Raw genomic sequence first — 72089 nt, forward strand, 5'->3', positions numbered from 1 at the left:
ATGGAGAAGGGGAAAATTCACCCTTTTCGTTTCCACAAAGAACGCGAGACTTCTCAGAATGCTGTCATGCGGTTGGAAAACAGGTCTTGTGGAAACGCTTCCAATGAAATCTGCAAAGTTCCACACGTGAGCCTCGTCTTCTGGCGCTTCGCCTACTATTGTGGCTACCCATGACACAATGCTACTTATAGTACCTCCGTTTCGCATCAGCGGAAGCGTTTTTGTATCGCCAAATAACCGCCAGGCGCAACTCGATCGCCGCACGTGCCTAGGAAGCTAGCGGAGCGTCTGCTCCGGCGACGTCCCATCGTTTCACATTTCGCCACCATGCCAGGAATGCGGCGCTGCCATCGCGTGGAGAAACTTGAGCTTGGGTTCCCTATTGAGGGGCTTTACCCGCCCCTCCTTTCAACCTCTCCCTACTAATAGGAAAAAAAAAATACAGAAGAAAGCGTGCGGACGGCTAGATGCTCTCCCTCCGCCAGCTCGAAGTCGCGCTCCGACGGCCAAGCGCTTTCCTCGCTGCCCCAGTAGAATAAAAAAAATAAATAAAACAAAAAAAACAACAACAAAAAAAAAAACACGTTGACCGGACACGCAGAAGTGACGTAGTAGCTCTACGTCACTTTTGTGTCACGTGATTGCGCGTTCACGACCGGCAAAAATACCCTCCCTTCTCTTAGACAAGCTTTGCTTTCTTCCTTAATTCTCTCTGTGCTTATACCGCGTGGTCATTTTCATTGGTTTTCTGTCAAACAAAGAAGTGCATGCGCGTCATCAATTATAGAAGTGTACAACGCGAGCAGTAATTGAACTGATCGCAGTGCTGTAGGAAGCCGACAGCACCTCTTCCCCGCTTAGGGAGAGCGCCCAACACTTTTCAAAAAATGTCGGCAGAGTTTCTGGGCAGGCTTGACACACAATACATTCTACGCGGCTTATCGTACCTCAGCAAATTCACGAGTCCTTACCAAGGCTCACTCACAAACATTTAGTTAACCTGCACGGACTCATTCAAATGGCTCGTCGGATTCGTGAACTCAAACTCATTTAGCTACAACTCACTCGGATTTACGCGTCTCATACAGAAATAACACTTACTGCTCACTTCCACTCGCGGCTCTTATCTGGGCTCAATCATTCATCGATTTCGACTGACAACTGTTCTGGAATCCCTCATGTCGACTAAATTAACTGACCGCGAATCGACTCGATCACGACTCATTTGACTCCCTCACCTTGACTTATGAGTCGCCTGTTCTCACTCAGTCATTTCGACTCAAGACTTATTCGGATTCACTTATTGCGCTGAGTGATTTCTTCAGCCCCAAAATACCCGACCAAGGTATTCATCTTTAGACATGAGTCATTTTTCATATGGGCGAAGCAACACGCATAATTTTATTTATGTTATCAAATACCATCGACAATTGTCCTTGGCAAGTTGAAACAGTGTAGAGCATATGTGGCTCACAAGTTGAGCTAAGTGCGAAGTTCGCAAACCAAGGCTGTCCAAACGAGAAACAGGTGATTGGGAAATTAAAGCCATGCCGAGCATGCAGCACAGAGGTAGAGCAAAAGCTTGTAACTTGTGGGGGTTCTCACGGGGCTCGGGCTCTGCTCTTAATCGAAAGCCACGCCGCTAGCTCGGGCCACAGCCGCGGCAGGGAAGAACGACAAACTGAGGCGAAACCAGCGGGCCAAGTCATTTATTGGGAATGCTCAACGTTCCCATGCTAAATTCCCACAAACTCAGACGCAAAAAAAAAAAAAAAATAATGAAGAACTACAGCAGGGGGAACGGGGTGAAAGGCTCCAAGCGAGGTGAGTGGAGAAGCGGAAACGACAGCCATTCAGGTGAACAAACAGAAAAGAAGAGGGAGAAAAAAATAAGAAAAGGAGCAGAGGTGACAAACTGAAAAAAGTAAAAAAAAAAAAAGTGTTCGAAAGGAGCCTCAAGAAAATATCGTAAAGAGGAGGAGTTCTATATCAAAGGCAAAGTAAAACGGGGAAAAGTAATGCAGCAATCAACCAGCAAGACACTATTTGCCGCTTAATTAGTCATATATATGAAAGCTGCGACGGAACTTCGATCGTTTCAACGGTTGCTACGGCTTTAATGCGCATGGTTCTCCGATACCAGTAAAATAATATTTAAAGTCATTCGCTAGAATAATTCATGAATGACGTTTTAAGAGCAGTCTCGAAATTTCTCGCGACAGTTCGTTATGCTCCTGGGTTTCTTTGATTTGGCTGTTTTCTAAGAGTAAATTTTCTAGAGTGCGATTTTACACTTTTTAATACTCGCTTACTCATTCGCATCCTTTTGCTTCTGTGATGTACACGTGGTCTTTTGCAGTAAACTGTAGAGTTGCGTACAGCTATTGAAGCTAAGATGGAAACGCATTCCAACTCCAAAGCGAAAGAGACTGACAACAAATGCCGGTTTTATTTCATTTTCCAATATACGGGGCGTCATAGCTAACCACGATTTCCGACAGAGACTTGAGCAAAATAATTGTTTCAATGGGCCTTGTTAACCTCATTTTTGATGGCTGTATCAAAAGTAATATGTCAAGTTGTCCCGAACCATTCCTTTATTAATAACAGAGTTCATTATGCTCCTGGGATTCAGTTTTCCTGATTGCCCAGAATAATGTTGCTAGAGTGAACATTCATGCAGTGCTTTAATACTGGCTTGCTGTAATCATATTAATTTGGCACAGTACGCGCGACGTTTGTACTGTTACTGAAGCTGAGATGAAAACGCGGTCCAGCTCCATATTGCTGTTAGAACACTTGAGACAGCATCGCATTTTTTTTTTCCAACCAAACCGCAGAGCACACGACTTTGAGCACTGACAGAGAGGCAGCTGCCACCGCTGCTTTTTTTTTTTTTTTTTTTTTTTTTTTTTTTCGCCCAGGAGAAAAAGAAAGTCAGGTGGGAGCAGCGAGGCGCCGCTCGAACAAGTTTGCCGTTGTCCGGTGCCTCTTTCTGTTCGAACATCACGCCGGAATATTAGTACTGTGTATAGTGAAAGTATTCTTGTTCACTATAGTCGTGTGGTTTCCCCTACTGCCGCGATGGAGAGGAGTCCGGCTATGAGAATTAAGGCTAACAACCCAAGAGGAGGCGGTATACTGGCGCCGATTACAAACCGGTACCTACACACACCTATACAAACCACAAAATATTTCCTCTGGAAAATTTGTAGATGAATGTGCTTGGTGAATCGACACTTGAACATGTCACATGGACCTGCCCTAAGGCGGGGTTAGAACCCAGAATAGACAACCCGAGTGTGATGCAGGGGGGGGGGGCAGTTGCTGTCCTGTAAGGACTAGGAAGCGAAATGACTTATCGTACGCCGAGCCATGATGACAGCATTGAAGTGCGGCACCCTGGACCAAGGGTCGACCGCGGCGCACATTCACCATAGGTCATGAACACCTAAAATGAGTTGCAAATAAAGTTTTTCCCATCCATCCATCCACCCACCGACGACATGGTGCAGGTGTCCACCGAGAAGTGAGACAGATAGAGCACCTTCCTTTCCCTCCAAAACTGTAGAAGTGGCAGTAATTGAATTACTATAATGAAATTGCTGTAAATTAACTACTTTTCCCGGTAATTTGTGCTGTAATGAATAACTTTTCAGGTCAGGTCAATAAGTAATGTAATGAATTACCTTCGGGTGATAGTTTCGCGCCAAAAATAATGAATTCCTTTCGAAATACTTTTATTCAACTTGACCACCGCTCTTTCTGCTGATAACACGACGTCACTGTTTCACGAAAGCAGGAATGACGAGCGACAATACCGGGTAAGCGTCAAGGATCGGCAAAAAGAAAGACAAAATTCAGTGTAACTGTGGGCCTGAGACCTATGTGGTGTCTGGTGTTACCGGGGCAATTACTGGTGGTGTCCTATACGTGGCCACAACATTTTAAGCAGCGGAGCGCCGAAAGGACAGATGTTGCAAGACGGCCAGAGTGCAAAACGTAGTTGGCAGCGCGCTGTTGCACATCTTTTTGCGTCCGCTAGGGCACATAGGTGACTGGTTGCGCTAGGCGAAGGCGGGAGGGAGTGGGAGGGGGAAGTCAGGCGGAAGTTTCCAAGGCGTGAACATTACTGAGCGCGAGGTACTGTGATCGATACTTGGATCGCGAAAGCAGTAAAGAATCTTCTCCGGGGCATAAAACGGTGGAAACAGCTCCAGGCCGTCAAAGCGCTGGATTCGCTGATCGTTTTTGCCTTGAGCGCACTGAAAGTGACGATCGTTCGACCTTGATTCTGTTTCTGTCGTTTCGTTGCCGTTGTAGTAACCTTAATTAACATACTAGTGAGCAGGAAAGCGGACAGAGAAAGACATGGACAACACGGCTGCAATGCACCAACTCGCCCAACAGTCTGCGCTCTTTGTAATGGAGCCTGCTGTAGAAAGATGGAGGGAATGGTTGTGCGGGGCGGAATACGGCAGGAAGACTAAAGAATGTGTGCATTGAGTTACTTAGTTTTTGTACGTATGAAAACTAGAAAGTAATTTAAAACTAATTGCATTACTCTGCAGAAGTAATTGTAATATAAGGCCATTATTTTGTTAAGCAGTAATTAGTAATGTAATTTAATTATATATTTGCAATTTTCAGCAGAGTAATTAGTATTGCAATTTATATATTTCGAAAGTAATTTTGCCACGTATGTTAAACTATATCCTTGAATCAAGTTTCATGAGCGTAAACCTTTGGCCGCAGTCCCAGTCAGTGCTGCCGCTTCGATCTTGGCCCGCTTCCGCGCATGGTAAGCATTTCGATCGGGAGCAGGCTAGTCTGGCTTCTCGTTGTTCGATGGTCTCTGTCTTCAGCGAGAGTGGCTTCCTCTACGCCACGCAGCCTCGTTTTGTCACTACACCTAACGGATTTACCGAACACTACGCTCATGGGCATCGGCCGCACTCGCCCAGATGACGTATAACTATGGCGTGTTTACAGGTTAAGTGAAGGAGTGGCGCAGATGAAACTTCCTGAAAACGATGTTCACTGCTCAGAGTGAGTGGGGTGGAGAATGAAGACGACAGTGTTTGCTGCATAGCGTGAGTTCAAGGTGAAATTTTCAGAGCCAGACGTTCTTGAGGTTTGGAATGGGAGAAGTAGAGCTTACGCTCTAATATAAAACAAACTAAGGATTCGACATCTTGCCAAACTGTGCCAGTCTCTGAATGACAAAATGTATGGAATGAAAAGCAGTCAGTACGTATCGAGTGGTTCTCACGGGACCTATAGTGCCTTCTCAAAGCTATGCAGATTTAGCGACCCAGCTCGTGACGCCAGGCTAATCATTGCTTCAGCTCCTTAAGTTGGACAGCAATACTCTCATTTTATCAAGAAAAGAAGACCTTCAGATCTCTACATGTGCTGTTACCCCTCCGTGTGCGGTAACCTTTCACCGTGGTCTCACCAGTGAAGAGGATATTTCGCTTAGGAGGATCCCGATCGGGGTTGCCCTCCCTCCTGCCATCACTCGGACGTGGCCTCGTTTCCGATATTTATATCCTCGCCTAGGGTGTCCGATATGCAAATGCGAAAATATTGAAGCCGATACTCACCAATTCTTGTGGAACTGCCAGAATCCGGCACCTGATAGCAGTAGGTCTTTCACCGAGAAATCTAGCTTCATATAGTGCCACACTCTTGGCTTCACAAAATCAGAAAATATTTTCCAATTATTTCGTCATTTATTCATGCTTCACGTACCTTTTGATGCCCTGAGGCAATAAATAAGGTTTATAAGAAAAATGCGGAGCCATAGGCGCTATCGCGTTTACTCTTAAGGTGATACCTAAGGGACCACCTAATTTTTGTTTCTGCTGTCACACCATATATCAACGCTCAAACATTTGCGTTAAACACTCGTAACTATCCTGTGATTTTTTTTTTCATGCTTACAGCTGAAATGGCGTGCGACTAAGAAAAGAAAATGTGCGTGTTCTTTTTTTTTTTTTTTTGTGAAATCTTTGTATACGTATTACCCGTGTGGTCTTTTCGAATTCTCAATTATGTGCCAAGGCAAGTTTATATTCGTGGCATAGCATGCAAATAATAATTGTAATCTTTACATCGAGCTTTCTGTTAAAAAACTGGAGGACGCTTAAGGTTTGCCTTTAAGAGTTAAACGCGATAACACTGTTGGGCCCGTTCACTGTCCTTAAACCCCAATGCTTTGAAAAGGATGAATATCGGGCGGCGGCTCGCGCCATCTCTTGAGGCACTGCCGTACGATCGAATGAATTTTCCAGTGTGCCCCGCATCGCAGGTGCAGTGAACTAGAGTATTGCAGGTAAGCAAAGCGTAATGGTTCTTTGCCACTCGCTTAACTATTACCTCCGTAATTAGTTTCTTTCTGATTACGCACCTAAACATTAGCTGACAGTCATGAGGCAATGGATACATTAGGTCCACCTTTATTAAAAGCGAATCAACGCGGTTCATGATCTATTTGTGTTGATGGGCAATATATTATGTCTTTGGAAAAGCCGTATGATGGAAATACATGCCGAGCCACCAAGATCGTCCAAATCCGTGTTTCGAGAGCAGTGTACGTTGGTGAGAAGTGTATATGCTGCACGCGAAGAACCTCCAAACTGGCTAGCGTACCTAGATGCACGTGTGTGCCTCCATGAATTTTGATGGTTTGATTGCAGTGTCGTGTTAGGGATATGGCGGGCTCGTATTAAGCAGCCCGGTAACTTGAGACATGAAGAAGTTTGAGTAAGTGAAGTTTTTATTTTTTCTGTCGAAGCATTCTCATGTAATAAAGAAAAAAAAAAACGGTTGTGCGGCGGAGTGGTTGCGTGCTCACCTCGCACTGGGAAGGAACCTGATCGACTCCGCGGGCTTCCGAAAACTTTTGTTTCTTTATTTAAGATGAAATTAGCGCAAATGCTTGGGCGGGGACAAGAGGAAAAAAGACACACACAACGAACACAGAACCAACTAGCCCAACAACACGCACGTTTGTGTCTTTATTTACTCTGGTTTTCGCGTTACAACCACAACAACGACACCAACCTTTTTGCTTTTTTTGTGGCACGGAGACCCGGAGACCTTGACGCTATCGGGTTGAAATGTACGTGTTTAATTGCAAGGATAAATTTGTTTTTTGTTTCATTTTTCTCCCACTGGTTACCATGTTTCACACCATGTCAGTGAAGCGTGTGCATAGTGAAGCACATGCACTGTTATTACGCGGGCTCAAATGGCACGGTTGCGTACGGTCTGTTTTCATTCACGGTGAGTGATTTTGTTCCAGTATCTGTTGCAAGAAATAAAACAGACATTGGTAGTCAAATAGACGACCTTGAAGCAGGTAGAGAATGGCTGCAAACTGAATTATTCGCCTCACATCTGCAAAAGTGATTTTATTGAATGTTTTTCATGGTTATTGTTGTTTTTTCACGAGATGGTAGCTACCGATACGATGTGACAGTATCAGGAGTGGAGCCTTGCACACTTTTGTTTAGTATATAACAATGATTCGAAGTCACGAAATGATTGAATTAGTTCACCGTAGGTTCAGCATTATTCACAGTTTGAACAATATTTCATTGATAATGTTTTATGACCTGCCATGCTAACGAAGAATGTATGCAAGCTGTGACATTATTTTTTATTCCAAGGTAGGAATTGACCTTATTTTTTAACTCATCAGAAGTTTGGAATGAAGTAGAAAATGGCGTGAAACGCTGCCAATGAATAGTGCATGTGAGTACCATAACTCAGTAGAAACAACAGAGACAGCCAGCACTCTCCAAACTTTTTAGACAGGCAAACAATTGTACTACTGGGAAAATTCTGAAAATCCGTATGTGCATGTTTAGAACCCCTATTTCATAAGAAACAATATGAATGACTCAAAAAGTTTACAAATTCAAGCAAACCACACACTGCAATGCTCATAGATTTGCGACATTATTTGTCCGGCTAAACCTTTTCAGCTAAGAGATCTTCTTTTAACTGTATTAGCCATTAGTGACTCCTAGCGTTTCTCGCTGTGATGGCATAATGAATGATACATGAACGGGTCTGGAACGTCCAGTAACGCTAGCAGTGTAACTGCTCTGTAAATGAATGGATGCAATCCATTTCACATGTTTCAGTGCCGCTCCACTATTATTCCAATGTAATCTTACAACAGCTATATATAATCTTTCTAATTTTCATTGAAACAAAAGCATGAGCTGTATGTTCAAGAGTGAGTGCACTTCTTGCATATTACGCCCCCTTTTGATGTCATCAGACTTGCACAGGTGTCGTCCAGGGAGGTACCCTCGATGTTGAGAAAGGAGACAAACGTTTAGGGCTTTCTGTTTTAACGCACTAGCTTCAACAGTTCCACCGGAGTTGCGATAAAAAACAAAAAGTGAGCATAGTTGGCTGCTGACATGGCCAAACACCGAATGGCCAGTGGAGTGTGTGACGTCACAAGAGCATATAACATGGCCAGAGCTGCGAACTCGGGCTGTTCATTTGAGGCCACGCCGGCCCATTCGTACTGCTTTTGTTCAAACGGGGCCTTATATCTGTGTCAAGTGGTCTTTCACATATGTGGACGCTTCCAACTATATGCAAATGAGATGTATGGGATTATAGAGGCCAAAACTAAAGATTTGTGGTTAGGCGAATGTACGCGATCGGCGATCTGCAGGGGTAGCCATTAACATCGTCGCGCCGTGCCCTAAATTTTAACACGAGGCTAATTATTACCTTTATTAGTCGATTAATTTATTTAATACCAAGGTTAGAGGACATTATTAAAATATCTAGATGAACAGAATGAAATCTTATCAGAACAGATCGATTACAGCTTTCATGAAGGCGATGTCGTCGATGATGGCGTAATAGTGCTGTCTGATGGCAGTGCCTGCATTTTGAGCTGACCTGGGGCGTACAGCCTCATAGACGTCCCATTCGTCACAAATTTGTAGATGATCAATGACATCCATGCGGTATATACCTGGGGGCGTTACTTTTTCGGGCGTTACTGCCAGAATTGGCAGCGCCTTCCAACTTGACCATTCCGTCTGGTCTCGTGACTTCACGCAGCCCGTCGACCAATCACGCGTGCGGCGATTCCATGATATAGGTGAGCGTTAGTGCGCCATTGCATCTACGATCAGTCAATATCAGGTCACGTCAAGTGCGAGCCACTGCCTCTCAGAGGCGCGCTCGCGATTTTTAGAGGCTGTGATGCTTCCAACTGGAGGCGCTCAGTTGGAAAAAAATAGAGAAAATTTTCTGTTGTTGCAACAGAATTTTTAGCGGTTTTCGACAGTAAACCTGATGGGCCAACAGAAATATTTGTAGAAATATCAGATTTTTGTGCTGTTAAGACAGAAAAGTACTGCAGAAAAAACTACAGAAAAGTACAGCAGATCGTCAGAAACGCCTGACATTTACGACAGAACTGTAGAATATTTTTTTTTTACACGGTTCTAACGGTCTTTTTTTTTTTTTTTTTTGACTGGGTGCGAGAATCCTGGTGTTTGACACTTGCCAAATACCAGCTGCTAGAGGCAAGGTGGTGACTTTTCGAGGCCGCTAGATATGGTCTCGAGGACAAATTATGGAGTGCATGAGATGGAAAGTAGCACAAGGAAAATATCTCCACACTTTCCGCAAATATGAAATGGATACTGTTTTATCTCATTTTAGTTTCTTGCCAAAGGTGGACAATTTAGAGCAGCTCTTGAAGGGCGTCACTGCGGAGGAGGTGGTGTCAGAAGGAGCACATTTTTTAAGCCTCTATTTCCAGAAAACCATGAAGGGGAAGGGGGAGAGAGTGTTAGCTTGCTTTTTTTTTTCTCAATAACCCCTCCCCTCCTTAAATCTGTCAGAGTCTAGCCTCTAATACGAAACCTGCTGCCAAGATATGGGGAAATATAGATTCAGTGACCGTGCAGTCTAAGAAAGAAATTCACAGTCGCTGCGTACGTTTTCAGGAACGCAGCTTGTTTATTGGCCATACAAAAAGTCCCACTATATACCGCATGATGGCGTAATACTGAAAGCCTGATCGCCATCATTATTTTCTTGAGCGCGCATGCGCGACAGGCTAACGTGTCATCGAGCAGTTGGAAACTGTACTATGGTAGGGAGCAGCACATATATATGATACAACAAACAGACACATACACACGCACACACATTCTCAAGCTAAAGGGAAACGAGCTAGTAAAAAAAAAAAAAATGCTTCTTTCTTGACTCTTCTTCTTCTTCTTCTTTTTTTTTTTTTTACTTCTGAGCGAGCAAGTCACAGTAAACATTTTTCTAGTGGCACTGTTGAGCAAACCAGAAAATATACTAAAAATTACTGTAAAATTCCGCGGCACAGACGGTGAACTAGACGTCAGGCTGCGTTCGATTCGACCTTGAGAAAACGAAATAGAGATGTGGTCATTAAAGATAACACTATAATCATTTTCGATATGTTTTGAAACTGCTGCATTCAGTGTCGGAACCACAATGCTAAAAGGAAATAGGACAAACAAAGTGCATCTAAACGTTAATGATTGACGTGGAAGTCACTAAACGGCGTTAATTTTCGCTGATGACTCGTAGGTGTACACAAAAAATAACACATCGTAATTATTTCCATTCGGTTACGCCACTGATTTATCGAAATCGTTTCTTACTTCGAGGGCTGCATGGCTATCGTGGCATGACTCCAGTTGGTGCCTATTTTTCTCCTTGTACTGCGTTCTAGGACAACATCGGAATCGGCGAGATCTACCTATACGAACACTGGCACCTTCTGGCCATTGTCGCTGTAAGCTACATACTTTTGACAAAGGCTGTATACCATATGTGTAACGTTCGCGAGGCGCTTCTTCGTTGCGCGGCCGTTGGCGCCAGGTCGCTCTGAAGCGCAGCTTTTCGAGAGTGCGGCCGGCTGCGTCAACTTTGCAACCAAACTGACAAGGTTTCAGGATATCCTATCCACTATAGGACCTGGACACTCTTGGTATCATCCGTCGGGGTTTTTTATATCAAAGTTCCCTTAACATTTTTTTAGAATAGCACTAGCGAGGAAGTAGGTGAGAGCAAGTTGTATCTACCCTTTCTCTCTTCATAAGTTTTATTACTTTGCGTTGTGACTGCGGGTCAGACGTTTTTCGACACCCAAAGGAATGGTATGCATAAGAGCGAAGAGTCAACTAAGCTTATGTAACACCTTGTGCTTTCCATGGCGAAATTCTTAGCCTCGCCTTCGAAGGAATGTTAGTGCTTGCATGATATATAAGGGTTAAAACTGCTCTTTATTAGGTGCCACTGAAGAGCTCCATTTAAGCCCTGCAGCCATGTTTTCTGTGACATATTCACTCATCGGTAAAAAAGAAAAACGACATGAAACTTTGTCAAGTATCCTAGGTATTCCACGCACCATATTTAATATTGGAAGACTAAAAAAAGAGAACATTGACTGGTCGCGCAGGGTGGTTCACGTAGATGTCTTGGGAGAAAACAACTAAAGCAGTAAATGTTAATAGTCACCCATGATTACGAGCGTTTATTACTTTGTATTAACTTAATGCATTTTCGGCTCTTCGCACAGACTGACGGAAAATTTATTATGATAGTCTGAAATTGCCCTGTCAGAGGACTATTTTTTCATGACGATGAGGAAGTTTTATTTCTATACATCTGCCATGTTTCCAGGTGTTAAAAAATCTTATTCATGACTACCATTCGTTATTTATGAAATAAAGCTTCGTCATTCTAGAAATAGAATGTTTTGAAAGTAATTAACCGATTAGTATATTCTAAAAAAAGGATTTATTGTTTGGTGATAGGAGACAGTGAACTACATTGCTTATTTTTTTTTTAATAAAAGAAACATGATATTGTCATACCTCGTTTCGTGTTAGCTGGAAATATCGTGCACGTGGATAGCTCGCGTGTGCTTTACGAAGTCACAGGCCCATTTGCATAGAATCGTTGCAAAGCGCAGTTCTTCCTCGCTCCATCTGGGCTTTGTCACAGAGCCAAAAGTCTGCTGTTTGCCTCAATAGTGGCGCCTTTATACAAGCGTAATAAAACATTGCTCAGTCCGTCGAATGAAACGCCTCTTTACAAAAACGCGCGTTCGTGTCGTGCTTTAAAACTACAGTAAAATAATAAATCAAGTGCGATGGAAACTGTACACTCGCGACACACAAAGCACTGTCCTTTTCCTTTTTTGATTTTTTGTTTCTGCCGCCAGAAAAGAAGTATGTAAAGTAATAAGGGTACATTTAGAGACTAGAGTGAGTTGGGATCGGAAGGTCGCTGCGCCGTCAGTCCTTGTTGACGAGATTTCTGTACAAGCTCTGCACGTAGGTGAAGACACACTTCCAGTCGGGCTTCTTCATCAACACCATGTCCTCTACGTCGAGAAGCGGTGAGATGCCGGCCTGCTCCCTGCAAAGCGGAGGGGGCACCACATTAAACACGTGACGTTTGGAGCTAGTTGGTGCACAGTAACCAAAATGACAGTTCGTGTCACGTGTACCTGCTTTGTAGTACTTGTTTACTTCTTGGCTTGTAAATTTTATTGACAAGTTCTTCATTTGTGTTCAGGTGTGAAACGCAAAATACGAGGCAAAAGAAACCGCGTAGACACCGCAAGGAGCGGAAGTAGCAGATAGGACGAAGACCACGTATACATGTTCAGCACGTGCGCTCAGATGTGCGCCACTGAGTGACCGCTACTCCTGAGCTTTTCAGTGCGCGTCCCGAGCAGTCACTGTTTATGAGAGGTGCTGAAGACAGCCGAAATTGGTTAAACTACAGAGCCGAGCATAATCGCATTTTCGAAAAAGAACTGGTATTGGTGACGGCTGGTTACAAATGATTGCAGATGTCCTCCTAACAGTATTGGTTAGCTATTTGAGCTTAGTAATTAGATTCACTTTCTGACGTCTGCCAACATTGGCCTTACTATGTCACAAAACCTCGGTGTTTACCTCAATAATCTGATGCTAAATCATTACGGCAAAGAAGCACATTGCACGGACACTGCAAGCGTAGTATAAATTGGGAACGTACTCAGCGGTGCGGAAGGCGAGGTCGAAGTTGTGCCTTCGGTTCTTGGGGTTCAGCTGGTCGTAGTCAAAGGCCTCCGGGTAGAAGTGGTGGATGAGTGCGCAGAATGCCATGCCGTCGTTCCAGCTCGTAGAGAAGTTCTGCACATCCACGTGCTGCGACAGGAAAGAATTGCAGGATTGTCTGCTTAAGAGAGGAAATGCGATTGCCTTTCCCTCATCTCTCAAACACATAACGTTGCGTTATCACTATTACCATTATTACTGTCAACAACTATCATAATCACTATCACTACTATCACTAACTACCATGATCACTGTCACTAACGATATCACCACTATAATCATTATCACTATCACTAACCACATCGTCATCGCCCTATCATAATCATCACTATCACAATCACCAAGTATCACTAACTGCCAACGTCATTTATTTATTTATTTAATGTATTTGTGCACACTGCTATCTTTGTTCAATATTTTAGCATAGTGGGCACGTACACATAATTGGACTTTTAGAAAGGCAGAACCATATAGGTGAATTAGTTCAGGTGCTCTTCAAGTGATCCTAATGATTTCTGCGTGACTGCGTCGTTAGTAAGGTCGTTCCAGTCAACTATGGTGCGAGGGAAATAAGAGTACTTAAATGAATTAACTCTTGATGTTATAGGTCTTATTGTTTTTCGGGAATTGGTAGCTACGACTATATTTGTTTAAGATAAATTTTGCTGCTTTCCTTTGAACGCGTTCTAGTTTGTCACCACTATCATCATAATCATTAGAAGAAGCATACGATAGAATCAACCATGTTCTGCTTTGGCGAAAACTACATGAAAAGGGTCTGTCCCCGACAGTGGCGGATCGGCTGTGGGCGCTGTACACAACGGTGTCCTTGGTGGTAGAGTGACAGGGCCTTCGGTCAGAACCTGTCAGTGTAGAATGCGGCCTAAAACAGGGATGCCCTCTATCCCCACTTCTGTTAATGTTGGTGATGACCGACCTGGAGGCACGCGGAGCAGGGTCCAGCCTGTCCTATATGATTCAAGCAGAGGTTAAGTACCAAAAGGCTCCCGGCCGATGTATTCTGATGGTAGTGTACTAGTGGCGGGCTCGAGAGAGGGGCTGCAACAGCTCCTAGACGTGTGCAGCCTACGATGAGGTCATCTGGGAATGCAGGTAAGTGCCAAGAAGAGAGCAGTAATGACCTGGGGTTCCCCCAGGACCGAGAAGGATGGATAACTATTGAGGTTGGACTGGGTAATCTCATCAATGTCGTCATACTGATTCCTGTTAGTTAAGCTCACCTCAAGTGCAAATTACATCATCGCTCAAGAAAAACAAATCCGCGAGAAGGCACTGCCAGACCAGCGGGTATTGAAGGCAGGTGCGATGTGGGTCTTCGGTCGCATTGAATTGGTGCGGAGCTTGCGGATTGCAGTGATGGTTCCTGGACAGAGTTTCGCATATGCGGTGCTGTACCTGCCATCGGCTACCCGGGAGTTCATTGAACGGTGGCAACAACGTGAGGTGGGAAGACACGCGAAAAGCGGCCGCTGCAGGATTCGATCCCGCATCCTTGGGCACAGTAGTCGAGCGCCTTAACCATTGCACCACCGCCGCGAGGCTGGTAGTATCCTAGTAAATACTTTGTACGTAACCGATAGCAAGCTGATCACTCCGTAATTCTTCATGTACTTGACGTTTCCTTTCTCTGATTAAGATCCTTCTTCCAAGATTCCGGTTAAACTTTCGAGGTAAGGAAGCATAGGGTCGCCAGTTTTTCTAGCACAATATGTTCACCGTCTTTTATCAAATTATTGTTACCTTATACTCCAAAGCTGCTTTTCGCCACTTCTAATGCTTTCTTTACTTCGTCTTTCATTACCGGCGGAACGCCTGATTTCTCTGCACTACAGCCATCTCCAGTACCATCCTCATTACTTCGGCTATAGTATTGATCAGTGTAGAAACCCTCGATCGGCTACTTTGACTATCCTATCGGCATTAGTAATAATAAAGTCCAGCTTGTTTCTTAGCGGATGCATGCTTTTTTGCCTGTGCCTATAGTTTCCGTCTATTGCTTTCAGGCTATCACCGTTCTTAAAAGCATGTCCAATTTTCTCCATGTTATACTTCCTTACGTCAGACACTTTACGCTTGTTGATCGACTTTGATAGTTTTGCCAATTCTGTCCTGGATGCTGGATTGGAGGCTTTCATGCTCTTTAATAATTAGCGCTACTAATTAGGAAAACAGCTTAGCATTGCTTTCGTACTATCTCATAAGGATTCATAAGCGTTCCCGAATTTTTAATGCGGCAGAGTTAAAGGCTTCATTATACATAGAATTCGGCATCGTGTTTATCAAAAGATCACCGACGTGTCTCTGTTTCATACTAGTTGGCAAATGACATGGCCGTGAAGTGACAGGTCATTGGGTGGTGTGACCTCACCAGGCCACACGTTAAATGGGCAGGAGCTGCAAACTCGGTCTTCGCCTTCGTACGTGACACAGTCTCTGGGACTCTTGAATCCCAAAATGGACAAGCTGCCGTAGATCTCGTGGGCACGTTAATACGGTTTGTTTAAGACGAAGCTTTACATCTACGTTGTGTGGTATTCCATTTGAGAGATAATAGAGAAAAAATTAAAAATAATAACTAATTAAGTTAGTAGCAAAGCGAATGGACGTGAACAAGGATAGGCAAGGGGAGATTCAGATATGACAAATTAACGTCGATTTCATAGCCTTAAATGCGGAGCTTAAATGTCCCATTTTTTTTTTTTCACTTTCTGTAATCCATTGGTCGGACTGACTGAGATGCCCCGACAGTGGTGGGTTGCGTCGTCTTTTGCGTGAGCGGTGAAGGAGAAAGGTGTAAATTAAAATGTAATTGGAATCGAATCATAGCCTTAAATGCGGAGCTTAAGTGACCCCCCCCCCCCCCATTTTCTTTTTACTTTCTGTCATCCACTGGTTGGACTGGCTGGGATGTCCCGACAATGTTTGGTTGGGCCGTCCCTTGCTCGAGCGGCGAAGGAGAAAGGAGTAGAACTGAAATATAATCAGAATAGAATAATTATTTTACACTGGCCCAGCACCGAATTTCGTCGCCGTCCGGGCGGCGTGCTTTCCACGTTTCTGAAATCTGCTGCCCTGGTGGATTGTAATGTAAATGTTAAACAGTCATGAGGATTCTCCTACAGTGATCAAATATATTAACATGACGGGTGAGCTGGAATACTTCGTCGCGGTGGCCCTGTGTATGTATACGTCTGCCCACGAAGGGTAGCCCACAAAGTTGACAATTCACTTCGCTCAGTTAACTGACTAAACTAGTGCGGTGCGTGGGGCACGGAACTTTATATAGGCCCAATCTTGGCATGGCGCTATCGACACTTCGAAATTTCCTGCGGTTCTGTTTTTGAAAAGAGCTTCCCTCTTCGTTTCAATCTCTTTCGTTTGATTTGGCTGCAGCGTTTCTAAGTTCACCAATTGGGTGAGTGGCAGTGTTGATTTTGCTCAAGATCGAGCCTGTGCACAGCTGTCCGGTGAGGTTATTTACGCCTCACGTTTGTGCATTTGAATCCGCACCTCATGTTTGAGGTGTGGTTGCTACACGCACTAGATTTATACCGCTGATCGCTGCCGTGTACCAGCCTAGCGCGCCACTCTTCTGGGCAGCGAGCTTACTCACCTCATAACCCTTGGTCTTGGCCTTGCACCAGCTGAGCAGCATCTCCTTGATGTCACTTGCACTGCGCGCCACTCCACCTCGCGGTGGAACGCTGAAGCTGCAGCCATGAAAGACAGCAGTGCTTACTGATAGGTTAGGTGGTATTGCATAGCCAACTATTAAGCTGCCCGGCTTTGTTTTTTGCTTATGGGTAAATTCGTTACTCATTAACTGATTTATTCATAAGTGTTTTTTCCCGCTCTTCGGCTCACTGATTGACTTGTTTGTATGACGAGGTCAGCTCATTTAGTTTAACTAACAATTTAAAGAAAACAAGAGTTCGTTGTAAAAGATTGTCAAGTATATATAAAAACCCCGCAACCCAAAGCAGAAGATAGTGAGATAGACCACATACGCGCAAGTTTTTCCACAGAATTTAACGCTGCAGTACACCGGGCAAGATCAGGTAGGGAGCAAAACGGAACTGCTTGGCTCTCGCTTTCCACAATATGTGGCGCAACAGGAAGCCGGGCGCCGACGGACAATCGGAGCAGCCAGACGTTAAATCTTGGTTGTCACTGCACGCACTCAGTTATACCGCAGATCGTACTGCTCAGCGCATGCGTCACGTTCCGTAGTATAGTACTGAAAGTGTGCCAAAACAATTTCCTAGTTTGTAAGTCGTCTGAGAACACGCGCAGCGTCGATAAACAGCATCAAAAAGGATTTTTCTTGTTATTTAGACCTACGCGTGAATCAGAAAGAACTAGAAAGGCTACATTCATTGCCAGAACCATCAATTCATCCAAGAATGACAATTAAAATTAAGACTAATTTCAAGCGAACGACAAGCATAGCTGGCCTCTTTAGGGAGAAATTGCTCGTTGAGATGACTAATTGTTTTTTCTTGTTTTACCCACTTCTGAAAATGTTTCCTCTGTATGGGGGAGCGTTTATCCAGAAAACTTAGACCGATCGCGCTGCTCAGAAGGAATTTACAGCGGAGCGTCAGGCGTAAGCAACCACCAAGACAGCGAGCAACATCTGCGTCTTCGGGCGCACCAACACGCTGGTGCATACCGGTGGCTGTATCGACGACGATTAACGCACTTCAGTTCTAAAAGCGAGCACACAGAGTGTTGCCTCCTGTATCGCGTGCTGTTGGCCACGCGAAGATTTCGCTAGTGTGCGTACTCACGAGGGTCTCGCATCCTTTTTGGCACCGGCGTCCATCTGCTGGAACTTGGCGAAGGCATTCTTGGGGGAGTCTGCGGTGGGTCGAAAGGAACACGAAGGAGGTGGGGTTGGAGTGAGGGACATTGTGGCTAGAAAACACGGCTGTATGGAACACGGCAACAGAGCGAGCTGGTTCGCACCAGTGTACGTGGCGGTTTACCCTCACAGTAGTAGTTACTCAACCCCACCGTAAATCGCGCGACCTATAACGTACCACTGCTCAGTAGGCCTAGTCATACCGAGCTCGACTCGCGTTTGTGTCACTGCGGCATTGCGAATGCGATCGTGTTCTTCCAGGCGAGCAAGTCATAAAAACGCCTTGGCAGAACCGCGCAGTTGTTTTTTTTTTTTTAATTTTTTTTTATTGAGGTCCTACAGAGCGCACGTGTAAGTGAAGCTAAGAATGGGCAAGGATTGCTTATTGAAACCTGCCTGGATCGGTTTATCGCAAGTGATAAAGGCAATAACGCTGCCTTCCGTGTGATTAAGCATACCTAAACAGAAGTTTTTATCTCCGTGACGATTGAAGCAAATAATTTTTGTTTTGCTTATCAGGGTGGCATATTTTCGCACCTCATTGTTTTTATTGCTTTATGTTTCCAGCGCGACAATTTTTGGTCGGTAGTAGCATTTATATGGCATTTGTTTTTTTTTTTTTTTGAGTGCTGCTCAGTCAGTCCTTAACGAATAATGGGACTGTGTTCGAAATAAAAATGCGTTAGAAAAATGTGACAGTCGTTTCCTTAATTGTTTTATCATCCACCACTTGCTTAAAAGCTTGAAGTTTTGTTTGATGTAATATCTCCAGTTAATACTGCTTTGCTTTTTCGCCGCTGGTGAATCCGTAGAAATGAATTTGATGCTAATTGTTTTTTTGTGAGCAGGCTTTTCAACGTGGCTTGAAGAATCGGGGAATAAACTTACAAAAATAAAAAGAAAACTCACAGGGTGGTTACCCTTCTGTAACGCGAAATTGAGGTACTGTCACCCGCAAAAGTTTGCGGGATCTCCAGCGCGTGGCTGAGCGGCGGGAAACTGCATTCCTGCGCCATCTGCCGTCAAAGAGCACGGCGTCGAGGCTCACGGAAATGGCGCACCAGGGGCGCTTTGCGCATGCCTGTCCTTTCTTCGCTATCAAGCATGTCTCGTCACTAGCTTCCCCGTGACAACGTTGCGCGTCGAGCAAAACACACCGGCTTGCTTCGTCGTTCATCTTACCCGCCAAAACAGACACGCGACGATGATGACGCGGCGCATCAGCGGCTGCCGCGAGTGGCAAAAGCGCATCACGGGGAAGCTAGTGACGAGACATGCTTGATAGCGAAGAAAGGACAGGCTAAAGCCCCTCTATCCTTAGGACAGGCATGCGCAAAGCGCCCCTGGCGGGCCATTTCCGTGAGCCTCGACGCCGTGCTCTTTGACGGTAGATGGCGCAGGAATGCAGTTTCCCGCCACTCAGCCACGCGCTGGAGATCCCGCAAACTTTTGCGGGTGACAGTACATTTGTTCATGTATATTCAATTCACAACATTCTCAGACAAATAATTTGAAAGCAAGATGCCCACTTGTATAATTATAGAGCACCATTTAAAATTTTCCACATATACTCGTTCTCTAACTAGTCTCTTTACTCCAGCTTAGCATTCCAGGCGCGCTGCACCGCAGGTCCATATCCTCCAAGAACTTGCTTCCACTCACTATACTCTCTCACTACAAACTCCGCCGTCTACGTCTGTCAGTCCTTGGCGGCCACCTTCCGGTTGCCCTTTCTGACGCTGTCTATACGCGTTAAGCTTCGGTTACGCCGACAAATACTGCTACTACAACGACGCGAAACTCGAGAAACATGCCTTCAATATCTGTCGCTCTGAAATGTGATTTCCTAACATTTTGCGTGCGTACCTTGATACCAATGATTCTCTTACAAAGCCGGTTAAAAAAAACTGATGTATGAGTTCTGCGCGAATATGATTATTGCGCCATTGCCTCCGTAATTCGTTGCAGTTTTCTTCATAAACCAAATCTGCATTTTTCGTGATGCAGATTTGGTTTGGTGAGATAGGCTTCAACGAGCATATTACGGACTTTTTTTTTTTCCTCCTATGTTTTTTACTGTTGAAATGCGGATGGCTTGTACGGTGGCATTGACTGAATTTGTCGAACGCTAATTTTAAATAATAATAATAAAAGAAAAGTATAGTGATCACTGAGTCACATGGCAGTCAGCACTCAGCGACGATTGACTTGGTATTTCCACTGATACAAACGCTGGCGTATAGTATTAATTGCCTATATAACTTTGTGTGCATATCATTTATATTTTTAAAAGATGTTTAAACTAAAACCAGACTGCGTCATAGGTTCTTTAGGCTGCCATTTTTACAGACACTATTATGATGACCCCGACTTAATATGCACTCATTTCTAGGTCTATGAAACATTTCCTTCCGTTCTAACTTCATGTTCAAAGTTGACGTACCGCTTTCTAGAACTTATATGTTTATTAATTATTATATTGCGAAAACTGTCACTGACTAGACTCATTCTTCTAGTTCTTCTTCCATGCCGACCATTTCGGGCGCAGTAATTTTCAAGACTGCTGCATTTTCTGCCATGAGTTAGGCTCCTTGTTTTATATTATTCTAAGCAGCGCACTGTTTTACTTCTTTTCTCTTTTTCGTAATGCCTTCGGATAATAAAGATGTTAAATTTATGTATTAAACCTAACGTCAGGAATAAATAAATTAATAACAAATAAGAAACGGGTATCCGAATGCGCTGTGTCATACTGCTGTAACAGAACTGTGCGATTTTCTTAATTATAATGGTTACAAAACATCTTGCAATATTTCTTCTGGTGCCAACCACCTTACAAAACGATAAAGAATAAACACATTGACTAAAATTGCATTAGGACAATTTTTATGTATTTAGCAGGTTTTCGTGCAGTGTCCTCGCTAAGTGGAATGCTTAGCTTTAGCTGTGTTGCTTTCTGAATTATCCGCTTCATTCGTAATAAAGTGCTTCCATCACCCCCTGCCACCACATCTTGTGCCGCACATCAAGAAAGCGCAGTCTGCTTCTGAACGAGAAGTTTAATTCACTTGTCAGGGAGCGTTCTGTGACGCGAATCTAGTGCCAAACAGGATCAAGACGCGATAAATTACTACTAACACGAAATCAAAGTAACCAGGAAGATTTTTTTTTAAAACCGTCTCTGATAAAGGACTCTGCAATGTGTTGTGCGTTTTGCCTTGGTGAAAAAAAAAAAAAAAAAAAAAAAAAAAAAAAGAAACTGATAGAACCACCTCGAAAAAAAAAAATTACTGCGCATGGTGCTCGACATTGCCCTTTTGTGCCCTGTTTGCCCTTTAGCGCCTCTTCGCCCTTTCACGCGAGGGCTGTTTGGTTGTGCAGGTCATTTACATTCGCGTCACTGTGCTGCACAGCAACAATCTTTCTAAGCTCTAACGGATAAAAAGTATGCATTAGCACGACTCCCTCACTCGACCAGTTGGGAATAGCTTCCTGTAATAAATTTCCTCCTGTAATACTTAATAATTACTGCCTGTAATAATGTATAGACTACTCTATACAGTATGTCTATTCAATGTAGCCTGTGCCTGCAAATTAGGTTTGGTTTGGTTTGTGGGGTTTAACGCCCCAAAGCGACTCAGGCTATGAGAGACGCCGTAGTGGAGGACTCCGGAAATTTCGACCACCTGGGGTTCTTTAACGTGCACTGACATAGCACAGCACATGGGCGCCTTGCTTTTCGCCTCCATCGAAAAGCGGCCGCCGAGGTCGGGATTCGATCCCGCGTTCTTGGGAACAGTAGTGGAGCGCCGTAACCACTGCACCACCCCGACGGGGCCACAAATTAGGCTGCGTCCTAAAATGAATACAGTTGCTGGTAATGGGCTATACTACTTGCAGTTATATAATTCTTGTGTTCAACCTGAAGGACACACCATTACTGTTTCATGCACAAGGAATAAAAGTCACGAAAACGAGCAACGTATTGCCACTAGCCTGCCGTTCTCAATCAGCGGCACATTAATCAGCACTAATATCTTATAGAACTGAAAATGCACTTTACTCCGAGCTGCCTACTGTAGGATTAGTTGCACGCGCTCGAATTATTTCCTGCTCCCACTAAGCTGACTGTCCAGATATTTTTTGTGGTCGAAAAAAAGAAACTAGCATTTCTTTCCCAATTGATGTCGCGTTTTGAATTTCGCGCCGCGCGTATGCGTCCATCAACCGCGCATCCCCGACACTACCTGGAAGATAACTTATGCCTGCAACTTGTCCTTGTAGCGATGATGCCTTTGTCACGAGTAATGCGCAAAGTTGGATAAATATCTGCGCTTGCGACTTTCAACGCGTGTCTCGAAGAAAGTGTTTTAACAGCCACGACCGCGATAAGCATTGAAACCAAAGAAGCAGCGTTAACAGCGCTGTACTCGGTCTACGCAGGACCGGGTTAGTGACGTCAAAGAACCGCACACAGGCAATGCCGCGCAGAACACCACGGGAAGATGTGAGAGCGAAAGAAAGCGGGTTAGCGGGGTTTGCTTGTTGTTTCGTTGTTTTGTCTGCTGGAAGATGCAGACAGCACGCTCACCTGTTCTGTCGTAGACTTTGATGGCTCTGGTCGGTGGTGAAGCCGTATTGCAGAGCGAAGAGGGCGTTTATTCCTTGACTTGAGTTTCAGTCATGCGCCACCTTTCAACTCTAGAAAGAGACTTCTTACCGCAGCACTGTTACTTATTTATGATCAATTTTAAACATTTCGTTGTGTCAAACCTTGTGGGCTTTTTTCTTGTTTGAAACATTTAAAAGCAGCGACTGGTTCTAGTACATCCGTTTGTCCCCTGATGCCAGGCATTTTCTTTATGTCAGGTGGCCCTGGTACTCAATATGCACCAGATGTTGCAGCACATAGTTTAAATCCCTTCAGAACATTTGAAACTAAGCCAAAGTAGTGAATAAAAATACTGCCTGTGATAGAAACGCATAATTCTTGCAGCTCAAGATTTTGGGGACGCAAGAACGCTTGACGGCAGTATGTAGGAAAGAGAAGGTTTGGTTTGCCATTAGAAGTTTTTAAAGTTCACGATGCTTTCGTCTGAGTGAATGTGTTATGTTACAGCGGATTGAAATTTAATTTCAATCGCTGCACCCGCTTTATCCCATTCTAAATCAATGCCATGGAAATATTGGCACTCAAAGCAATATACCCGAAAACCATCAATGAAAACAATGCAAAACTTTGTTTAAGCTCGACATGACAGAAATGGCGTCCTTGCAGCCGGTTGGGAGCTGGTAAGCTATAGAAGTATGAGGACTGTAGCATTTTTTTACGTAGAAATGCTTGGAATGCCGGTGATACAAAACCAGACGCAGAATTTTACGACACAGGGACACGCCTTGGGGCTAGTATACCTTTGAGGAAGACTGTACTTATAAGGTGATTAGGCGCGCATAATCGGGGTGTCTCACTATGAGTGAGGAGAGACGAGCAGCAGGACGAGAATGGTATAAAGTGTTCTTTTGTTTTATTATGCTAGTTCTTCAAAACTAAGAACATATATAATAATGTGACTGAGAGTTGAACACTTTGATTCACCTCTCTACGCGCTGAACTATGCCTCGAGTCTGATGGGTTTGAATATTTGTTTTTGGTTTTCCCCACAAATGCAACGTAAACAATAAAATCAACAACAAAAAACTTTCGAAGTCAAAAAACAGTAACAGAAACATAACGTTCACATTTCACGCACGTCGCTCTGGATGTTCGTCCAGAAGAGTGCAGCAAGCATTCACAGCAGTTAGTGTTATATTATACTTTGTCGGCTTTCTTGTTCACACCAGATATGAGATCTTCGCTAACCGGTATGTAAAAATGTTACAAGCAGTTCGTTGTTTCGGGGGCTTTTCACTTTGTAGAACTAAGCAGGAAAACAAAGGAAGGTAGCTTCGTTCCTTCGAGGCCTCCTCTTTTTCTTTCCGTCGATGTATGGGTCGCAAAAATTGTCGTAGTCTTGCACTGATTCGCCTTGCTCTTGCGAAGGGTCGCTCGCGTGTTGACTCGAGAGCGCGAGAAAGGATGACCAGGGAGGTGGTGAGTTGTGGGAGCGCGGTAGTGAGTGGAGTTACCGGGCGCCAGCCCTCTGCTTCGGCGTCGTCTTGACCGTCGCGATGCCACCCTTGAAGCCCGTCGTGCAGCTGTAAGGGTTCTCGAACGTGACGTCTTCGGGTACTGCATTGCACCAGTCGGTCATATGAAGCGGAGCATGGTGGCGTCATCAGGGCGGGAAAGAAAAAAAGACAGAAAAAAGACTCAAAATAAAAAATTTGGTTCTTGAAGGGGAAAAATAATACGACAGCAGAATTCGTTTTAAACCTCCACGATCAATAGTAACAGTAGGCTTACAGGGCGTAAATGGGGATTGCATTACACGGCCCACTGCTCTTTTATAAAGGCCAAACTTTACACATGCCATTCGAAGAAAAGTCATCGCCGTTCGTTGTGCCTGAGAGGCGGTTCTCAAAAATCTTCATCAATTTAATGAATGACACAGAAGTTACGACGTCATAATTTCTATCGAGGGAACCGCTTCTTAGACAACGCTATACATTCCGTTCGTCTATGCTCGGCGCTGGTGGGCTTCAATTTGGCGGCACCTTTCCCGACATTTGTATCGGGATCGTGATGCCGCCGCTTGTCGTACTGTGTACCAGTTGGTGTCACACCATTTCTATCGACACACAGCAAACATCTGCTAGTTAAGCTAGAGGTCAGCTCACGACAGGGATTAGAGCCGACGAGATATGCAACTCCATGTTTACGCCTTCAAACCGATGTTTCGGCGATTGCGGCTCCCAGACACCACTTGAAGTCTGGCAGCTTACGACCGATACGCAAGCACACACACTGAATACGATACCAGCAGAAATAACTAAAACATGTCGAAAGCCTAACCTGAAAACATTTCATCTACAGGACTGCGAGAATTTGGTATCCTTACACGTAAGCAGTCGTAAATGACTCCGCCGAATTTTTCACCACCTTTAGAGGTAAATCATCTATATGGTAGAAAGTTTGAGAAACACAGCGAAGATTATTTCCACAGTTATTTCCGACAATGTTGTCTGTAGAATTTCAACGGCCAATTTTGCGCGCGCGCTATTTAATGCTTGGAAAGTTTGCTTTCTTGCATTAGGGATAAGTGTGCTGTGAAGCCAGCTTTGCAAAGCTCTCATTTTGGCAGAGTTCATGGTGCGCCCGTGACGTCGGCCACAACGCGGGGCTTTACGAAATGTTTGTGTGTAGAGGGCCAGGGGGGGGGGGGGGGGTTGCGGCGAGTGCAGCATGCTTTTTGCATTTCTGGAGGACATAAGCTAATGAGGGGCAAGAAGTTTTGCTGGAGGCAGAAAAAATTCGTCGGAGGCACTTTGATCTCTTTTAAGTGCGGTAAGGCGAAAGCCTTTCTTTTCGGTGACTGCATGCACTAATTTGGCCCTTTTTTACTCTCGTTTTTTCTTCTCTATATTTATCTTTTTATTTTTTTTATTCTTCTGTGCTCTTTTGCCAAACATGGGTACGTTTTTTGCACAATTTTGACATATTCTGCACAATTTCGACGTCCGTGGCTATTCTGACGTCTGCACACTATATTGATGTCCTTAGCTATTTTGACGTTTAATTGACCTTTTGACCCTAATTAATTAACTAATTACTCCACATAAAAATTTTGCATATATACATATTTTTCACCCTCTACCCCATACAACCATCATTTAGGTACTCATCAATCCATTCATTTCTCGACAATGACGGTGTGATACCCTCCGCAGAAGTCCAAATTGTGTGCACGTTCATGAGCCTGGTTCCTGACCGACCGTGCTCGCCGTCGGTTTCTCCGTCCGAAAGTCAGCCACGGCGACCTACTCTGCTCGTTCTTAACGCCGAATGCCCTCACAAGAGCGTACCATAACGTGTACAGAGCATGCGCGCGACGTCCGTGTACGAACCTTGCAGGTTGTTGTACTCCTCGAGGCAGACGGTCTTGGGCCCGGCGCCGCCGGTGCGTGCTGCAAGCTGGTAGGCGCCCAAGATGCGGCGCTTGCGCTCCTCAGCCTCCCGCTGCCTTTGGAGAATGCCGCGCTGCATGGCGTCCATCTCGGGCTCCTCGTCACCGGTCAGAGACATCTGCCGCCAAATGGGGCTGCCCGACGTCGTTGGGGAAGACGCCGGCACCGCTGGGGGACCACCAACGCTTCGTCTATCTCTAAGGCTCTCGCTCCGCGTCGCAAGAAAGACCACTTTGCCTTTCTTGACAAGCAGCATTCCTTACTCATAGTTCGCACAAGCTGTTTCTCATATCGAATCGAAAATGTGCTTCCTAGGCCTCAAGAATTATCGTGGCCCTGCAGCCCCTGGCGAGTTATAGCGATATGTTTAGCCAATCATTGCAATAGTCTTTTTCGGTAACTAAGATTTTTTTCCTTTCTTGTTATCTGCCCATATTGCTTAACTCTGATATTTCAGAAAAAAAAAAAAAAATATTGGAACCCTTGTTAACGGCAAGGTCCTTTTCGGTCAGAGGTCGGGCGTTGTTTCTTAAAAGCTGCGTTGAAACGTACTTCATCGTCACTACCTTTCTCCAAACCTTGTCTTCCAACCCGTTTAGAAATATAACCATTATGCACGGAGTTGGATACATTTCAACCAGCGATTACTGTAAGATGTTGCTACCTGAGACAAAGACTGCGCAAGCATTGCTTACGAGTTTGCCAAATAGGCGGCTGTGACAATACACACAGTGCTGAAATAAAAACAACTATTTCATGAAGAGTGACTCCTTTCGAAATTGAAAGTTAAGTACTATACTACACTACATTATACTACACTACACTACAATGCTACTTATTTTTAGCGTGTCTACGTACCTACCAAGAAACAGGGCGAGCTTTTTTTCGCGTTTAAACGGTGCAGAACAGCCAAAAGACAGCGAAGAAAGAGCGCGCAGAAAACACGCAGACACCACAAGGCTTGCAAACAGGACCGCCAAAGTGAGGGGCACAACAACAACCATGCGGGAGCATGCGTACGAGGTGTTCAAAGAGGCATGCTGGGAAAAAAAGAGCAAAAAACAAGGAAAAAAAGATGTGCAGCGGCGTTTACGTCGCTACAAGGACAAGGAAACTTTTGACACGCGTTTTGTTGTCCTGAAAACAATAAGCCGCCAGCGCGCGTTATTCGCGCGTTGCTTTTCGTCCATCGATCCGGTTGAAGCATCTACGGCAGAAAGCTGGGCGTTAATCTCTGATTTTTTGGATGTGAACCCCGAAATTGATTTCGCAGCATATATGTGATATCGGGACGATATAATGCTGCGTACAGTGACCATTGTCTGTAAAAAGTCGCACTCAAAGTTTGACGATAGCACCACCACCAACAACAATAACAAAAAAGGGCCATTTGTGCGAATGAAACGCCAAAACGTGCCATAAAAAGGAATCAACGTATCCGTTGTAGGCATGAAAACGTTTCTACAAAACATCGTGGAACGCATCATCCATGTATCGTTTTTTAGGCGTTTTATTATCGCTTTTAGATGTCTTAAGTTGATTGCTTTTCACTTGCATTACCTGCCTATTATATAGTGGGCTAACAACTCGTGCTTGTGTTCTTCGAGAGTCATATAATCAGACCTGCTCCACTTACTGGAACGCCAAACTAAACAGCTTCCATGTGTTAGAAGACGAGCTGGGTTTGTTCTTAAAAAAGTATCAGGCAAAAACCGCGACATTGTGCTTGTATCTTGTAATATCAGCCACAAAATCAGTTTAAGCTCAACGTCAGTGCCCTCCCACTCCTCCTCTTTGCGAAGATAATTTTACTTCGACCTCTTGACTATGTGGCCGCCCTTTTTAAAATATCAGCAAAAACCATGATATCGGTGATGCCTCTCAACGCTTGGTGCAAAATAAAAAGCGCCGCTATGTCTCGCAGTCGCTGACGTACAGTCGTGCTCAAAAGTCCTCAAGTCGCAAGTGATTTCCTAGTGATAGGGATAGGGATAGGAATAGGGACACAGAGACTGAAGCACCATATACCCTGCACGTTTAATGCCCCATGTATTTGCATACAGAGGAAGACCTTCACTACTGTGGTACTTTCAGGTTTCAGGGGTATCGCAAGTGCTGCATTACCACTAAGAATGAGAGAATGCCGAGGCTAAGTGCTTTCAGTGTCAAGCTCTTTATGAAAAGGGCACTTTCAACCAGTACACTGCGTAATGCTTGTACTCTTTTCAGACTGCTTAATTTAACGACAGTGATAGCTTCTGTAACGCGCAATGATCTTCATCTCACAGTTTGAAGCGTGTTTTTATGTTCCTAAACGTCTTGTTCGTAATAAGGCTTTGCTAAATACTCGTGTTTTTCCAATCATTCCACAATTCAAGGCGCGTTTTGCTTTATTTTAAGGAATCGTAGTCGTTCCCACATGAGTGAGGCTCGACAAACTTGGAGGTGCAATAAGGGACGATTTCCTGGCCGGTGTGAACAAACACGTTTCTACTGGACATTTCTAAAGGGTCCTAAAAGTATATGTCGCTGAAATTCTATGCTATTTGCATGCGCCATTCATGTGTTCTACTAGCATTCAATAGGAAGCTATTGGCTACGTGAACTAACATGACCACATCCGCTACATGAATTATCTATTGCGTCGATAAACGAACAATGAGTAGGTCTGCTACTTGCACCTTTTGATAGCGAGTACCGCTATCGTACGCAGTAGCGTACCATGAAGAATGAAGTGCCAGTCATAGGCTGCGGGAACAAACTTGTATTCCTAATTGAAAAGAAAAAAAGAAGGTGCGAGTACTGACCTTTGACGATCTTTGGCACACCGCCAGCCGCGCAGAATGTGGATGAACCAGTGGCAGCACCGGTGGGCTTGGGCACCTCGAACGTGGACACTGTGAAGTTCGGCAAGTGCGTTTCGTATTCCAGTTCATCGTAACATGTAGTGAGGGCTATTCTGTGGCAGGTTTTTGGAAATCGATACACAAGTACTACCCGCTGGCATAACGTTCGTTTCTCATGTTGCTTCGTATTATTGTCACACGAATGCATGCGTATGTCAACAGTGTGGTTGAATCCTCACATTTAATGTTTATATTGAACCTTACTATTAGGCCTTTTGTGAAATTACGCCAGCGAAAGCTGAGATGTTCAGCGGATGACGTCGCCTTCTACCAATGGAGAGGTTCATGTAAATGTCGTACGGGCTGACTCAAATTCATTGAAGTATTTCTGTAACATACTTATTCAAGCTTAGACTGCCTGTCAAGTCTTCATAGTTTCTGTATGGTCGTAGCAGTTGCGCACGCGTTAGGCTGTTTAAGATAGCGGCTTCTTATAAAAGAATAGTGATAACGGTGCAAAATTCAATGCGTTAAGATTCTGCATAGCGAACGAGCTTATTGGCTTGACTTTATATTTAAGTAGGCGGCGTTCCGAACAGCCTAGATGAACACGCGATCGAAATTTACATGCACGCTGCGCGTGATTACTGGCGTGGTACGCGGAAGTCGGTAACGCACCGTCAGCCTTCTTGAAGGAATCGAAGTCCACGGTCTTGACCACACCGGCCGGGGCCGACTTGGCCGCCGCGTCGTACGCGGCCAGGATGCGTTTCTTGCGCAAATCGGCTTCCCGCTGGCGTTGCTTTATGGCGTCCTCCACCAGGTCCTTCTGGCCTGACTCGTCATCGTCCTGAGACTCCACGCCTGCGGAGGACGCGTGCGCACGCACTGAAAAGCTTCGCCTACAAATGAGCTTGACAGCGCAGCACTGATTCCACTTTGAGGTGATTGTATTGTATTTCAAAAAAACAAAAAACAAAAAACAAAACACACAGTGCGCAAACCAGACGACCCAGAGAGTTTTTTTTTTTTTTTGAAATCACGCACAACTAGCCCCCCAAAGTGTTGTATTGTACTTGTGCTGATTTCAGCCACGTGGAATAATAGAGAGATTTAGCACACCGTGATCCGCGATCCGCTACCGTGAACCGTCACCGCACGTTCCATTGCGCATGCCCAGATCACTTTCATGCCGATAGATGGCGCCACATACTTGATGTCGGCACATTGACCTGGCGCATCGGAACCAATCAGCTTGTACGCCCCGCCCACGAGCGGTAGAGTGTCACGGTGGCGGATCGCGGATCACGGTATGCTAAATCTCTCTAATATGTCCATTCGGCGCTTATTAGACTTTGTTTAGTTCAGGCTGGCACCAGTTTTACTTAAATGCGCTACGCCGGCAAGTGGGAAGGGCTCAGGAATTGGTGACCGCGCTTTACCTAATATTGATACCGCCTAAACATTGGCAAGGACAAACTTGAAGTAATGGACAGGGAGGGGGGATGGCGAAGGTGATGGATGACTTCCACACCAAGGGAAAAATTAAGAATTGTGTACTGCGTAGGTAGGGAAACCGTCCGTAGTAGCGGTGGCTGGGATGCATCGTGGAGGGCATCAAAATTAACGGATGAGAAGGACTGAAATTGTGGCTGAAAAGAAGCACTCTATATAATTACTGGGCTTTGCTGAGATGAAATAAAAACACAATGATCGAAGTTGATAAATAAGGAAAACCTTAATGCGAAATGTCTTAGAGCAGGTTAAGTAGCGAAAAATGAATAATTAAAGTAGCCAGAAATGCGTGCCATTCGTAACCTCAAGAAAAAAAAAACCAAAACAGAAGTACGCGGGTGGAGGAAAGAGACAAATTAGCCGAGTGGGGAACCGACCTTCCTTGTAGAGCGTGGTGTCACACTTTCCGGTCTTGGCCATCTTGTCGTACATAGCGAGTGTGCGCTGCTTCTGCTCGGCGGCCTCTTGCTGTCGCTGGCGGATGGCATTCTCACGCTCCTGCTCGCGGTTTCGGACCATGGCCTCGCGCTTGGCTGCAGTCGAGAGTAGGGATGAAACAACGCTCGGCTTAGAGTGAAATTCGCTCCATAAAGGCGCTTCACTTTTCCAGGTAGAGGGTAAAAAGAAAACTAATGAAGAAACTAAAATATTCTGTCACGCCCCAACCTCTCTCTTTTTCTCTTTTTGGCACGACTGAAATCGCAAGAATGGCACGCGAGGAGAGGTACTGCAGTTCTCATTTGAGCATCTAGTTAGAAGGCAAGGACAGGGGCAAAAGAAGGATAGGCTAAACACTGCTTTTTATTAACTGACAGTGCTCTGGCATTTCTGATGCTGCTTACCAAATTCCCGTTGTTTTCTGTGCTAATGTTCGCCATTGCGCTGTTAGACCCGATAATATCGATGAGCATTGAGATCGCCTCCAATTGAACTCATTCATGTGATTTAGGTGCATGAGTAAACTTGAATATCGATTGTTCTGATCATGGCAAAAGAAGGATGGCAGATATGTTCTTAATTGTTTTGTCTTGTAATATGGACCTGCAAATTGCCATTCAGATAGATATCGGAAATTATATGTTAGGAATAGTGAAAAATGCGGACGCCTACAAACTACATCAAGGGTCATAAACTTCAATGCAAAGAAATTAGGTTATTTTCAAAGTCGCTTCTCATGCAGTGAACACGCAGAAAACGCACCGATACAAGGCGGCGTTGTGAGCACTCACCTCTGTTGACTGCTTTCACTTCCTGCAGCCTGGATCGCACCACTTTGCGCTCTTCGAAGTCCTCTGTTGAGTCAAGCTGAGCGGTGGATGGTAAAACAAGAAGAAGAACATTGAGCCCGGTAAAGGACACGGTCGCTGCATTAATTATATGCTTTACAACCATTCCAAAAACTCTATCCTCCTTATGTTTTTGCGACGGTTCGATGTTTGCCCTTGAGTGCAATGCGTTATAAATTGTCGTTACGTTTCCTACAAGTGAGAAGGGAGGCGTAGAATTCGCATATACTATTACTGCTCGCACGGCAAACACCAGCAACTATTGCCAAGAACAATCTAATAAAGTTTATTGTACGCAAAAAAAAAAAAAAAATAAGAATTTGAATCTGGACTATGTGCTGAATGAAAAAAGAAAATTAGAATCTTTCTGTAGAGTTCTCCCAGTTTACCGACAATATATATATCTAAAAAAAAAAAAGAAAAAGTAGCGCGGAAAAGCGATAATACGAAGGAAAGAGTTCATGGGGCAAGCGCTGTGCAAGCGACATTTCAGTTCTGTAAGCCGTTTTGCTGTGCGTTTTGTCTTTCTTCTTTTCATCTCATTCGCTCCGATTTTTCATCTGAGAATCTTTAGCAGCGCGCCCAATTCGTGGTCCTTCAGTACAAAGAAACATGAATATATCTGCTGAATCTTCTAGCTCTTCTTGTCCTGTTGTTTCAATCCACCTGTGTTCTATTGTACGACTGTATAATTATGAGACAGAAGCGAGATAGAGAATGCACAGGCCCAACTCACCAGTTCCATCAGCTTGAACTCATCCTCCAGGCTGTCGATGTTGATTCCGCGGATTACCCGTGCCATGGTCACTGCTATGCCACTGTAAGAAGGAAGAGAACACAGGAAGGAGAAGAACTTTAGGCGGATAGGAGCTTATTGGCGTTGTAAATACGCATTGCTTGCAATTACCGATGAGCACTGGTGTTTCTATGTAACGAAACCTTGTGACCTAAACCAACCTAAATAACCAGAAAACGTTTTTTTTCCTACTCTGGGCTGACTTTCTAGCTAACTTGTGAATTGGCATAGTTTAAACCGCACCGCGAGCGTGTTTCGAAAAACAAAAACAAAACGTGGTTGTTCGAATTTTTTATTGGTCCGTTTTAAAAGAATTACAAATTTCAGCAGTTGAAGTGGGTTTTACGAAGTTTCCGACAACTCATGCACCGATTGCCTTATAAGGGTGTCATAGTCACTCGTTATTTTAGTCTGCACTAGCAAAAAAACAAACAAAAAACAACAAAAAGATGCGCACACTGCAATGGCTGGCAGCACACACAGTTTTGAAAGGCGAATGTCAAAGCGGAAGCAGACTGTCGGGAAAACGCGAGGGAAAGTTCGACGATGCAGCTTCTCAACTGCAGAGTAGACCTTCCACGCTCATATGGCTTGTTAAGAAACAGAAACACTATAACAAAAGATGAAACGCGAGAACTGCTAGCCATGCCCCAAGCACTGCGTTATGCGCAGAGCGTTCTGTAATCTCCAGTTTTACAGTGCAAGCACTTCCAGGCGCGGTGTAGACACAGCGTTACGCCAGACACAAAGGCCAGGTTGGAGCCATAACTCTTTGTTTCTCTGCGCTCGTTACTGAGAAGCGAGAGTTTACCCTCTGGCGGCTTGCTTTTTGTTCACTGTTGTCAGCTATACAGGGGAACATACGCTCTAGCGTTGTTCAGCGGTCTCCTGCGCGCCACTGGCGTCTCGCCAGGGCGCCGGGTCGAACATCGTGACTCATATTGCTCTAGCTTCGGCAGCGTGCCCGAGAACGATGGAAGAAGTCGAATACACAAGAGGCTGCCGAATAACTTTATATTTACGTCCGAGAAAACGTGGGGCCATATATCCGAATGAAAACTGCAGCTGGCGTTGTTAAACTGTTTCACTTACTTTCGCTTTATATAAAGAATTTCCAGATGATTACGGTACTCGGCAATGCGAATTTCGAGCGTAGCTCCTCAGGTATTTTGGTTGAGGAGTTCCTCAAGATCACAACGCTGTCATTCACTAGACTGTCCGAGACGTCTGTGTTCTGGATGGCCATAGCGGGTTGGGGGAGTGCGAGCACAATCTTGCTCTCCTGGTTGGCCAGTCCCAATAGTGATGATAGTGCCGCAACGTTATTAGTGGCGCCGCCATGTGGCGAGCTTGGGAGACTGGCACGCGCTCGTCGCGCTCGTCTTCTTCGCTCGCGTGCTCGCTCGCTAGTCGGTAGCCGTGCCTTCTTTTGCCGGTGCTTTTGTGTAGGTGCAAATAAACCTGCCTACTCAGTTCTACTGGCTTCTGTGACATTTTTGGTGGAGGTGCGGGGTGTCAATCCCCGTACCTTCTTCTGTGGCAATATTTCCCTAGGCCACCTGATAGCTGCCCACTGGTCACACCGACGGCGACGGAGACGCGGCTCAAACAGGCACAGTGACGCTTGTGTCGGAAACGTGATCTGGATTGTAATTAACTGCGGCATGCTGCGTAATAGGACGGCTGTTCGAGCTGGTCTGTTGTTGCTCAATCTTGCTTGTTCTGCAGAGCGAAACAGACAGTCACCAAGGAAACACGTAAAACGACACCGGGGGTGTTGAAGACACAGAGTTGTTGACTTCTAAAAAAGGGCCCGTTCCAAGAGAAGATCTAGCCACTCCGTCGCTGGAGCTGCAGGTCAGAACCACACTACGTGTGTGACTGCAAAACGCAGCGTAGATCAAGACATGCGCCTGCAGCATTTTCGAGCACCTTGTTCACATCAACGTATGTTACAGATGATTTAAGTGCTCCAAGTGTCTTGCATAACGGCGATTGCAGCGGTATTAATGCTTTTAATACGTCTCCTTAGAGAATGCGACAAATATAAACAGCGCGATCACACTGCATTGTGTACATTGACCGCTACAAACGCCTTTTTTATAGCGTTCACGATGAGGTATACATTCGTGCGTAAAATGTGTTAATTCATGCCGCGCAGGTGAACGTCCACCAATGGGCCTAATCCATGAATTTACAGTACGCACGAGGGCGTCGTGTGAAGGAAAACGTTTCGTTTATGTTCATTTTTTTCATATTTTCTTCACAGGATTCGAATCTGCATTGTGCGCTGGACGTGCAAGGATCGCGCAGCTACGACTGGCCATTTTGTGCATCGTATTCGCAGTACAAAGTAGCGCTTGGCGTTATCTTATCCCGGACGAGAGTTTCTTACCTGATCTCTATCAGGAAATCATACGTTAAGTTTAGCCGGGGCTTCAAATATAGCGTATAGAGTTGGCATCCCTTCTCAGTTTCACGAAACTGATTAAGATCTCCCCTTTGAATTCTCAAAAGGCAGTATGCGCTCCTTATTCACCTGGGCCAGATGTTTCAGAATTATTCCTATCGTAGCGCTGTTAGACGGTGCCCCTGCATGAAGTACCGTACTAGCTAAGACTCGTACTACGTCTCAGGAGATGAATCCATCCTGATTAAGACTAGACTCAGTTTGTATCTAAAGGTAATTACAGCGTTATATATACCTCTTATTACAGACTTCCATATCTTTGTTCGTAATTAGTGTGTATTTATTTTCAGTTGCATCAAATAGATAGCATAGTTTCTTTGTTCTAGATAGCATTTTCGCTTCTCGCATGTTCTGGCCACTGCTACATTTTTGCGTGCTTTCCGACTTCTGTACACTTTGTGCGCGCCAAGATGCTGCACAAGCTATCGTGAGATGAAGGAGAGAGGAACAGAAATAGAGCATTCGTCGCCACCTTTGCTACTTATTCTCAACTGCTTAGCAAGGTTGCCACACCCGGCTGGTCTCGCCTGTGCACCCACTTCAGCGCAGACTGGAAGCGGGCCTGGGGCTCTGTCACAAGGAGTGTGCAGAGTACCTCAGACCTCTGGCCGTATGACGCAAGGCTAGTGGCGCCTGTAGCTAGGTGACAACAACCTCAGCCACGCTTCAGCTGTGTCCCTGTTCCACTTTCCTTTCTCTGCTGTTAAACATTTTGCTTCAGTCAGTTCTAAATTTATCCGGCAGATCCGATTAAAGAAGTGAGGTGAAGTAAATGCTCACTGCGCCCATAAAATGATTAAAGCGGCACTTCCTTTTGACTAAGTGCTGGCATCGCAAAGGCTAGGGTGCCATCAAAACTGAGAGTGCCAAGTGCCTCTATAGTTACGAGTAATGTGATTCCTCTCGAAAGTTTAAACTGCGTGAGCCTCTTGAGTTAGCCATTTATCATGATCGCTGAGCTGGCGTAAGAATCAGTTTCGCTAGCAAGCTTATCTGTACGGTGAGAGAGTTGAAATGCAGCGAAACAACAAATAAAGTAAGGGTGAGGCATAAGTCGGGTAATTTTGGCGTCAAAGCGTCACGGAGTAATATTAGTACTTTGTAAATGATGGAAAACCGAACCGTACAGTCCGGATGGTTAGTCGACGTTCTTCAAGTGATGCAGCGGACTGTTCACAACCAGTGTAAAGAAACTATACCTACAAGAGCTTTCACAGTTCTCAAGAGAAATGACCACCTTTCCCTTTATAATCACACAACACACAAGACAGTGAAATGCAACGCATGGGGGAGTTCGAGAATAGGTTTTCTGAGTTTGGCAATATTTTCTGCACAGATCTTGTACCATTGATCAAATGTCTCTATATCAGTGCTAGTTTTTATTCTACTATGTTCTATGCTATCATACTAATGCGTAGCTATCATTGAGCGCGAAAGGTTTACAAGACAAAACAAAATCGCTGTCTTTCATAGATTACTGTGCGCATCCAATCTTTACTGGACTCAATGTTTCAAAACAGGTATGCTTTCACAATAGCTGCCTCAAAGCGCTTGCCGATCCGTAGAACGCCAAGGATGGATTTTATTACGCAATGAACAGAAACAGTGAGAGTACTCGTACGCTACCACAGTAATCGATTCTAAGCCATTAAATAGACAAGTCGCTGATTTCGCTCAATGCCGCAAACTGTATTGTGCAACTTTTTCTCCTTACGTGTCATGTGGCACATGCCAACGCTAAAGAGACGGCCAGGGATCAACGAGAGAAAGACAAATAATTGCGAAACGCTTTTCTATATATATAACAAATTAAGATTTGCGATTGAGTGAGTCGTCGGGCAAGCACCAAGAAAACGCCGGGATGCATCATAAATAGTGGAGTGGAAATTCATTTTTCCTGTCTCCGGAGGTCTTCTACTGATATGTCGACGACTGTTTCTGCATTTTAAGGAAAAAAGACAGTCGCGGTTCTTTCAAGAACTTAATAGTGTGGAGACAAGCTAGAAGTTTCCGACTGGATTTGAACAACAAAACCGCTTTCCGTTCCTAGATTTTCTTGCTCACCGAAAGGATATATATTATGTTGAGGCATGTGAAAGGAAAGAAAAATAAAGAGCCTCTGCCCGTGCCACCGGGGTGGCGCTGTGGTTACGGCGCTCGACTACTGTTCACCGAAAGGACAGCAGCCTTTCTTTCGCGGTGTACAGAAAGCCCCGGCCTGTACTTGGATTTAATTCAGCACTTATAGACTGCCCACAAAACCTCCGCCGTCACCCCGATTTGGAAATCGGGGTGACGGCGGAGGTTTTGTGGGCAATCTATAACACACACGAGCAACATGCATCGGCCAGGAACAAGAATATGTGCATGCTGACTGGAAGGATGGTGTGCCTTGAACATTTTGCAAATGGCTATGCCAGTAACTTCACTTCAGAGATACAAAACCAGTCTACGCACCTGACAGCCACTGTTCAGTAGTACTTGCGAGCGGGCTAGTTGGCTATACGACTCTGACGACCTCCACGACGACGACCACAAAAACAGGCAGTTGGTAGCGAGCGCATCATCTGTGTTAACGTCTTGGTTTAATTCTCTTGTGTTTGTATCGTTTTTGTGTATAACCATACAGCGCTGGAGGTCATCAGAGACACTGTTCGCAGGATTTTTCGCGTTCTAGTAAGCATTCCAAATGTGCCTGGCATCAGCGATGCGCGTTCTTGTGTGTTACCCAAACAAGGTGCCGAAAAAAAAAAAAAAGGTCATTGAATTTAAAGTAAAGTTGCCAGCTGAACGCTTTGCTAGTGCAGTCTACAAGATAAGCTTTTAGACTGTAACCATGCTTACATGAGTAAGACAAGGAGATTATCAACATGATGTGGAAAACGATAAACATGCAAGGAATGTGCTTGTCAGCGACGTCACGACCCTGGTCAGAAGATCGACTGGATCAAAGCTTCTATCCTTTTAAAGAAAGGAAACTTATTACTACACGCCTTCTGCTACGACCTCTGTTCATTCAGACCACGTGAGAAATTCTAAGCAAGAACGAAGGCATCATGCTAAGCACCTAAACCGGATTATGACGTCGCATCCTCCGCATATAAATGCGCCATTGCTCCTGCAGTGTGAACAAGAACCCTTGTAAAAATTCCGAAATGATTTTTTTTTTCTTTTTGACTTTCCACTTTGATCATTGATTGCAACTTTATTCATCCAATGTGATCCCAGTCCATCCTTACTGTACATCTCTGTCAAAAGTTTAGAGCCCAGAGGGTTTGCTTTTAAGCTGTATATTCATCATCATAATCACCACCATCATCATCATCAGCCTGACTGTACCAACTGCAGGGCGAAGGTCTCTCCCATATTCCTCCAATTAACCCGGCCCTGTGCGAGCTGCATCCTCTTGACCCCTGCGAACCTCTTAACGTCATCCGCCCACCTAATTTTCTGCAGCCCCCTGCTACGCTTTCCTTCCCTTGAAATCCAGTTTGTTGCCCTAAGCGACCATCGGTTATCCTTTCTTCGTGCTACATGTCCTGCCCATGCCCATTTCTTCTTCTTGATTTCCACTAGAATGTCAGTGACTTGAGTTATTTCTGTGACCCACTCTGCACGTTTCTTATATCTTAGCGTTGTCCCTACCATTTTTCTTTCCATAGCCGTCTGCGTTGTCCTAAACTTAAGCAGAACCCTCTTTGTTAGCTTCCACGTTTCAGCCCCATGAGTAAGTACAGGTAAGATGCAACTGCTTTATGCTTTCTTCTTGAGCGATACCCGTAAGCTGCTAGTCATAATCTGGGAGTGCTTGCCAAATGCGCCCCATCCCAGTCTTATTTTCCTTTTTATTTCCCTTTCATGGTCCGGATCTGCGGTTACTACCTGCCCTAAATAGACATATTCGCCTACTACTTCCAGTGCTTCGCTACCTGACGTAAACTGCTGTTCCTTCCCTGGACTATTGAATATTACCTTAGTCTTCTGAATATTGATTTTCAAGCCTACCTTTTTACTTTTCCTGTCTAGGTCATCAATAATTCTTTGCAATTCATCCCCTAAGTTACTTAGCAAGGCAATGTCATCATCAAATCGCTGATTACTGAGGTATTCTCCATCTACTCTTATCCCTAACTGCTCCCATTCCAAGTCTCTGAATACTTATTCTAAGCAAGCTGGGAATAGTACTGGGGAGATCGTGTCTCTTTGTCTAACATCTTTCTTTATAGGAATTTCGTTACTTTTTTTATGCAGAACTATGGTTGCTGTGCACCCTTTATGTATAATTTTCCAGCACTTTCACGTACGGCTCGTCTACACCCTGATTTCGCAATGCCTGTATGACCGCCGAGGTTTCTACTGAGTCTTAGCCATTGGAAAGGGTAGGACGAAAAATCTTCTTGCCTTCAGTAAGTTTGGAAACCTGGGATTGCATTACGAGCCATATAGTATGGCTCAAAAGTAGACCGCCTGGGCTCTAAACTTTTGACAAAGGGTGTACTGTACATCAGCATATCATACGCGCTCCACAAGATTCGTTGGATTCATTGGCTCCTTGTGCATAGCTATATTTGGGTGAAGCAAAATAGAAAAATACACCATAAGTTGGAAGTTTCTTTCTTCAGCTCGTTCATTGTCCTCTTGTTCATCGTGCTTGATGGCTCACACGTCGCGCTTCCAAATGAGGCGTGTCCGAACTATCGTCGACTTTTATTATCACGTTTATCTGCGAAGCGTATGTGCGCAGTTCATCGCATTAGGCTTCTGTCCAAAGGTTCGCGCACGTGTGGAAAGACAGTCGGTGATACGGTCTTCCGGGTCTCTCTCGCCGAATGGTTGCAGCACTCAGTGCTGTAACCCCAGCTAAAGCGGGAGGCCGTTGAGTGAGACGCGGTGCAGCGTCGAGGTGTACCTATTTTTACACGAACAATGACGGCAACACACTAAGCATGGCCCGTTCGTGATACACAACATTGCTGAGTCAGTGGAAGTTAACTATTCTGGATTTGTTGCGGCGCCTGTACTGAGACTGGATCGCTTTTAAACTTTCTTCATTTTGTTTGATACACTGACAAAAATAAATGCGCTGCTAGTCATTTTCTTTATCTTCGCCTCGGCCAACGAAGAGGCATTTAACGTTTGGTAACCTTTTTGGGAGTACCGTTCGTTGTAAGAAAAAATCCTGTCAAAGTAGGTGACATGTGTTCGATAATCTTGTTGCCGCAAAATGTTATGTATCAATCCGTTGTGAACGTGTACCGTTGTAGAGTATTACATTGCAGGTCACGTACTTCATCACTACGCCAAATGTAGACGTAATATATTCAGAGATTACAGCTGCCGTCATATCATCACTACGACAAGTGCACTGCTAGATATACGTACATTACATCTACCGTCATGGCGCAACTACAGCAGGTGTACTGTTGGGTATCCAAACATTACATCTACCGTCATGAAAAGGTACAGGGTACGTGCGGTGACCTCTTTAACATGACCTGCTCAATCTTACACGACCAGAGGCTTCGTTCTGACGTCAGTTTTACTGTGTTGTGCACAGTAATAATGTAAAGTGCTGCTGCTCTGTAGTACGCAGTAGTAGTGTATACGTTCAGTTCTAACGTTGATTGTGAAAATGTGTGTGCAATCACACATATATTAGACAGTAAAGTTATAGTGATCGATCACATTTTCGGGGTGTGAATTTTTTCACAGTAGGAGTTGCAGAAGGAAGTTAATAATCATGACTCGTCCTACATATTGATCAAATTACTGCTTTTGGGCTGCAGTCACACAGCACACTGAACAGTCCTGCCAACGATTTTTAGAATGACGTGAGCGTCGGGTTGAATTTCAGATTGATTTCGGGTGGCAGCCGACCTGGAGGAGCAAGCGTTAAGTAGGGCCTGCAGCCGGATAAACTTGGCTCTTCTCGCAACTACTGATCCCGAAACGCACTTGCTTCACATGTCTTGTGAATAGTTTCCAGCGTGTAATTATAGTTAAAATCCAGTGCTTGGAAGGCATAGCAACAGCACTGTTCTTACTTTGTCTCTTGCCTGCTTTGAATAGCAGCTGATGGCTTCTAGCGCTCGATACAGCAAACGAAAACAAGCCCTACACAAGCCAGCCGCTGTTTGTCCATGACATGCAGAGTAAGTGAGCCTAACGATGTTCTCTCCTTCCCACTCTGTGCGACACCTTCTTTGCCTGTTATCACCCTGCACGCGGTTTGCACGCTCGGGCTCTGCGAAGGGGGAGACCGGGTGCCTTGCCAAGCGGGAAGCGGCTTCGGGACGCCACGTGCGCCTAAGCTTCGGTTGGCTCGGACGGCGTCCAACACCTGCTCTCTGGCGACTTGTCAGAGCAGGGACGCCACCGAAAGGCTGGTCGACTTGGTCGTCCTTCGACTATGAATAAACGTCGCGTCCGACGGTAAGCGGCAGAACACTCTCTCTCTCTCTCTCTCTCTCTCTCTCTCTCTCTCTCTCTCTCTCTCTCTCTCTCTCTCTCTCTCTCTCTCTCTCTCTCTCTCTCTCTCTCTCTCTCTCTCTCTCTCTCTCTCTCTCTCTCTCTCTCTCTCTCTCTCTCTCTCTCTCTCTCTCTCTCTCCTTCCCCACGGCACTCTTCCTTTCCTCCTCCGACACGCACCGACACTGCCCTCTTCTAATCTCCATCCCATGAACACCTAAACCTACTTTCTAAGTGTTTGGTTTTTCAAATTTCTTTCATAGTTTATCACTACGCCATCGTCGTGTTAACATCACTGGACGGTGAACAAAAAAAGAAAATGAAGTATTGCTGTCGTTTTCTCTAAAAAAATAATATCATCGGCTTCCACATTGAGAGAGGCGGGGGCTCATAACCCTCACTCCTCCTTATAAACACACGCATATACAAAAAAGAAAGCCAATGATGCAAAAGCGGAGCCTCTCCGCTTTCAATTTGTTCCAGGTGGTGTCGAGGTGCCTGGGGCGACGACCGGAGGCGTCAACTTTTGAGTGGGTGTTATTATTTTCTTTTTTTTTCCCTCGCATGATCTGTCGTTCACGTCCATCTTCGGCGTCGGTGGCGTCAAAATGCCGAGGCGGCGCTAAGCTAGGCTCGACGGGTCTTGTGCAAGTGTTCCTTAGACACGGAGCCTCCGAGGTCTCCCTCTCTCTTCTATCTCCTGTTTTTTTTTTTTTTCTTCTCGATCATCGCTCACGGCAGTGGAGCAATGGCCCATTAAGCTTGCGTCCGGCTCAGAGCTGATTGATCGCCCCTCTTTTTTCTCGTCGAAGTGAACGTGGTGACTAACTTTAGCAGCGTCTTGTCATCTATGCAATGGGATTCAACCGCCACCCAAAAGTTCAAGCTCGACCTCATTAGTTCCTTACCTCAGTGCCCTCTTTTACGGCGAGGCGTAAAGGCTTAGAAAAATATTCTCAAGCGACAAAGTTTGCGTTTGAGACCTATGAGGGAGGGGGCGGGGGAGGGGCTAATAAAGCATTCTTAAACACCAAAGTTGTTTTGGAAATCACTGTACTAGCTTTGAGAAGAGATCACCGGTACTACCATCCCTAAAGATCTTCATACATATGTAGCATAAGAGAAGTAGAGAAACGAATTCAGTGGTGGGGTTGGAAGCAAAGTATCTGCTGCACAACAGACTGCTGCATTGGGATGTATTTTGCTTCGGGCGCTCTTGTCGAGTGTTAATGCTTTTTCGTGGAAAGCGGGGGAGAGATAGAAGAGATTGTAAAGATTAATAGGAAAAAAGGTGGAGAGATCGGCCATCGAAAAAGTGATCCGAGTCTGCTACGTGATCCGAGCACTAGGCCAGTGGAAAGCTTGCAGCCAGGGGATCGAATCTCGCGCCTTCCGCATTCTTGGAGGATGCCTACACCTCTAGTGTAGCGCTGCACGTTGCAGTGTTCCTTTAACATTACGAACTTCTGTGGTGAGGTCATCACTCTTAAGGCAATTGCGATAACGACTGATTTGTTTGTCCACGGCATAGAATTCGCATCAGGGGGTGCTCCTGGAAGCCAGGGCGGTCGTGTATGTGGCTAAGCAACACTTCACTGTGTCTCCTGATGGCACCAGGCCCCTCGTTCTGTGACCTAAAGTACAGTATTGCCTTTGTTCTCTCCACTTTTATTTCCCTATTTTCTCTTGATGTGCACGGTATTCAAGCGGGGTTGCTGCAACTTTCCAGGCCTCTATGCGCTCAACCTTTAGCTTCTCTTTCTAAATTAGATACTTTCTTGGCGAGGTCAATTCGCTCGGAATTCATAAATATTGTGTTGATAATGGGCATACGGGCGCCGCATAGACTTTGTATTTTGCGTCAAGCTCGCATGACCATCCCGTTTCTCAGGTTCTTTCGCTATTGAAAGAAAGTGGCGCATGCCTCCTTGATATGTGCCAAGCCGTGCAGCACCCATCACATTCTGCAGTTTCGATCACCTGCTCAACATCACGCTGCAGAGAGTTGCATAAAACAGAGCCTTTGATCTCACCCGCGCATTTATCAAAGGTATCAGAAAAAGCGCAATTCGTAACGAAGACCTCAAAGCCACCGCAAAACCGAGAGCATAGCAATCGGGGCCCACTTGGCTAGGAGCGTGTGTGTGTCTGTGTCTTCCGACCGGCAGCCAGCCAGCCAGGCAGCTCCGTTTTCCCGGCTGGCCGCGATAGAAAGGAGACCGAACTCAACGTACGACTGCAGTTCGTCTTCCGCCGCCGAGAGACGTTCTAAGAAAAGCGACTGGGGGCTCCAGAAGCAAGCCCAGCGCTCCCCGCCACACGGACAAGTGTGCTGCTCAACTTCTTTTTCTAAAACGCGGCTGCGGCGGGACCCGACGCGCTCTCCCGCCCCGTGCATGTGCGCGCGCCTGCACTCCGCGAACGCCTGTTGCCGCTGCCGGGCGGACGGAGCTGCTGGACGCTGCTTTTCTACCTCTGTTTCCAACACCCCCTTTCTGTTTCTCTTGCACTCTTTTCAGTCATTCTCTCCACCCCCGCCGTCGACGTTTCTCTTCTGGAGACGGGCCAGCACTCCAAATAGGGTCCGCCCACCCCTGCGTCGGTGGAAGGTGTATGACTGTTCTAGAACACGCTACTGCCGACCACAGAAGCAGAATAATCTCGAGACGAAAACATAGGAGATACTGTGCGAGCGTAAACGAAACGTTAGTTCTCCAGACTCACCCCTATACCGTTCACTTCAACGCATAGACAACGTAGCGCGTTGCGTTCCGGAGGTGTAATGTACTCCTGCCACCTAGTGTCGGGCTCAGGCTACCTCGCTGTGTAGTTCAGTGGTGTGCATTGCTGTGTCTTCCCCGGTCACGATGGTTTGCGCTTCTAGCTAGAAGCCGTCAGGAAGCTGGGAAAGGAGCCGCTGTCTTGCGCTAAGATATTCGTTTGAAAGAGTTTGTGGAAAAAAAAAAAAAGGTCATTTATTTTTGGTGCACAAATTATGTTCTCTTTACGTCGTGACATCTATTTTTCACCAGTCATGTTAGCATTGCGTTGTATGTTTACGTGCACTACTGCCCCATTTGATTTTACTGTTGTGGAGAGGTTTCGTCTAAAAGGTGTCCCGCTACACAATCGATATTGCATGACCTCTTTCTATATTTAATTCAATATGTATTGGTACATCTCTTGCATTTGAATAAGATGAATTACAAACTTCAGAACATGCATTTGCTTGCGTATGCTGTGGTTTTATTGTCACCCTTCTTGGGTTTTGATAATGATGCTCTCTTCGAACGTAGTTGACAAAATAACTGTTTTTTTTTTTTAACACTGACTTCAGTACTCGGGCAGTTCTTGGCTGACAACATTTGAGATTTTTTAAATTTTAGCTGTGTCGTTGTGCGGCGAAGATGCTTCAAGTTATTGGTTATGTGATGGTCTCAGTATAAAGCTTATGTTGTATTATATTGATGTAATGAGCTAATGGAATCTGTGTAATTAGCTGAGGTCATTTCTCCATGTTATCTGCGTGTTATTGAGATTTCTTTTCTCCACACTCTGCCGGTTGTTTTGAAAACAAATGACAGGCTAATGAATGCCACAACTAGGCAGAAAATAACAAATATAGTTACATATTTTATTTATTATTCATCCATATGTGCTCTGACGCTGTCATGTTGTCTAAACTGGCCAGTAACAACAGGGAAATAGAGGGTAGTAACTTCGTAGCCTGATAGAAATGGAAGCCACGTTTCCGCACTTATAGGCGCAGACGTAAGATCGGTAGGAAAATCGAATAGCGCAATAAAATGTGACTGGTTACCCAATAAAGGAGAGAAAGCTCATGTTGCATTCTGCGAAACCTGCGCGGGAGAATCCAAACGCTGAAGCTCTTCACCAATCCTTTCTTATTCAGAATTAAGCTACTATAGGCCGCCATTCACATTCTCTTTTCCTTGCTTCAGAGCTCGCAGCGAACAATAAGAATCATGGTTGGAGCGCGGTCTTACACTTGTTCTACATCCCACTCCAAGTGGGACAAATGGGTGGCTCTGATCGCACGGGGCCAGGTCAGCCGACGGGCCAGATGCCGACGTCAACGCCTCGTGGTCTCTTGGGCGAAGGAAGCACGTAAACAAGCCGACACGCGTCGCGTAGTCGGAACAGCTGGGGTGAATGCAGCGGTGGCCCTCAAAATAGCGGCCCGCGTGAGGCAACAACAACGCCCGATTGTGAGGCGCCGCCGTTGACGCCACGCTTCATTAAACCGACAACGCGGACGTTGGTCCCTGCGCTCGTTCTTCTAGTCACCCCCTCCCTCCTTCTATCTCTCTCTAGCGACCATATCCAAACATTCTCTTCCGGCACTCGCCACGCATTCACGGGTATTAACTTACAGATGATGACATCAGAGATGCGAGGAATAAACGAAAGGTGATTCAAGATGTCCAAAATCCCGGATTAGATTATTTTGGTAAAATGCCCTCAGATGCGTGCCGATTTGATGCAAGTTAACAAACCGTGTTGCATTTTCGTGCGCCTTAGCAAGTGCATACTTAAAGTAGTTCATTTCTGAAACAATATGCATGCATCGTGCATCGTGTTGCAGTACCAGGTGATAACTGACTGCGAAAGGCCTTTGTCTAGAGTCGTGAGGTCTGGGGAAGTACTTTTTTATCACTTTCGTTTCTCCACTTAGTGACATCTAAATTTACTTTATAATGTAAATGGTGGGAATAGTGTCTTTTAGTGAAAATCTTCTCTAGGCCGTTCATTTGAGCGATATGCCGTGGAGACCTCTCGAGTAAAAAAGGATCGTGTTGAATAGATAGTGTTCTCAACATTTCATCCGCTTGACTGCACAAATAAATTAGCAGCTCATTTAATCAAGTTGTTGCGGGCATTCATTTTTGTAAGGCCAAGGCGTGATATCCACATTAGAAAACGCACAACACTTGCTTTTAGGGTAAGTTTGCTTACCCTCAGTACTTATTGTTGTACAGGCAAACTACGCTTTACAGGCAAAAATAGGTCAGTTTTTTTTTTATTGTGCATTTTCAAGTGACAATGTGTACCTGCCGACACGGTTTATATCTCATCGTTGTAAATAATGGCATCATTCCTGGAGTTACTCATCAGTTGTCGCTATTGCATGAATGAGCGTTATTTCGCCCATCGACGCCTCTCTTGCGGCCCGTACTCGACCACTTGCTTTTTCTCACTGCGGGTGACGTAACTGATATACTATATACATTTTCTCTCGCAATGGCTCTTGATGCCTGTGTGCCGTTTTAAATACTGAGTTCTTTATTAGCGCATAAACAAAGTAGGCCCCAGTGGTGGTGCCATTTTAAAATAGAAAGTTGTTCTTCCACATTCATTTATCACCCGTTCATTTCACATTGGTGCTGAAAGCCTGATAACTTTCAAACGTTGTTCTAGCGGCGTAAGCTCAACAAGACCCAGTGTTTTGGTCATGCAGCTACAGGGAGGGAATCTAGTCGAAGAATGTACGGACAGCACGCACTGCTCACATTCTTGCATTCTGCTGATAGAGCTTCCGACGGCCGCACATAATAAATCAACAAAAAGTGGTGCCCTAAGCGGTGTTCTGCGTTGCAGGTGCTCGGTCCACAGAGGGGCGATTAAGAAATGCATGTATCATAGAAGCTTTCAAATGCGCAGGGGAGGATTTGTGTTGTGATGTTGCTTTGTTGCATGTCCGAAATTGAAGGCGGCTGTGAGAATTCATACGCTATATTCAGCATATACGTACCGTGGGTACGTAATGAGTGTGTGCATCGCATCCTCTTGTTCATGGATGGTGAACATCCGATTAGAGTAGAACTGCATCTGCTAACTTTGAAAAGTTTCGTTGACAGTAACAAATAATATGTACAGGTTTGAAAAAGGTAAACAGAGCAGGTTGTCGCTTTTTAACGTTTTCCATGTGCTGTCTAATTGAAATTGGCAGCTGTGGTATGAACAGCCTGGTAGTAGGTGCCAGTGCGTTTTCCCGTGTACAAAATAATGCTTCTCCATGTGTAGGATAGTGAAGGAGTGAATAAAGTTGGAATACAATAGCATACTCATTTTACTTATGTCGGCCCCTGTGCAACGTTATTGCCGTAGTCCTCAGAAGACAATAACGTTGAGGCGGCCGAGAATTCTAGAGAAAGCGAAAGGAAGCCAATGGCTTCGCAATATCAGAACAGAACACAGAAGAGTGCCAGACCTCACAAAGAGTAAAATATCTTAGAAACTAAGTCTGGTTTGACGAATTCATCACGCAAGCCGCTAACAGCAAGAAAAGGCTCCAACAGTCTAGACAGCAGCACCGATGATGTAATCGATGAGTCAATTGCTCGGCGAAAGACAAACATGCACAAGAATGAGATACAAGCCATTCAAGCGAACTTAAACACTCTTGACGTCCCCGCTTAGAGAACACTGTGGTCTATGCAAAGCTTAAGCACTGTCGAAAGCACCAGAGCAATTAATTCTAAATTTCACTTTCAAATTTTCGTTGAACCGCTGCTTGCTGCATCTCACTCTTGAATAAACTGACAGCATCTCATGTAAAACTTACCGGATCCCCCAACATATGTCTCTGCCCATTGTCTCATAGTAAAGGCATTGGTGCTTTTTCGATATGTTGAAAAAAACTTATTACATTTAGATTCCATAGATTCAAGGTCGGCTTTGAATTTGGCGGAATATAGTTCAATATCTAGTAAAACGAAATGGGCCTAAATAATCAAGGACTTGCCTTGAAATTTCATGTAAAATGTCAAGCAATTTGCTTGTCGTTTTGTTTTGTCTTCTTAAGCGTGATGACAAAATAGTTAATGGTTCGAGGTTTGAGCTGCATAGGAAAGGATGGGAATAAATGAGAATCAGGACCATTATAGCCTAATACTTTTTCCAGTCATTTCTAACTATTTTTATAACCTGATAAGCTGAATAGCTTTAACAAGAGTTAACACGTGCGTGGTGTTGCTCAACTTAGCAACTAAATTAGAAATGTAGGCAAAGAAGAGTAACAACCTCTCGCCGCCCGTGGAGAGCAATTAAATTATCTTTTATCTTTTGTCGCAACAAATGATCCAATGTGTCAACCTTTTTCAAAAATTTCTGGCGCACCGTCAATTAACCGGCATCCGTGACCTCGTGAACGTCTGCCTTGGCAGACGGATTGTTTCGACGTCTTCGAGAGTGCGCAAGAGTGTGGAATTGGCAGCGTCACCCACACGCAAACGATGAATCCGTCCAGAAGTTTTCTGCGACAGTGAGAAAGCGAAGTCATTGCGTCAGGGCTGACGTCAGCTGATTGAGAAGCGCCACCTTTAGTCGCTTGTGTGGTGTTGCGCGATCTGAGCAGCAGGGAAGAATAATGCACACTGATTCACGTTATTCCGGGTGCTAAACGTGGCGTTTAAAACGCCGGACTAGGATTGAAGAAGTGTTAGTGACGTCAATACAAAACCCTGAGGACTGAAACATAGCTGGGCACGACTTGATTTTCGCGGAAGAGCTTTGCTTTCTACTAGTTGCTTTAGAGATTTGAGACTCAGAGGACCTTCCAGTGTCTACAGTGATGGGTGTCGCACCTAGAAAATAATGTTCTTAGGATGAGTGTAATGTAAACTGAATAAGATCCAATGTATATCGATTTGAGTATGCGTACTGAGTTCTCGAGTGCCGTTTGTTTTTGAATTTGTCAATTAGTAATTCCTCCCCTCAGAAAATGTAGCTGCTGAAGTTCGTCGAGTTTGTGTTTATAGAGTATATTGCATGCCTTTGGTATGCTAAGTAGCTTGTTGGTCGCCAGACGACAAGTTACTTCATATAATCTGGCGGTCTCTACTTCCCCCCATGTAGCTCATGCTGACTGAACCCCGGGTTCGAACCCGGCCATAGCTGCTGCGTTTTTGGTAGAGGCGAAGCGTAAGGCGCTCGTCTACTGCGCGATGTCAGAGCGCGTTACAGAATCTCATGTGATAGAAATTGTCCGGAATTCATCACTACAGCATCCCTCATAGCCTGAGCTGCTTTGGGACGTTAAATCCCATGAACCAAACCTATGTGCTCTCATCCGCGTAATAAATTCAAATTAGCCCTGGTACGGAAATGTCATTGTCAATAACTCTCAGAATAGAAACTTTTCAAACTTTGGAAAAGACTTAATCGCGCGCTGAAACCAAGCTATATTGTCTAGCTTTAGCAAATGTGGGGCGGCCTCTTAGCAAACCGTACTCGTTCAGTTTAACTATCGAGATCTGAGTGCTAAAGCTCGTCAGATTCCAAGAAATAGTCGCCGCGCTGCCTAAGGTGTGAGAAAATCACGCGTTGAGATACTCGCGCACGCTGCAACGTTTTCTTCGCAAACCATTCTTTAATAAAACACGCACTCACGTTGTCTCTTCAGGAAAAGGTTATCGTAAGTAGGCTTCCACGTGATGTAAAGACGAAACCCATTGGGTGATACACGTGCGCAGCAGATGTCGCCAAATACCGCTTGACCGTAGCCAAAAAAAAGAGCTAAATCTCCTGCTGATAAAGCACTCTGTCCCTGGCGTGGCGGCTGCATAATAGACTGTTTTCTCAGTGCGCTTTGACGCGATAGCGCGCGTAAATAATAGATTGCAGGGCGTGCGGCAAACCTTTCTAACGCGGATGACAGCGGAGTCCAATCTCTGCTCCCCGTCGGCTTTATTTTCAGTGGCCTCCCGCCAGTTGGCGCGCCTCTTGAGAATTTGCTCGCGGTGTCGCAACGCGCCACCGTTTCGGAGTAGAAATTGCGCACACAAAACGCGCAGAGTCAGAACTCACCTCTCCTTTGTTAAAAATAAGATCGCTCTGTATTGAAGATGTGCTTCTTGTCTGGAGCTACTCTCTAGGCGTAACGTTGACAAAAAAAAAAAAAAAGAAAGGATGAATTTTAAATGCTGCCGTGGCATCACTGAACTTGCAGCTGTGTACATGGCTGCAGATACGACGTAGCAACAGGATGAGAGCGAGCCACTGATGACAACAGTGGTGGAGCTTCTTTTATTAACTTATCGTTAACCAGCTCTTTCGACTGCTGCAGGAGAATCCTTAAAAAAATAATCGCTCCTATTCATTCTCCGATTTTGTCGCACCAACTGCAAAACGGAAATCCTTTATGCAGTGTTAACAGCTCTATAAATATATACAGCTTAGAAATTCAGCCCATGCGAATTCGAAACCACTTCGTCAGAACAATATACAAAAAGCCGTGGCATACGTGGCATTTCTCGGAATTGCCTATAGTAGTGCCTAAAATTACGAAATCTGTAGAGTGAACATACTTTATGGTTTCCTTACAATGCTAAGAACGTGTATCATTCTGGATTTGTTTTTTCGTAGCAAGACATATATCTAGCGCAGACATGCAGTGATGGTGTATTTTCATTTTTCTATAATTCTACTGCATTAGGCTGCAGCTCGGAAACCTTGAGCTATTTGAAAGAGGGAGGTGTGGGAATTCCCTACCAGCCTTCATATCTGAAGGAAGTTAATATTTTCAGTGTGTGCTGTATTGATTGTTATTTCACGCCCTCTGCTCGCAAATACACCATAAATTGTTTAATTTACACATAGAAAAATGCAAATTAAATGTTATGCTTATTCTGAGAGCTATAAAAAAAAAACACTTCAGTGCAAAGCGAGGTTAGTGAGTGCCTTCGAGATACACGACTTTCATAGATGCATCAAGAATACCGATTATTAACAGAGTAAGTCCTTCAGTACTGATTCGAAGTAAAATGCATTATATTGAACATATCCTTCTTTGATATTTGGCCCCATCTCAAGTCCACTGATTGCGGTGCGTACAGTTCATGATGTAAAGCAATCCAGCGTGATCTTCGCTCTTCTGCGAGCGTCCATCTTTCAGGAGCGACGATAATGTTCTGAACCAATAGAAAACTATCAGTGATGACTGATATTTTTTAGCAGTCAATCAATTGATTTGCTTCTGCTGGGCGCACGTGATGAATTTGGATGAACATCAAACCGTGCAATGCTAATTGTTCCTTAACTCGTAAAGCATCTATCATCCCTTAATGTTTGACATTTTTAGAGCGACGACCACAATAAAATACAAAGAAGCCTCAATAAGCCAAACTAATGAGGTTGTTGCACAGCAGAGAGAGAGAGAGAGAAAGAGAGAGAAGTCCTGGGTCCAGGCCCCAAGCTCGGCAGAACACAATTGTAGACCCCGGTTTAAAATTTTTGACAGAATAAAATTAAAGGCGGTTCAAAATAACAGCATTTTGATATTTGTTTTATTCCGTTTATACAACTTCTTATCATGTATCAGAAATAGCAACATTATTCAGTAACTAATACTAACTCGAAAACTGCATTTAGCTGGGATTTACAAGCTCGTAATCGATACTCGGCCTCATTTGAGCACCTTTCAATTTATCTTTTTTTTTTTTTTTTGTCCACAGAGTTATGTGTGCGTATGACTTTTCCGTTACTAATCTGGAGCTACGCTTATTTCATACGTGCCCTCAGCTTATTATCTGGCAACGCCAACTTACTGAACATTACACATTGTTGCATAACGCAGGTTTTACAGTGTGCCTTTCGTTTGACATCTGCACATTAAAATAATAAGCAGTAGACTAAACCTCCTCCCTACGCCTCCTTGGAAAGTAGAGCACGGAAAGAACACGTCATTACACGAATCACTGATTACAGCCACGATTTTGGAAAAACAATCATTTATCCGGTGTTTTCAGGAAGAGCTGCTCAATCCTAAAACTTTTGACAGGCATTACAGCGATAACTATTTGGTTGACGATATGAGGCAAATATTACCGGTGCGTTTGCAGTTCTTTAATAATATGTTTGGCTACTTTTAGATATTGAATACATTTCCTGATTTTCTTTTTCTTCCCGGTTCTTAGCCTCCGTATTTAAAATTCTTTTTTTTTATTAGTTTTATGGGGACCTGTTCCCTTTTCATGCATTCCTAAATAGTAGGTTGCATTAATTTAAATGGATAAGTACGTAAACAAAAAAAAAAAAGATTCATAACTTCTGCATTGACCGAATCGTGTCGTGGACGCAGAAACGTCGACTCCCGCAGAAGCTTAGCGCTAAAATGTAGAGGAACAGAGGTGTGCCGTTTATGATCCGGGTCATGAATTCATGGCTGTTGAACTGTAACAGTGGAGGGCACGCAGGGAACATCCTCGTATGATGGTTGCGGTATTCATGAGTAATCTCACAGGATAGCACAAAATTTCATTTGTGTAGCAAAATGAACTCCGCTAAACAACGTTTGTTCTTCTACTGCACAACTAGCTTCATCCCACAAGGTCAAGAAAGAACATGAGCTCAAATACAAAGCGAAATAAGATGGTTCGTAAAACGCACTCGTTAAAAGAGGCATCAGTGTGTTGGACGTTCTCGAGCCGTCTTTTCCTCTCACTGCGTTTGAATCTGTGGTCATTAAGCAACTGATTCAGGAGAAGACATTGTGTTGTGACTGAAATCTCTATTTTTATTCTTTTCGTTTTGCTGGTTGTCCTTTGCTATCAATATTGGTACGGCTATAGTTGTTGTCATTCTTAATCGCCATGTATAAAACCAAAGTGAGTCACGCGTGCCCCACTTATACAGTCACGTGCGGGAATACCGCATTAGTGGCATACTGCGTTGATGATAATGCTAGATCAGATTTAAAGATAATCCACAGTTGCGATATACGAATTGGTCACGTTCCGATTTCGTTCATCTTTTCGACATTCTTTTACCCTTTTCCTAGAGCAAGGTGCCCAAGGAGACATCTCTGGCTAACCTCCGTTCTTTTTCAAACATATACGCTGCGTCGCTGTTACAAGTGAGGACCTACCTTGACAGCTTAGAATTAAGGCCTCGGTCCAAAGTTAAGAGGAAAACATTGTAAATTGAATCCTTGATTCTACCATGGCATTTGTAGTTTAGCGGCCCCTAAATAAAGCACAGGCAGCATGTCGTTTCTCTTTTGAAGTGGTAATCCTCCCAACCGCGTAGGCACTTGGCCTAGCTGCATTAAACCGCTTGTAAAAAAGAAAAAAAAAAAAAGAAAGCAATGAAGCATATTTTGGCGCGCCTCCTCGAGCCATTTCTTTTCTCTTGCTGACGGCCTCAAAACGAGCTCCCAGGCGCGCGCCGCGCGTCCGGCCCACATTTTCTTCGTTGATGACTGCGTAAACAAACAGGAAGGAATGTTTCTTCGCAAGGCCGTCGACGGCGCTGGATGCGAGTTGTGTTTATATTCCCCTGCTCCAGAGCGTACTTAGAGTATGCGCGATAACGCGGGCTTGAAGTCAAGTTTGCATGACAGAGCGTGCATTAAGATGAATTAATAAAAGTAATGGGAACTGCACTGGGCCCGTGTTTCGAGCTTTGCACAAGACGCGCAAACTTGAACGCAGATACTTCTGTGCAAGCTGAGTAAGTTCGCGGAGCCTCCTTTTATCTTATTTTTTTTTTGCTTTTAACGCTAAAAGCGTTAAAAGCGCTGAAACGCTAAAAGCATTAACGCTAAAAGGGAATAAATGGTTCTGTGAGCGTACGGAAGCGCACAGAACGTACCGCTGTCGTTCCATGCCGGTTTACACAGTTGTTGCCCAAGCGCAATAATAGTTAACGGACTACAACGCTGTCGTAGCTTAAAATACCATCTGCCATTCACAACAATATTCACAGATACTATTCCTGCTTGCCATTAAGCACCATGACCACCTGCGCCTGTGTAATCTCACAAGCGCTTTCCAAGCTCGCAACGAGCCGTGTACTGCTTCAGATGAGAGCCAATTGATTCTTTCCCCAAAACCTCTTCATTTGCAAAATACGCGACAATTGCTGACCCCTGGAAACTCGGACGAGAGCACGGTGCTGTTGTTATGCGCAAGTCTTATGCCTCCCAAAGTTCGACAGCGCATGATTCGAGTCTGGAAACATTCTTTCCAGCGACATATTCGCCCTGGTCGTTAAGCCCGAAAAAGAAAAATGCCACCGTGGCTGCCAATCCAGTGTACTATGATTATCGTGGTCGAAGAAGGTAGCGCCAGGTGAGTTCGACAATGTAGAAGTCCGTTGAAGTCTCCCTGCAACTGTGCCAAGTTGTTGTCGGCAGGATGGCAACCTGGTCCTGAGGTAGCCGTTATCCATTGGTCCCTATAATTCGCACACGGGACGCCTGTTCTCGCTACGTAGAACACTTGTCAGTCTTCAACTGCGGCTAGGGGTCGGACTGCCTGTATGCAGCATTTTTCGCGCAGAGTGACAGGTATGTACTTACCTGGTTGACTCGTACGCCTGACTGGCCGGTGGTTCTACGCGCGCCCCTGGGCAAGGTGTCTGTGAGTCGTCGCGTCGCGCGCGATGCGTGCGTGTGTGGCCGCCAAGAAGAAGGCGGCCGGAAAGGGGATCCCCTGGTGGTCGGGCTGGGAAAAAAATAGGGGGAGGGGTGCTGAAGAGAGACCCGGGTCTCAACCCCTCTTCCTTTCCCCCCAACCCTCCTTAGCCCACCACAGTCGTCACCTTCTCTCCACTTTCATATAATGGGAACGTGACGTCTGCCCTCAGGAAGCCCCCGAACGCCAGCCCCGCCACCGGACCGGGGAGCACCTCCCGAAAATAGACGCCGGCTCGCTGGCGGGCGGCAAAAAGAGAACTCTTAGCTGAAGGCTGCTGCTGTACTTTTGTGCGTGGCAGGACGCTGCTAGGCGCATCACTCGCTGCAACTCTTCCCTCGCTCTCAGCTTCTTCTCCTCTCTCTCCCCATTTCACCCCCTTAGCCTTTTTTTCTTTATTTGTTACGTGTCTTCTCTGTCTCATAAGACTTAGCAGCCCTTCTCTCCTCGAACCCGGCTGTCGCCACCACAACCACTGCTAGCACTGTCACCCGGGCTGCGTCCGACGCAGTCAGTAAGGCAACGTACTGCGCCCTTTCTCCCTCGCGACCAGTCCCCTTCTTCGCCCGTGCTGAACTTTAAAGCAAGGGGTGAAGAGAGACAGTGGCCCCGCTAAACGTGATGCAGGGCATAGGTCACTGACCGTCCAGATTGTGCAGCATGCTGTTGAAGACGTTTCGGGTACTGAAGCGCCTTGCAATGAACATCGCCTCTTGCCAACTGCCTGTTTCTTCATTTTTTTTTTGTCACGTACTTCTTTCTCAGAATCAGGAGACCCAAAGCGTGGCGCTTATGTAACCTGTCTTGCAGTGCACGGTTTATGAAAACACAAACATTGTTCACAGAACGCATAGAATGCACGTTATTTTTGCGACGAGTCGCCGTCAGTGCTGTTCAGGTGGTGCACTGCTGTAGAAGGTAAAAGTTCGCGAAAAGCTGTATCATAATCGAACGCAAATTCCAGCCTCAAATATATTTGTAAACGGGATATAGAAGAGAGAATATGGCACCAGAATTGATTATGAGTTTAATTTTTTTTTTTTATCGCGACAGCGTGCTTTGGAGCATGAAATGGTTATTGGCAAATGATGAACGATAACAGGTTGAGTTGCGAGTTTGTTTAGGTGTAATCATGAGAGGCATGCGGCTTAGTCCGCCCACTGGTGCGTGCAGTTTAGTGATTTCAGTTCAACAGCTTAAGTGAAGCTTTGCCGAAGACAGCCAGGCAAAAATATTTTTATAAGCAAGAGGTAGGATCAAAGATCCCTCTTTTTTTTTGTGAGAATGTTAGACTGAAGAAGCTTTACACTATGACCGGAATAACACATGAACAATCGAAAATTCGCATCTGCCTGGCGGAGTTATAGGAGATCGCTAATGGTAAGCCATCAACAACTGTTAGTTTATGAGCCACGCGAAAATTAGTGTGTCATTCAACTCCTGGCTCCCAAGACCCGTGGGTCGTGTAATGAAGACATCTTTGGCGGAGGTCGGTAACAGAAACCTCGAGGATCCGCTTATAGCAACTGAACCATTAATGCAAGTTTCTAACTAGTGATGCATTAAAGGAAGTGAGGGAAATAAAGTTACAAGAACGCTTGAAACAGCTTAAATTGATGTAGGTGAGAGTGCGAATGCGGATGATTAAAATAATACTTTGTCTAGTACATCGTGCTGTGAGAAAATGCAAAATAAACAATTTTTTTTTTGTAATAGATGTAGTACAACGCGTATTGAAAATACAGAGAAACGTTACAGAGTCAAAATAGATGTATTGAAAAAGAAATGAAATTCAGAAAAGGTACTAGACGTCATGCTGACAAACTTATATCTAAATAGAAGTCTAAAACATTAATTATTTCTACACGTGTCGTCACGGGTCCAACAATTCCCTGTCCTTGTGCTAAGGAGTTCAAGTATCTAAGGAGTGTGCTGAATAATTAGACTTCTTACGTTTTCTTCATCCGGCCTCACCCTGATTTTCATTTGCTTGTCTTATGATTAGAAGAATGCATTTGAAACATAACGTTTAAACGGCATTCATACTGAAGGCAATGCTTGACGTGCTATGCAAAATCGTGAACTCAATAGCGTTACGTGGACTGCGAATAGTGTCGTCTGCCATGCGTAATAAAGCTCAAAGCACGCTTTTAGTTATTTGCCAAGAATAACGAACGTGTGAACGTTTCGTGATCCTCCGCGTCGACAAAGTGATACCCCATATCCTACACGCTTTTGCTTTCTTTCTTGAAAGCGTCCGCTAAGAGTACACATGCAACTTGGGGCTTCATGAGAGAAAAGTCTCAAGAGGCTGAGGGTGACCTGCGGTACTCTGAGAGCCATTCTTTCGCCGAAGGTGGATGAAACTTTGGTAAGTAGTGTCTTTCTTTATATTAACGGTGAGTGAGGCTTTCTGCTGTTCTAACGAGAACTACCAAGACAGCACACGACACAGTCTGCCTATAGTGCATGCCATACGGAGTGTGTTGAAATAATCGACGCATTTTTTATGCATGTGTGTCTTCTGCTCAAATTACGATGTGTGCATCAGTCTCAACGGAGGTAAACAGTGCTGGTTTGTATTTGCATAATGCTTTCATTACAGTTATTATTTTTCACTACTTGCAATAAACAGGGATTCTTGTCTGATTGTTTTCTACCATTTGCTTTTGACGTCACTGAAACGTTGTGCTATGCATTAAAAAAAAATGAGCTGACATTGTTTTAGGCTAGCATAACAGTTTTGTTGTCATTATCCCCAAGTGGTTTTTTTGTTCTGGTACCGACAAGGGCTTTCGTTAAAGTGCTTCGTTTAATGAGGTTTAATAGAAACGTAATCTTAAGAACACCGAACCCCTCGTCTGCGACCTTTTGCTTTGAACTCTGGAAGAACTCTAAGCATAACAGAACAACGAAATAGGAAAAAAAAAAAGGGAAAGAACGGAATTTGCTGAATAGAATAGCCAGGAATGAGGAGAATCTGGATGGCAGGGCCAAGGGGAGTAACGGTGCTCTTGTTTTTGTTTATGCCAGAAAGCAGACAATGACCTTCTTTCTGGAGTCACACGCCAGCGCGTTCTGAAAAATGATCGACAGCTATTCGGGCTTGACTGTAAAGACTTTAAACTTTGTTTATTCTTTGTTGTTTGGCCTTAGTCAGAGATAATTGATTGAACTCGAAATGATGGTGAACAACGTACAAACCAAATATAGACCTTTAGGGTATGCGCGTTGGTGATGTGAGGAATGTTTTCCTATCTTTACCTTTGAAAATCTTTCTGGAGAAACATATATGTCATACAACTGCAGTCACAAAGTTATTTGTCCAAATGTCATAGTTATTTGCTTACGCCTTGCAATAATCAACTGCACAGGCTTGCCTGAGCAACGATGGGCGGATCGTTAGCACGATGTATGTTCTCAGTAGTGTTACAATAAAAGGAAGACGGCTTTAGCTGCGACACCGCAAGGTCATTCAGCATTTCGGCGGTGAACGCGGGAAACGCACTGAAAAGCGTGGTTTAAACTTGCACAGGTGCTGCGAACACAATGAATGAAATTAATGTTTGGTGTTACATGAAGGAACATCTACACTATTAAGGCTATAGATGGGGCCTGAAGCATGTTTAGAGGTGGTTAGTAGCAGGTTTCTGAATAGAGCAATGCTGTAATGTATGTTATGAAATCGACATAGGTGAAAAATTTTGCTATGGTGTGAAAGTAATGGCAATGGTTAAGTGGTTTTCATAGCGGTTACACTGGAGCTGTGGTGATAATGAGAAAGTATGAAACGCGACGGCTCAATTTTGGAAAAATTCAAGGTTCAAGGTCTATTGATTCGATACCGAGGTCCCAGACAGAAGCTGCATATTCTAATTTGGATCGAATGAGTGTAATATAAAGAATCAAGTTTACTGAACTGGAAGAATTGCAGAAATTTAGACGCGGTTAGCCGAACATGCGGTTAACATAGTTAGCAATAATTTGAACATACTGTTTCTTAGAGAGGTTAGAAGTTATGTGCACACCGGAGATATTTGTACAAAGACATAGTTTCCAGAGAGGTATTGTTAAGTGCGTAGGATGGCGCTACGATGCTACAACGAGAAGCACGCATATGTTTTCCCTTATACATTTTGAATTCAATGTGCTATATTTTGCACCATTCCAAAGCTTTGATGATATCATATTGAATACAGAGGCGCCACAGTCACTGTAACAGCTCCGTATGACATTGCTTAAATTGATAGTGCTTGCCATATGGAGTGTTAACATTTAGAGGCAGAAAATTTAATTTCCGGAAAAAATCGATGAATTCGTTTGAGGCATGATGCGGAAAGTGCAGTAATGTCTCTTTAATAATGCAGTACAGTAATGCCGTAAGGACTTCATCGCGAGCCCCGAGTATTGAGCGAAGCTATTGTTTTCCCCTGTCCACTCAGTAAAGAAGGACGTAGTTTAGACAGTGGATGAAGATAAGGTAAACCTTTGAATTGCGTGTTCTTATAAATGGCGGATACTTGAGATGTAGGTAAGGTGAATAAAATGAGAGAACACTTAGGCTGAACCTAAAGAGTATGCTGCGACAGCTGAGGGTCTTCTTTGCATATCAGTTCCAACACACCGACAATGCCTCACATTAATCCACGGGAATTGAAACCTGATTTCTGAAAACGAGGGGGATACTTAAGCTCCGCCGTTAAAGTTGTGATGCGATAGTGTTTCACACGCACGAACAATGCTTTTCATTCTGTAATGCTCATCTTTTAAATTTGTTTAGTCTTATTTGCTTCTATATTTAATTTTTAGACACCGATACTGAGCATCAGCAAACATTGGCTTTTCATTCGGAGCAGTTTGACATAGCTGAACGAAAGTTTTCATTTTTATTCGCTTCATTTAAGATAATTGATAAATTACACACCTTAAATTTTCTTAATTACCAAAATCAACAATTGGCCTTTCATTCTGAGCATTCTGACGCCTTTGAACCTAATTATTACAATTTTTCATTTTTCAATTAATTAGTTGATGAATTAAACTCTAGACATTTTCTTAACTAGCATCATCAAACATTGGTGTGTCATTCTGAGCATCTTGACATCCTTAATACTCCCTTTTTATTTTTTCATTTTGTCAACTTTTCCGATTATTTAATTGATCAATTACACATTTTAATTATTTAGCATCATCAAGAGCTGGATTTTCATTGTGAATATTTTTGGCGCTTTTGAAGCCACCTTTTGAAATTTTGATTTTCGAATTATTCGAAATAAATAATTAATAAATTAGCACGAAGTTTTTTGTGATATTATCAAGCAGCATTTTGAGGCCTTAGAACCCCTTTTTCCATTTTTCTTTTCTTTGATGCATCAAATAATCAATTAATTACAATGATTCCATTAACTCGTCATGGCCAATCACGCACCAAGTTCTCATCAATCACTAGAACCAGAATTACCGTGATACGATGTTTTTTTACGCAAATCCCGATTATTGTCCTTGTTTATGTGTATGTGTATATTGTGTGCCTCTCATGTGTGTGTCGTCGCCTACTCTGCTGCGTGGTGCATCATGTCGTCTGACCAACTAGCTCGACTTTCAACAGATTATTTCGACACGCGGTGCCGGCCACTACTACGCAACGACGACTTCTCGACTGAACGAGCTTAAAATATGGAACACATCTTTTGGAATCTTTTCTCAAACCCTCACAAAGAGAGCTGCACAAGCTTGTAGGCTCGCTAACGGGGCGACATTGCTGGCCTGCTCTGATCCGGGCGTCCAAGTCCGGGTCGCAGCAAGAGTCCAATAGGTCGGCTTCAGCAGCAGCTGAGGGATATTTGATGTCAACTATGAACCATCTGTCCCAGTAATGACATTAAAGTTTTATTATTGTCTTCATGCACATATATATGCCCTCCCTACTGTCAATAAAGCTCTCTTGCAGGTTTCTCGCTTCTTCACGCCTGCACCTTTTCCCTCAAAAAAAGGTGATCAAAGCGAAGGAAGAAGAAGGAATCAGGAGCCCTCTATTACGGCGTCCCAGCAGACCAAAGCGTTGCCCTGCGGCACGCGAGAGCTCATCAATCAGCCACAGATCGTTCGTGAACCTGTGACGCCATGCGCCCAGGGCGGATGCATTCTTTTGCTTACGCAGGTGACGCACTCGGCACCCATTGACCCGGTTTCCTTCTGGTCCAACTGTCAAACGCGTAAGCCGTTCAGTGGGCGAGTTGGCAGGCTACCGAGAGCTTTTCGCGCTATACGGAGCCCTAGAACACAGTCCGCTCCTTTCAGCAGCTCGATCCGAAGCCGGCCTCGTGAAAAAACAAGATGAAAAGAAGGGAGACAGCGAGGGATAGTCGCCGGAGCAGACAGGAACGGTTGAACGACATCGCGTGACGGATGACTCCGTTGCCGGTGCACCGGCGCATTCCATGAGCGGCAGCCCTTAGCCAAGTGAGTTGTGTTTGAAAGACCGGCCCATCGCGAAGTCGCCACTCCAAGTTTAGCCGGTGCTTTGCGTGGTCACGTGCGTGTGCAACCCTGTTACTTGTTAACCAACCCATTTACCTTACTTACCCACCTTCTATGCCGTTTGTCCTTGCGTCTAAAGTATCGAGAATGGTCGGTCCTGAAGTTACCTTGAGATGCCGGACAGGCCATTGACTACTCCTTCGATGCCAACTGAGGTTCTTAGTTCGACAGAGCCCTCCAGGCAACGTATACCTCAGTATCTGGAACATTAGCGACTAAACAGCGCACTGAGCCGCCGAGTTTACAAGACTCTGGAAGGGTGGAGCGCTGTCGAATTAGGCCACCTGGATGACTCGCTTACCCAGTGCGAATAAAATTGCGCCAATTAGCTTACGCAAGTGATATTTCAGCAGCAGAAGTGACACCTGTGGTTTAAGAGGTGGTTCGAAACTTTCTGCGTGCAATGATCTCAGTGCCGCGCCAGCAGTGAACCGTTCGCGTAGGTGCGTGGGTGTTTTTGCGATTGTAGTAAGATGACTAATGCAAAAGTGTAACAGTTTCCTGATCAATGGTGAATGCGATCCTTTTCTTGTCTTCTGCCAGTCCAGCTACAAGCTTCGTTTTTTTCGTTTCGAAAAAAAGAGAAATTCTTACTCTAAGGAATATTTGTCGTATCCTTCTAGATTATTTATTGCATTCGTTTTTTGAATTATCAAATTGATTTTTTGTTCTGAGAGTATGCATTTAATGTGATAATTTCACTGAGCTCCATGCAATATTCTCAGGAGAGTACTAAAGTGGACTGTTTGGATCAAATATTAAATAGGTGGATAAACAACTCTGCGATGAGGCAGAGAGAACATGTGAGGTAACTGCTTGCTAAAGGCCGTGCGAATATTCGAAATTTTGGAATAACTAATTGAATATGCTCCAGTTATATTTTCTGAACTGATGAAATAGCGCACATTCTAAATTGTTCGAAGCGATTTCAATACATTCTCAAGGTTTGAAGTTTTCGAATTTATTCCGTGTGCTCTGCGATGACGATGCACGTTAAAGAACACCAGGTGCTCGCAATTTCTGGAGTTCTCCACCACTACGTTTACGTTTCTCACAAGCTAAGTCGCTTTTTAACATTAAACACTGCAACCCAACAAATTAGAAAAAAAAATACGTGTCGTAGCTTTCAATGACTTTAGTGTTTCATAAGTAAGACCCACTCTGACGCTTCACCGCTTACTGTCGCGATCTTTGTATGCGGAAAGAAGCGTTGAACGTAGGGACGCGGTCCGTTCGTGCGGCATGTTTTGTAATGATTGGGGTCTTCACAGCTGAGCAACGCGGCAGTGTTCAGCCCTACGTAACAGACATTGCTTTCATGCCGAATATTGAAGGCCAGCGACCAGGGCTTATTTATAACTCTCATTTCGCTAATCAATTGAAAGTGGACGCTTGTTTGTGCGCTCTCGTCATGAGTATCAATGTGTTATTTTCTTTGAAAATTACACGACGGCCACATAGTTGTGGTCTACGGAGTTTAATGTCCCAAAGCCACTAAGGCAATCAGAGACGCCGTTGTGGAGGGATCCGAAAATATCGACCACCTGGGGTTCTTCACGTCCACTGACATCGCACAAAATACAGGCGCCTTGCTTTTCTCATTCATCAAAAAGCGTCTGGTGCTGCCGTGATTTAATTCCGCCTTCTTGGGCACAGCAGAGGAATGCCTTAACCACTTCACAACCGCGGCGGGTAACGGTCACCGAGTTATTATAATGACCTACGAGTTGTGTTTGCCTTTTAGTGAATATTAGTGTGCCATTTCACGCCAGGAGCAGCACTAAGTTCAGGGATTATAGCACCGTGTAAGAAGCGAATAAGCATGAAAGATTAAATTCGTATTTTATTCAGTTCTTCCGCTACTTGACTCGCATTCGATCGGAGGCGAAGTTGGAATGCTTGCAATAGGATGGTTCGTAAAGGGTACCATTCGCATTCCTAAAGCTTGTGCTTGGTTCTTTTAGTGATTTTCGCACTCGTCTCTCTCTGTATCTTCTATGTTCTATTTTTCTCAACATGAACACAGTAATTTCTACCACTTTTGGCCGTTATTTATTTAGATCATTTGAAGTAAAAAAAAAAAAAAACTCTTTGTAGTAAAGAAGTCTAGATAGCTGTCAGCTATTGATGGTGTTATGCCTTGTGGCCTATGACACTTCAATGCGCGAAGTGCAGCGTTGTTCATTTAACAAACCGCTTTCCCGCATGATTTAGGTTTTTGATTTATTTGCAAGGATGATAAAAGCAGGAGTGTCTCGGTGCCTCGATTAATATTCAAGGTAAGCATTCAAGGCTCAGCAATGGGTCCCTATGGAAACAACGGAATTTTGGTCTTCATTTAGGCGATAAGATTCTGACGAATCTATAGATCAAATCACTTTCGTCCAACTACTTAGAACAAAACAAGGATTGGATTTTATATTGTTTAATGTCAATTTTGGACTGTTCAATGTCATTTTTGTCCGAACAAAATAATTGTCCAAAATTGGCACGATAAATACACGCGCGTTTTTCTTAACTGGGGCCGTATGACTATAACAAATGCGATTCTACCGTAGTATGCAGACCTAAAAAATTAAACCATGAGTAGTTATCTAAAAACCGTCGTTCACGACGGCCTAAATATTTTGCTTACGAATCATAGGAATAAATTAAATAAGGTTTTTATATTTGACTATATTAACACTATATTAATTTTTTTCCGTAGTAAACTTTTTTACGGCAAAAAGCTTTCATAGTGGATTACATTTGCTGTGGAGGAACTCAGCGTGGTTGTCGATGCAGAGTTAAGTTGTATGCGAACACACGCGTGTACGTCGCACGGTATCCTAGTGGCCTAAATTTTAAACTGCACAGGTGAAGTGGTTTAATTATCAGACCTTCACTAATGACTTTCTTTTATTCCTTTTCTTTTGCCAAGGAAAGTACTGCTCTTAGCTTCTTGTCATGTTCCATTCGGTGTCTATAAGCAAGTCAACAAAACCGTAGTTCTGAACGCCTGGTAACCTGTTTTGCTATGTTCGACTCGAAGAACATGGCGCGAGTCGACATGACTCTTTAGAACGAGGCTCTCATATCGGCAGTGAACCCGATGAGCCAAAGTTGAATTAAGGAAAGCAACAGGGAAACGACAACACGTCTATTAAAAGCTATTAGGAGTTCGTAGCATTCATGGAGTTACCGCTTCTTCCTGGATAGCTGCCATGACCCATTCGTTCATCTCCTGGGTTGAGTGACATGTTTCCTATAGCTAAATTCTATCGTGTCCGCACAAACTCTTCCCTCACACGCCTCATAAGAGGATGACGTCACCGAGCATAAAGGAGCGCCTGGTTGAGTCGTACCATCGGAAATAACTTGGGTACATTCCGCTGCAGTGAAGATGATCAGCGTAAGTTTCCTGGTGCGCTGAGCGCGTTCTTCCCGCATCGGACTTCAAGGCCAATGACAGAAACAGAACGAGGGACGAATAACTGGCTGCAGGGCCTCGCGAGATTCTCTGTGCTGACAAGTCAGGTGTGCAGAGACGCAGCGAAGAGGTGGGAGTGTGTTTCTGCTTGTGCCGGGGAGGGTTGCGGGCGCTTTCTTCCCGCTAGAAATACCTCGCAATGAGCAGCACTCAGATTGCCCTTGGCGAGGATGAGCCCTTCGCTTCCTCTGCTCTCTCCGGGCTTCTGCGAAGAGTGGGTGAGTGTGAGAGTGAGGGAGCCGCAATTTATAGCGGAACTGCTCTGTTTACAAGATGCATCATGAGCTGGGCCTTACTGCTTGCACGTGATAGCCTCCTCGTGTAATCGTAATGCCCAGGTTTGTGTTATGAACGTCTTGACAAAAGACCATTATATATACTTAAGAATCAGGGACGTTTATTAGCGCAACGGTTGTAGCTTAGACAACTGTTACATAAAATTGCTTTTTGGTGTTTGAAAACCTAGGGTGGTGAAAAAAAGAATATGGAGGACATTTATGCTCCGCCTTTGAGGGTATGACGCTAAAGTCTTAACCGCTTTCATATGTGGGTCCCCTTTGATATGCGCACTCACGTGGATGCCCTTTATTATACTTGCTTACTAATTTTTCGCATATCATGTGCCTGCATTATCTGACACATGCTCATCTCGCATATTTAACACATACACAGCACACAGTGGTAAGCTACCACACAACGTGAAAGACCACACAACATACAAAGTCTGCTTTAACCAAGCTGTGGCTTCGTGTCTATGCGGCCTGGGGGTTGCATGTCTGACTCGAGATCCTAGCGTCCGGTTCCAATTCCCATCTTACTTTCCCATTTGACAGCATTCATTTCAGGTAGTACACGCTTGCCAAATACATGCTTGCAATTCATGTGGCGTGCCAACTCTCCCACGCCAGAGGCATGAATGTTTCATTCACAAAACCGGCTATAACACCGATGCCGGGTTCTCCGTTGAAGGAGAGCTTCAACTTCCCCGGTTTGATAGAACGCATCAGCCAGCGCAAACTCAGCTCGACCTCTGTTCTTCTTCACCACCGTATCCTCCTCCTACCACTTTACACTTTAACCTTCTAACTTTTCGTCTTCCACACCTACCTTCGTCACTCTCTCGCCACATCCCCTCGTCCCCCTTTTTTTCTTGCCCTTTGGTTGAGTGCATTTCTCCTGTCTTGAAATAGCCTTCTACTTTCGCTTTATCACGCTTCGGCTTGCTCTTATACACCACCCTTAGATATCGCATTCTTCAGTCCTTTTCGTAACTTCCTCCTCCTCTGTTCTGGTTACTTAACCATCCGCTCTAGCCACACAGAAAAAGCAACTGCTCCATCTGTTGCCGCTCACATTCTTTCCCTCGTTCCCTAAATGCTGGGAGGGGATAGACATCTCTACATTCTGAAGTCGGCTAGCCACGTGGCGTTTCGCTCTACTACATGCCACGCCTGGCAAGTGGATATATACGCCGAAGACTCCGCCAACTACGCCAACTAACGATGACACGCAATCTTCAATAGGTGCCTAAGAGCTGCGCTCTAAATAAAAGAAGAAGGCATCTGCTTTCATACGCTCCAATATTTGCCTAGAACTGAGCAGGCGCCATCTTACGGCGGCAGCATCCATCGCGAATATCAGATTCGAGCTCCAGCACACTTCATTCAAAATACTTTCGCAACACCTCATTGACTCGATGTTTCAAAATTCCTGGCTCTGACCGCACCGAAATTTGTAGAGAGACAGAAAGAGAGTAATAGAGAGAGATAAAGAGAGACAAAGAGAAAGAGAGATAGAAACAGATATATATATATGATATATATATATATATATATATATATATATATATATATATATATATATATATATATATATATATATATATATATATAGAGAGAGAGAGAGAGAGATTATTTGCAGATTTATGTTCGGTTCTACGTTCTTCGGTGTCAAGCGCAATGGCCGTTACACTGGAAGGCGAGCATGTCATTAACAGAGTTAACTCCCGTGCTGCCTTGGGGAAGGTGTTCATATATACTCCTCTAGATTTTCCAGAACACGACAAAGAAGAGTTACAGGAACAGTTGGTGACTAACTGCTGGCTGCATATACCATACGCAGTACCCCCCTCCCACTAGCCTAACCAAACTGCTGGCACGATATGATCGAAATTTTTATCATGGGTATCACGATTGAAATTACTTGGCATTGTGATATGACTTCGAAAGACTCTTGTCAGAAGAGCCCTTACCTATCTTATTGTCTTACCTCTTCGGTCACTCCGATAACGCAGTCCTGAATTGGAAAACATTTCCGTTTATCTGTTTCAAATACTTTACATTTTAGTTAAAGGCCCACTGTCCACCCTCCGGTCGAAAATATTTTCTTCCCCGGTGACTGTGAGACTTCGCCCCTAGAACGCAAGGCCGCAAAATGTTTTTGAAAAGAGTAACTAAAAACGCAGTTACAGCCACCGCAATCACCCGATTCTATCATGCCTCTCTCCTTCCGTTCCCTCGCAAAGGTTTTTCACTCTCCTGCCCGAGGTCGTCTAGCCTCCGCAATACAAATTCCCCTTCCTCCTCCGCGTTTGGCGGGAGGTGGGGCGTGGCTCTCCGCGAGCGCGAAAAAAAAAAAAAAAAAAAACGGTCGAGGGAGCGCGCCGCTGGATTGTCTGGTAATGGCGAGGGAAAAGCGCGCTGCGAGCGGTAGACACCCATCCTTCTCCCGTCAGTCAGCGAGACGGACCAATGGACATCGTTCCCGGTACGTACGTCATTGCTGTGGCCCGTCGGGCCAGCGCAGGAAACGGGGAAGCTGGCTTCCCAGAGGAGAACATGAGAGAGCTTTGAATTGTATTTTCGATGCTTTGCGGCGCGCGTGTCACTGTAGCATTTTGCACAGACTATCTCCGGTACCTGATCGAAACACTGGGCTCCCTTGCTTAAAAGGGCCTTCCCTGGACAGTGGCCCTTTAACAAATGCGCGACTGTACTTGGCATCACTTTGTATCGCCAGGTTTTAATTATTTCAGTGTGTACCATGCTTTGTTTTGCACATCCTGCCTTCAGGTACGTGACCAGAATTACAGCTCGCCGTATACATACGACTTCCTTCTGACGCTAAGCTGGCTTTTTTGCTACTCAACTGTGCGTGCGGGGGTGCACCCTTTACAGGCGAAACTCAAGGGAGCGCTATCGGTTACGACTAGCTGAGTCACGCGATACTTGTGAAAGGAGGACTAACTTTGTTCTCTACTGTTGGCTGGGGGGGGGGGGGGGGGGGGGGGGCACTCCGTATAATTTAATTTTGTCATACTTATTGTCAGCTTGTGAATGCATCGCACGATCTTCAAATCTATCTTTATTTTTAACGTTTAGGAATTATTGGTGGAAAGGTTTTTTATTTCCTTATTTTCCTCTTGCGCTTCTCACTGCCGTCCTATTCCCTTTCCTGCACTTCAGGCATGCGGACATTTTAGAGCAGAAGCTCTACTTCCTTCATGGCAAACTAAACTTGAAGGTCCTTTCCTTCCGAGGAATGAACTCAGGTGTGGCGCGAGAAGCCGGCACCCCTCCATTCTTCCTCGCACGTGCGGCGTGCGGAGCCGGTGGTGCTCGCTTCTTCCTCAGCTTCGCTTCTTCTTCTACTTCACACACATAGCTAAGTTTATTCTCGCCAATAAATATCTCCTCAAATATACAACATTGCCTGACACAATGCCACTCAGCTACCCTTTGTCTCCATTGTCACCGCTGTCCATCTACTCGCCTCCTGTGACAACCTTCGCCTTCAAAATGTCCTCGTCACCTTTGTGCCGTCTATATAGACCTGGCTGTTGTGCCCTTGAGGTTCGCAGACAGCAATGTAGGAGTTAAATCACAACACACCGTGTCTGACCATGCTTAATCGAGCTTCCATTTTGTAAACTAAGTTCAACCCGGTTGAACCCCAGCAATCGTTTTTTTCGTGTTTTTTTTTTTCTGGGAGGGAGGCTTTTATTGTGAATCTGCTTTGCTTAGCTGGCTGTGATTTCGTATTTTAGCTGAACGTGCCTTCGTTTTCATTGTTTACATCCCGCTGCGTATTTTTATATTCTTTGTTTATAAGAAAAATAATGTAATTATGGCTATTTCTGAACCTCTTTATATTCCGTACTGGATCTAGAGTCCACACGATCTTCTGGAAACTTCCAGTATTTGCTTCATTTTGTTGGTTCACTTCGCTTTGTGATGCTGCCAGGTGTTAGCTGTATTTTCTTTACTTTTAGAGCAGTTGATTCGGTCCATGGTATTTTTTCTTCACGTGTAACTAACTAGTGATTGATGACATGGTCGAGCGTTTTACTGTTGGCTTGCAAAGCAATGAAGAATTGTTAGTTCTGGTCACCCCACTCATACTGCCGCGCGTGTGCTTTCTTTCTCGCCCCCACTAAATTTGGCTGTTTTGACAGAGCTTCTGACATTAGGCTGTTGGGGCATAGTGACACAGAATCGGTGCCATTTGGCTCGTTCAGAGACGACAGAAGCCATCCTCATAAAAGCTGGTAAGACGAGAACGTGTCACGGTGGTTGCTGCTTCGCGTTCCACAAAGGAGCGTGCTTTTCGATAAGGGTGGTTGGCGGTGAAGCTGACTGATTAACATGAATCACCTGTTTTCTGATGTCCACTAGCACTGGTATTACAAAGTCTCAGAAAGCATCTGGGTGCCCCAAGTATTTTATTTTGGAAGCTTGTTTGGCCTTTGCACAAACAACCTGAAACGTTGAGGAGGCAGTGTGATAGAATAATGATGAATTGAAGGAGCAGAAAATATTTGCACTGAATCGTTTTCCTGGAGAGACGCCAAGCACAAGGCGAAACTAAAGTTTGTGTACTGGTCGGGAAAAAAAAATGGGTACAGGTGGTGGTGAAGGTCAAACCATGCACCTAGTTTTGTAATTATGTATTTTTGCAGGCTTATAATGTAGAACGCGTTCTTAACGGCGTGCTTTAAAAGCTAGCAGTAGCTTTGGGACTTGAAATTGTAACTGCGTTTAACGACTGGAAGCCTTTCAACACTTGCCGAATAGCTTGATAGAAAGCCACAAGCTTTTTATTTTTTATTTGAGTAGTTTGAAAACGCACTGTGCAATGCCCAAAAAAAGATTCTGTATCACCTAGAGAGCAAGGAGACACGTTTTCAAGGCACTTACAACTCGTAAATAGTTAACGCAGCTAAACGTTACGCTTTTTACCACCCTTAGGCTACAAGAGAGAGCATACCGGACCATGTCCTAATCATACACTACATGAAGGTATTTTCTGCACATTGAAATTTCAGTACCCATGTGCTTTTATGTTTTCCCTCCACTGGTCAGCAATTGGTTTAGTCGAAGGGTTATGGAGCATAAGTTCCAAACTCTCGGCGTGGCCAGAAAGAAAGTACACGAGACATGACGACCAGCAGTTTTATTTATTTATTATTAATGTATTTAGAACATACTGCAGGCTGAGCGCCCAAGAAGGAGTGGCATACAGTTACATACAATTAAAAAAAATAATGAAAGCACATGGTACAAAACATACCAACACATTAAGTATATCAGCGGAAGTGATTATTACTACACATAAGATATGAGCACAATAAAAAACTGACACAATCAAAACCGACACCCAAGAACTGACAGGAGGCAAATTTTCATAACTCATTATATACGTAACTCCAGCATATCTAAAGATTGGACAGAAGAAGCAGGCAAACTATTCCAAATTGTATCAGGGGAAAAAAAAAGAGAATTTGTACGAGTTAGTTCTTGTAAAGTAAGGAGCTAAGGAGGGGGCATGAGAGGGGCGTGTCTGCCTAGTAGTAAGAGGGCGAACGTAAGGGCTAGGATCAAGTGCGAGTTTGTGATTAAGTAAGAGAAATAAAAATTTGAGATAGAGGAAGTTTGTTCTTGCTTGGAGAGTGACAATACCATTTTCTGTCATTAGTTCAGAAACCGAATCGGTGTGCCCATATTTGGAATAGATAAAACGCACTGCCCGTCTCTGAATTTATTCAAGGGCATCTATATTGCACATCGTATGGGGGTCCCACACAGTCCAAGCATATTCAAGCCTAGGCCTTATAATAGTAGAGCATGCGAGAAGTTTAACATGAACTGTATCATCCTTGAGCTTGTGTCTGAGCAGGAATAGTTTGCGAAAGGCTGAAGAGGAGATGTTATGGATATGTGTGTTCCAGCTGAGGTGGTTATTCAGCGTAACGCCGAGATATTTATATTCCTGCACCTCGGTTAAGCTGCTGTCCTGGACAGAGTAAGACTACTGAACAGGTATTTTTTCCTACCTTTATTCAGTGCGTATTCAATATTACGCGATTTCATTTGCAGCCTAACTCTTGAAAGAAAATGCCGGAACCCATAATAACAATTGTAGCACTCAAATTGGAGCGGAACTATGCTAAGGACTCGCTCTGTTCGCAGCCACAGGCAGTTAGTTTCTTTGACTAAAGTGGCATAAACTCCTATATTATTCAATCTCATCATAGAGGTAGAAATCAAAGTATGTTCACCTTCGCTCTATTTTGCAACTGAACGGGTGGGATGTCTTAGATAGATACTTATTATCATAGGTGAGAATTCTCCCGTCGATATTAAAACCTCGAGTGACCATTACTTTAAGACCATCATTTCCATTCCATGGTCAGAAACAGCTCTTTTCACGTTCTCCATTAATCATCGAGTCACCTCTCACTCGTTTCTACTATTTAATTATTGAGCATGCCATAGCCATCCCGATACCCCAGCACTTCTCGTATTTACATGTTGACATCGTGCACAAAGGGTTCAAGTGCCATACATTGTATAATGTTACATTGAATTGCATCCATTACTTTTCATGCAGCAGCAATGGTCGTCATCTGTGATGTCACATTTCTTTCCGGTAACCTTTCGCCCTATCCTAGAAAAATAATCGACTACCTTTCCAACTGTCGAAAATGTTTTCTTTTAAATTTTTACTCTTAGCCGCTGTACAAAGCTCCATCGTCTTTTTGTCCCGCATTCTTTTTTGCCAATAGGCATTCTCTGAGAATCATAACTCTTGTTCCAAACTGGGGTTTTCTATTGTTTTCTTCCTTACGACATTTGTATCTATTTACAATAAATATAATTCTTCTTCATGTA

General features: G+C 44.5%; 1 protein-coding gene across 2 annotated transcripts; it reads right to left on the reverse strand.

Moving 5' to 3' along the window:
• Nucleotides 1-10847: 10847 nt before the first annotated feature.
• On the reverse strand, nucleotides 10848-54918 carry LOC146197445 (cytospin-A-like). Of its 2 annotated transcripts, XM_084599267.1 has the most exons (10): nucleotides 54797-54918; nucleotides 32478-32559; nucleotides 31685-31760; nucleotides 30833-30988; nucleotides 29619-29804; nucleotides 28902-28991; nucleotides 17957-18026; nucleotides 16780-16876; nucleotides 13084-13235; nucleotides 10848-12456 (listed from the first exon to the last, which is right to left on the reverse strand). In XM_084599267.1, the coding sequence occupies exons 2-10, from the start codon at nucleotides 32541-32543 to the stop codon at nucleotides 12333-12335; spliced, it is 1017 nt and encodes a 338-aa protein (XP_084455393.1). In that variant the 5' UTR covers nucleotides 32544-32559; nucleotides 54797-54918; the 3' UTR covers nucleotides 10848-12332. The 2 variants fall into 2 exon arrangements, with proteins under 2 accessions (XP_084455393.1, XP_084455394.1); XM_084599268.1 differs by lacking the exons at nucleotides 10848-12456; nucleotides 13084-13235; nucleotides 16780-16876; nucleotides 17957-18026 and adding exons at nucleotides 23401-24259; nucleotides 26035-26262.
• Between the last annotated feature and the right edge of the window lie 17171 nt (nucleotides 54919-72089).

The sequence above is a fragment of the Amblyomma maculatum genome, chromosome 3 (assembly GCF_055883805.1).
Source record: "Amblyomma maculatum isolate TAMU_Amacu chromosome 3, ASM5588380v1, whole genome shotgun sequence".
NCBI lineage: Eukaryota > Metazoa > Arthropoda > Arachnida > Ixodida > Ixodidae > Amblyomma > Amblyomma maculatum.

Coding starts and splice junctions, on each gene's coding strand:
- LOC146197445 (XM_084599267.1), bottom strand. CDS start 32,543: ATGGCACGGGTAATCCGCGGAATCAACATCGACAGCCTGGAGGATGAG. Junction 28,992..29,618: donor TTCCTTCAAGAAGGCTGACG/GTGCGTTACCGA, acceptor CGAACTTCACAG/TGTCCACGTTCGAGGTGCCC. Junction 13,236..16,779: donor CCAAGACCAAGGGTTATGAG/GTGAGTAAGCTC, acceptor TTCCTGTCGCAG/CACGTGGATGTGCAGAACTT.